A 64,136-nucleotide genomic window follows, 5' to 3' on the forward strand; every position below is an offset into this window, starting at 1 on the left:
AACAGGGCTATGCTGCTACTCTGGTCGTCCTTTTTAAGGGCGCCACTGGAAGTAATAACGGCCTCCCAGAGCCGGATCTTAGATCATCAGGGTCGTTGTAAATTAATTAATTTGTAAGAGAAGGAAGAGGAAGGATAATTTATAACTATTAACACTTTATTTAAATAATAATTTTAACCTTTCCCTAGCGGATCCGTTTACACCGAAAACACTGAAGTCACACCGTGTAAATGTGAAAAAATTACATCATATTTACACTGGTGTAACACGGTGTGTTACAGTGAGAATTTAGTGTAAGTCCAGTGGCAATATAAAATAACTGATTTACACGATGATTACACCGAGTTCCCCCTCTAAAATTAAGCAGCCTGGGTTACACCGAATCTACACTGAAATTTTACCGTAAATTTAAAAATGCATGTGTACACCCTATCTACACTGGAATCTCGCGGTAAATGTTTTTAGACCTCTCTCAATTCAAAGACAATGATTGAAATGATTGAAGTGAAACGAAAATATTGTTTCTCTCATTGATTAATTACGTTTTTAAGAAAAAAAACGTCGAGATATATTTTTTTTCAGGCTCAATAAAGTTATTGAATTTGAAGATATATCATTGCTTATTGCATAAATTTTGAAAATATACAACGTTTAATATAGTTTTATAAAATTCTGCTGGATTATGTGAGATTCATAAAATTTAATTTTTGACTGAAAAGTGTGTCATTAGATTTCCGAACATATGAAGTTAAACAAATTTTTTACTATAATAATAGCAACGATAACTTAAAATTTGTGCTTAGCTTGTGTTAATGTTTATTCCGTAGAAATTCAGTGTTCATACGGTGTTAATCAAGTGTTAAAACTCAGTGTAATACAAGTGTAAACTACAGTTAAATTTTTCACAAATCCACCGTGCAAATTGATCGTTTTTTAGGTGAAAACTGAGTGTAAACGCAATTATACCCACTTTACACTGTTACACACCGTGTAAACGGATCCGCTAGGGTTATTTATATGACTTTATAAACCTTTTTTATATCTTGTAACACTTATAAACCTTATTAACCTTTTTGACCTTATTAAACCTTATAACTACCGTCAACTACCTTTGACGTTTTAAAACTTATTTAAGCCAACTACCTTTGGCATCACACACACTCTCACACTGAGTCCCCTGGACTTATTATACACACACACGCGACTCAACTAAACCTTAACTTAATCTTCCACGCGGTCACCAAGACCCTCTACGTGGCTAAAACCTTATTTTTATTTTCGCGTGGTCCCCTGGACCCTCTACGCGACTTTTACCTTAACCATTAATTCATTCACGCGGTCACCTTGACCCTCAACGTGATTTTAACACTAACAATTTTAAAATCGCTAACACTATTTTCACTTTTAACCCACACATTCTTTTGACAATTTTCCTTTTACCAATATCAAAATCCTTCGATTCAATTCACTGTTTAAAATTACAAATCAATTAGTATACAACCAATTAACCGTCCTTCATTAACAATAAAATTAATTAATTAAAATTTAGTTTAAAGATATTATTAATAATTAATTAATTTTTAATCCATTGTCTCACTATTACTTTTATTTCCATTTTAGTAATTATCTGTAACCACAATAAATTTACGTCAGAAATCCCAATACCACGTTCACCCGATTCTCACTCGATTTTTCAAAGTATGCGTCACTGACTACTTTTGACTTTCCTTGATTCTTTTCTGTTCTGTTCAGACACTTGATTTTCTTTTATTGTTATTAACTTTAATTACGATAATTTATTAATTACTATTATTTAATAATTTCAATTAATGATTAATTAAATTTTATCTCAGACTTTTCGCGTCTGTTAACTTTGTCTTATTTAGTTATTTAACGGTCTCTTTATAAAGTTCAATTTATTTATTTAATTAATTACTTATTTTTAATTATTTATTTTAATTAATTAATTTTTATTTAACGCGGACTCGACCACGAAATTTCTGGCTTGTGTTGTCACACAATAGGCCTAGAATTTTCTACGACGCAATAATTCCGGCAATGGCCTGGAATCATGAACGACGCACTGGATCCGGCTGAAGGGCCTGGATCTGGTTAGACAAACGTCTGGCTTAAATTAATTTTAACAAAATTTACACTAATTAATCTATTACGGGCCTAGACGCGGATTACCCTGACGAACGACTAAGTATTTACGTGAATTATATTAATATTCTGGCTTGGGCCTAGAACAATTAATTTCATCAATTAATACCTGATTTTATTTTTGATGTTTTCCGGTGGCTTTGTCTCCGTCTGGTGGTTCGTCCCGTCGGGTTTCTTTGGCTCTCCGTCTCGTTCGTCAAAGTTCTAAATTTACTTGTACTCTACTGCGTTAATTCAGCGTCTCAATCGTCGGTGGTCTGTCCGGTTGTATGTGTACGTCTTGATGGCTACCCGGCCCTGCCGGTTCTGTGTTTGCACGTCTTGATGGCTACCCGGCCCTGCCGGTTCTGCCTTTTACGTCTTGATAGCTTCCCGGCCCTGCCGGTTCTGTTTTTCCTCTGCTGCTGTCTTGCGTTTTTAATAATTTTGCTCGAGTATCTTCGGTGGCTATCGGAAAACCACTCCTCCACTAATTTATGATTGGGCCTAGCGTAAGAGTATTTTCAATCAGCGCGCCCGGCGACAAGTCGAAAAACTCATTAAATTGCTCGGTTGGGGTTGCGGGTAGGATAAATGACCATCAGCGAAAAATCGCGATTTCGGTCAATAAAATAACTCATTTTTCCCTGTTACATATGAAATTTAAAACAAAAAAAAAAATCTGATCTGCCATAAGACTGTATGTTAAAAATTTAATTTTCAATCGTTAATAACTTTTCATAATGATCCATAACGAGCTTCCAAATTTTTAGAAAAAATTAGTATATACTTAAACTTATCAAAACTAAAAAATAAAAATTTTTATCTACTATCAAGTCTCATGGATGAACGTCCTTAACCCGTGTATAGATCAGTGCTTAAAATATGGCACAATCGGAGTAATGACGCAGGATTGCACATGCAGTCTAAAGAACAAGTAACTGGTATGCGGGATACCAGACGAACAAAATACGAATTTTGATCGGCGTCGAAAGGGAGGTGATGCCTTCGCGATTCTTCGACGCCGATCCATGAACCGATCGTCATCAATGACCGCTGTGACAAGCAATTCGTGAGACAACCATACCCGCTCTCCCCTATCCTAGATAACCTAGGTTAAGAGAAAAGTCTCTTGTCTACTCTGTTTAGAAAATCTCATAAAATCCAATAGATTTTCATAAATTCCCATACAGATTTTATAACAATGAATCAGTTCTATGAGAAGTGCTATAGTTAAATATGGGCCTTATACTGTTACGACTAAAATTTTGGTCATAAAATAAAATAAATTAATTAAAAAAAGGAGAAAAAAGAGGATTAGTGGTATCTAACAATTTTATGGTCGTAAACTCAGTTTATAATTATGACATAATAGGGGGTAAAGATTGGGAGCAGATGAAAACGCCGCTGATCTGCGAGGGACCCCTGCTCGTAAATATCTTGTATCACTAAAGATCGAATACACAGTAAAAAATATTGTGTATTTGTGTCGAAAACGGTTTGTGTTAAACTAACACAAAGTTTGTGTCACTTTTTGTAACATAAAAAATGTGTTATACACTCTTTATTAACACATTTTGTGTGTTACTGTGGATTCTTTGCGCCCTCTTGTGGCGATATTTTAACATAATCTTTGTGTTAAAAATGGGTTACACAAAGTTTGTGTCGAAATTTCAACACAAATTTTGTGTCAACCGTTTTTAACACACAAACTGTGTTGATTTTACACAATATTTTTTACTGTGTAAGTTTAAACTCTTGAATAAACTATCGTAATTTATCAGTACCCGCTCTCTTGACTCTACAAAAATGGATTCTCTTTACTTTACGACACCCGTAATCACAAAAATAACCAAAACCCTATTTTTCTAGTCAAGGTCAAATTCAAAATCGACGTGACTACATTCCCTTGATAATGCCCGGAGGGGAACTCAGATTCCGGGTGACTATTGTCAAATTCACCTCAGACCGACCTCCTATATTTTTTTTTCAGATATCATCCCCTGGTAGAATAACTTTTGTTGAACTTTTCTGTCATCAAGGTTGTGTCTATAATTACTCCTGAGCAGTTTTATTCATGGGAATCGTACGGTTTTCATTCAATAATACTACATTATCTGGAATAATCCAAATCATTTTTCAATAAGCTCCATATTCTATTTCGACATAATAAGTGATCGGCTATATTGGATTAAAAGAATGTGAATAATATCCTCTCTTATTTACTGTCCATCAACATGTCGAGATTAATCTTATCGAATTTATATCATCATGTAGTAGCTCGCTTGTCACCGTTCTCGTTATAACTCTGAATGTAGCTCAATGAAATTCTATTAGTCATTGATTATAAAGTTGAATCCAAGGTATCCCTATGAATAATCAAATTTCCTTATAAATGAATTACATCAGAATTCAAGTATCAATTAAGCATATCCGGTATAAAACGCTTCTAAACTATGCGAGGAAAATGCAGTGCGTTTAATATAAAAAAAGGTATTCGTTCGATATAATTGAATATTTTTCATTTCAAATTTATAAACAATGTTAATATATTTAAATAATTAATATTTAATAAAATATTAATTAAACATCAGTTTATCAAAACGAATAAAATATTTTTAGTTTTCTCCATAGCGTAAAAGCTAATTGAATCAAATTGGAATTTCATTACGACTAGGCGAGTGGTTGAAAAAATACAATTAAAAAAAAATTTCTTCACAATTTTTGTAGACACTTACTGACGATGAAGCCCACTCGTAAACTTGATTGTTACGTGCATGTGAAGTTTCGTTTTACACGTGTAATATTGAAACACTTCATCCTGCAGGTCTATAAGTAATTCAATCACACAACAATTTATTATCGTTGGTGCCTCAGGCCACTCCAAAATACCGTTTTATAATTAAATAACCATGCTATCCTAAACGTCAAATTCCGAAAAATGTGCTCACGCGAAAATCTAGACATAATTTAATTAAGTTCATTTACCTCACCCTCATCAGTCAACTGAGATGGGTCGATTCAATATTACTTTTTTTGAACTTTCTGCTATGAAAACTGAAAATCAAAAGAAAAAATGAGTTATTTTTTCATATCACTGTAGTTCAAAATACGGTTTATGCATAAAATCGAATATTTGAATAATATCACCAATTTCAATTAAAAATTGATTAAAGACCAGGGCAGCCATCCATTACTAATATTCTTTGATCTTCTGTTATAATAATCAGCCGGTTATCTGAGTTGTAGTAAACTGAATTTCCAAGGATCATCGGATATTATCTACGTAAGATCCCCGGCAATGTAATTACAGTATTGACATAGCCAGAGCACAGTTGGAAGATTACAGTCTGGAGTCTTTATCAATACACAAAAGCGTGTTAAGTCACAAGTTAAATGCAATATGCTCCGGGATAGAATCAATTATTAATTAAATTTTGATTACAATTTAATAATATTTTTTTATTTCAAATAAACAAATATTCAACTGTAAGTAAATAAAATATTTTAGGAAGAGTTTTTGTAAAATGTTAATTTTTTTTCAAATCATCTGCTCTGAAACTTCAACTTTCAATATTTGTTTAGCCAGTCGAAACAATCCAATTTAAGGCTAATGCAGTGACAAGCTGATATATACTGCAGTCGCAAATTCAATAAATAAGCGGGATCAAAGCAGCTATTTTCATCCCTAAGGACAAAAGCAATTTTGATTTTATAAATAAATAAATTGGTACTTAATTTCGAGCAGATTTTATGAAAATTATAATGAGGAACACAGGCTAAAACATGAATGAAGGCATGGGGGATGTCAGCTGTTACAAACTAGAAGACACAATCACAATGCAGTCCCTTGTCTTAAGTCGAAGCACTGAAGCCATTTACTTGGGTAACGGGGAGTTCGTTATTCGATGCAGGAAATGTCTACAGGTGTGAAAACATGTGGTTAGGAGTGGCTAAATCTATAGATAATAATAACAAACAGAATAGAACTTACAGTTGTTGGTTTATTTGGTGATAAATCTGGATACGTCCGTAGATAGACTGCGTATGATACGCCGGTTGATGTCTACGACGAGACGACTTTTGTAGTTCAAATGTGTTAAAATTTTTGGAAAGGAAAAAAAAATAATGAATACACTAATTATGATATAACGAAAAAGAAAAATACTCGATAATACAAAAAATGGAAATCCGCCTGAATAAATTAAATCAAACTAAAGATATTGAATTACGGTTGATGGAATTGTAATTTTTTTAAATCCGATAAACGGGAATTTTACCCCATTTCATGAAGTTAAATTTTCTGTTACTCAAATCTTTAATTAGTTAATTGAATTTCTTCTGAATTAATTGGGCTAATTATCTGAGCTAGCTGTGCTAACTGTTATGGTGATTAAGACTTTTAATGCCGATGGTTCAACTACTGTGTTTAAGAATCTGACTAACAAACAGACATCAATTGTGTACTGAGAAATGTGATTTCTAATCTTATCAACTACTATATCAATGTGATATGTGTATTCTAATCTAATTAATTACTCTACTCTACTGTACTTCTAACTGACCACTGGGGCTGGGTGTCTTTTTTTACAGGAGGCTTCCTTCATTAGAAATAATAGGGGTGGTAGATGATTGTTAAGACTAAATATTTAGTTATGAAATAAAATAAGGAGATCAATAAAGATGAGAAAATAAAAGGGACCGTGTTGGTATCTGACAATGTCAAATACAACGCGTATCATAAACATCAGAGTTTAGGACCACATCATGAAAGAGGGTAGACATCCAGAGCGGTCGATAATGAGAGCTAGAAGGCTTAATCTCGAACACCCCGTCGTACCATCTTCCTGTGCGTACAATTATACCCACAAATTTTAAAACGATCTGTCGTTCTTCTCTAAATACCTACCCTACCAAGCTGGTAGCTCTAAATAAGGTTTTTACGACCCCCAATTATCATATGAACTTCGGTCTCCTTCAATGAAGGTTAAACACGAAACCAACGTGACAAAATACCCTTGACAACAAGCGAAAAGATAGTTATAAACCAGGACTCCGGTAGGGAGCAGCCGCAGATTCCGAATGATTTTTGTCAAGTTCACATCAGCCAAAATTCTATTCGGGTATATACCCTAGATTCCGCGTGACTTTTTTCAAGTTCACATCAGTCCAAATTTGTATTCGGGTATATTATCCCGTCAAGCTAAATTCATTGAAATCTATATTCAAAATCATACTTCAATAATTACTCTTGAGAAGCTCATGATTCTTCCTTAACATAATCTTCAATTTTAAACGTAACTTCGAACGAAAAGAACTTAACAAATAAAATTGAATTAAGTTAATAAACCTAATATACTATTTTATCCAAAGTTTCGAAGGCTAAACGCTTCATACTTACGGATTAAAATGCAGGGAATACAATGTTGCATTAAATTGTTCTCGAACGTATGATAAGCAAAATAAATTAAACAAAATTCTCTGACTGATATCATGCACACGAATTAAATATAAATTTACTCGAGGGCTTTATATTATAGAAGAGAAGTTAATTGAAAATGCATGGGCTCATTCGCAACATATAGCCAAACGAAGTTCTTGCTTCTATAATATATATCATATTTTGCAGTTAAAATTTGGTATAATCGCATATAAGCATGAAAATGTATTTAAAGTACAAAGTAACAAGAGACAGTGCTTCCAATTGAAGCTGACCTAGTTCGAAAAAATTTTCATGAAGATTTAAGGCGACATTCAACAGGCGCTAGCTAGGAGGAGGAATCTATGGTATTTCAATAAGTTACCTTACTGACGTATATCAGGTATGCTTAGCATTCCAAGAAATACATATTGGAAAAATTATAAAAGCCAGGGTTTTCGAGGAAAAATGTCTCGGATTTTCACTGCACTTAATGGAGTTGATATTTCTCTGCTACTCTGAACAACTTTTTTATTAGAAAGATATGAGTTTCCTTGAAGTTTCTTGTTTTTATAATATCCCCGGGAAAAAAACTTTAGATCTGTCTAGATCAAATTAAATCAAGTCTGATCAAATTTTACGTACGAATAGGCATGAACAGATCTGATTTGATCTGTTCAGATCAAAGTAGATCTAAGCTAATATAACTTTCTGCTGAAAAATAAGCCTATCTAGATCTGAACAAATCCAATTTGATCTGGGCAGATATAGACAAAATGCAGATCTAAACTTTTTTTCCCGGTTCTTTAATGATACTTTAAGAATATGCTGTGAAATTTTTACGCAATATTTATTGAAAATAGAAAAAGTTATAACGATTAATGTAAAACTCTTCTGATTATCTAAAATAAAAAAAACAAAAAAAAAATTTATTCATGTTCAGGATGCTTGTGGTAATTGCAGGAAAGATATTGTATATATTATAAAAAATGACGTGAAAATCGAATTTACCAGAGAACAGATGCTTAAAATCGTGTATTTATAAAACTTAAAATGAGCATTATTACTACGCAACATCACGGTAAAACAGGTCAATTTATTAAATAAATGAATTGATAAATTCCATTCCCGGATATTACCCGGAGCTCGAGCGTATATATTTCAAATCTACCTACGCAGCATCATTTCTACCCTTACTTTTTCAAGCATGCGTCAAAAACCCCTATATACTGCTGCGAGATTTTCCGTTTTCTATAGACATTTGACGGTGAATAGTAAATATGTATATGTAAACACGTATATATGTTATCACATCCGTCCGGTAGCGAATTAAGCGGACTACTTCTCCATTTGTTCGCTTTTTCACAATATTTTTGCACATTTTTATTTACCATTCTACTATAATATTCCGCAATACATTTACTAACGCATACATTTTTCGCGAAAAATACCCTTTATATGGTTGAATTTAATTTTTCGAATACCTAAATCTAAATGAATTTTAGTCTCTTTATCTATTACTAGCACTTGAAATTACGTGATAAACAATAACTAAATAAAATTAAAAGCTTTACGAGAAAGTTCTCGAATGTGAAAATATGTTATGGATCGCAATGTTAAAGGTTAAAATAAACGTCCAAATTGAAATTGTGAGAACTGGCATGTGCTTTGAATTAATTTTTTTTCATATATATAAGAGCAATTGTGTATTACAGTCGTCAAATATTTGACATGCAGTAAAATGCTGATATTTTCGGGTAAAAAATATTGATGTGTATATATGCTAATATGATCAATACTGGGTTGAATAATAAAAATATGTATAAAAAAAAATTCCAAAATTAATTACTTGGTTGTACGGGGATTATTTTGTACGATAAAAAAAAAATATGAATACTTTGTTTTTCAACAAATCATTAATTTTATTTACTTTTTTTAGATCTGGATTATTTTTTATAAATATGAAAAAATTTTTATTGAATATTTACTTTAAATAGCACTGAGACAGTGTTACATCCACAACACTCTTCCTCTAAAACTAAAAAAAATATTATTTACCAAGAATAATTAAATATATTCGGCTAAGAAACAGAACGACAATTATTTTCATTTCATCATAAAGAGAGCAACATCTATAATCACTGATAGGTCGGCACTAATGGACAGACATAAGCCTACGCACTCAGGCTGTGCCGAATTTTCGGCCTGTGAGTAAAACCCGTGTACGCTAGCGTATAATCCCTATCGATCCTCACAATCTCATCAACCAGTAGCTTAAGCTCTCCGTGATAAAAGATATCATAATATGATTTATCTAAACACATGACATAAGGCTACCAAATATATTTATAAAATATATATCGTGTTATAAATACGATCTACATATTATGGTAAAAAAAAGTCGTTGATTTAAGTATCTTCGGTGTTTGTCTATGTATGAAAATAAAATGAGCAGTAGAAACAAATTTCCGGTGGCTGGACGATTCTTCATGATCTAATAGAAAATTTACTTTATATTTTATACTTTGAATACGTATAAAGAAAAATAAATATGTAGTTACAACGATAATTATGAAATCAATACTTTTATTGCAGAGAGAGGTTTAAAGTGTAGCTAGCAGAAAAGTTTTAGCGGTAGCTGCTGAAATAAAAGCTTTAGTGAAAAAAATTTGTAAATTGATTAAAACATCTCAGATGTAGTCGGTTAAAAGAAGTAACATTCGTAGGTAACATAACTCCTGAAAAAAAAAATGAAGGCAACTATCCTGACAATATTTCTCCCAGTGACTCAAGTTGCGCGAGTTATTGCTAAATAAACGATAAAAAAAACGACCCTTCTTTATTTTTGGAATATTTCAGGCTTGCTTAACGTCGCAACAAAGCATTGGCAAAAATATTAAAGCCAGGGCTCACGAGACGAGTTATAATGACTAGAAATCTATATCATATTTCAAATTAAAAATTTAAAACAATCGTAAATAATTAAATTAATACCTACCTCGTTATAAGACTCTCTTTCTCGATTGTTAAAAATTGTCTGGAATGCTTCCCCACCGATTATCACCTTATTGATATTCAGGGTCCCATCCTCGTTATGATACTAACTTAAAGAAAGTACATAATACAGCAAATCTATCTTTTACAAAACAAAACATCGATAGTCTTGTAGCGAAGTTTAGACGCACAACTCTTTTAAGCATGATAGTGGGAGAACTCGAATTCGAAGAGTTTTTTTTTTCCTATCATTCCGACTTCTTATAACGTGGTTAGAAGTATTATAACGTGGTTGAACTGGGTATATAATTGAAAGGAGGAAGGAGATATTTTCTTTCTCATATTTACGAAGTGAATAAAAGAAACCTATCCCCTCAAAAATAATAAGGACAAAACTGTTACAACTTATTAAATTTATAAAGAAAAAAAAACCCTTAAGTAAGATCACTACCATCCACAGTAACATCAGTAAGAGGAAAATATTCATATGCTTATGATAAACTCAACAGTAGAGACAGAAATCATTCGGCTCACGGTAAAAATAAGTAAACAAGGTACCAGTCGAAAAGGTGTCATTTTCCGGAACATCGTCAACGTACCTGTCTTTCAACCCTTATTAAAATAGAAGAAAAGCTAACTCCCTTTTTATTTCTATCTAATAAATTCAGTATTTATATACTTAGACCGCAAATTACCTAGCTGGCTGGCTCTCAAATATTTGCTTGCCATAGCGGGCTTTTACGATTACATTATTGTTTTCAATTGTACTATCTATAATATTTTTGTTATAATTAAACACTTATATGATATTTTACATTCAAATTTGAGTATAAATCAACATAATCATGAAAATCAATACTTCCACCTGGGAGAGAAAGACTTTAGCTCACGGAGAAGAAAAAACACCGACCTCGTTCTAAAATAAACAATGAAGATACAGTGCTTGCGCGACTGACCTAACAATAAAAATCCTCAAGTACGGGCGCCACATTCCACAGGTGCCTGTCAAAGGAAGAAATTTACAGTCTTATAGTATAAACCCAACAAAAAAGAATAAGACCACAGTAGTTTAAAACGAGAGTAACAAATAGATGAGTACTGTGACCATTTAACTTAACCCATCTGATCCACATAAAAAGCAGATACGATTCTGCGATTAACTCTGATTTAATTTTGTTTTTTTTTAACTTCCCGCTGAGAAAATCGACGATTTTCAAAAAATTCGGGAAGTTATTGGTTTCACCCCGATTTTCAAAAACCGGGTTTTCATCATATGTCGACATTTGAAACTGCTAGGATGCTATTCTGACATTTTCAGAGCGATGTCTGTATGTATGTATGTATGTATGTGTGTGTGTGTGTGTGTGTGTGTGTGTGTGTGTGTGTGTGTGTGTGTGTGTGTGTGTGTGTGTGTGTGTGTGTGTGTGTGTGTGTGTGTGTGTGTGTGTGTGTGTGTGTGTGTGTGTGTGTGTGTGTGTGTGTGTGTGTGTGTGTGTGTGTGTGGATGTAAACCTCTCATATCTTTTTGATGAATGAACCGATTTAGATGGTTCTTGCGGCATTCGAAAGATATTTTCTGAACTTAGATTTTCAAAAAAATTTTAGACCATTTAGTCAAATAAACTCTGAGATATTTAAGAAATACGAAAAAAAAAAAATTTTTGTTTTTTGTTTTTTTTGGATATTGTGAAAACTGTTGGATCGATCAATTCCAAAATCTAATCAGCTCTAGAACTCGATAAAAGCTTTCGATTGCCACCAAGAACGTCTCAATCAGATAATCCGTTCAAAAGATATCGTCGACGAAAGAAACAGTATAAAACGGTTTTTTGCAAATATCGTCGGGACGACTAAACCAATCATTTCCAAAATTTCATCAGCTTTATACCTCAATAAAACGCACCGATTGCCACCTCAACCGTCTTGATCGGATAATCCGTTTAAGAGATATCGTCGACGAAAGAAAGAAAAAAATTCTTTTTTTTTTCGTTTTTCGTGAATATTTCGGAAACTATGGGATCGGTCAATTCCAAAATCCTATCAGCTCAAGAACTCGATAAAATCATTCGATTGCTGCCAAGAACGTCCCAATCAGATAATCCGTTCGAGAGATATCGTCAACGGGATAATAAATGTTAAATCAATATCTGCTTTTTTCATTGAATAACATAATAATTACTGAACAAAAATACTCAAAACTAATATGTTCTTCTTTATATAAGTCATTGGAAGTGATTGCCTAAAAATCGTCATGTTCGCTCGTATCAGGATATACTTACACGATATAGATACAACGTATCACGTAAATACTTATTTTTGAGCTAATTATTGAACATAATTGTGAACAAATATAAAAAATGCTTATTCATTTATTATTTTAGATTCTAAATTTTTAAACTTTCATATAAAACGTAACCCTGTTGAGCTTGAAAAGCTCATAAAAAAGGGAAACAAAGGTAACTTCGAGCTCGAAAATGTATTCACAACAATGTTTTAGAGATCAAGGAGCTCGAAAAAAGCGGGAAGGTTTAGGGCTGGCCCGCAGGGTCAACCGATAGACAGATTTTTTTTTTTTTTTTTCAGTGATAATTATTTATTTTAAACAAATTATTCCTCTGAATTAATACATATTCGATTAAAATTTTATTTAAAAAATTAAAATGTATGTACAGAAAAGTATGTTCAGAAATCGAAACGATATCGTTTATTTATAGAAACAAGTGTTTTTTAATTATTGAATTATTGAAGCGGTGTTATGATTTGCAAATTATTGAATTACTCAAAGATAAAATAAATGTAAGTGTCAACGATCAGTATGTATGAATTAAGATTAAAGATTTCGAATAAAAAAAAACAATGATCGAGAGAGAAAGAGAGACGGGAAGATTAAAAACTCGTATCTATCTCATTTTCGACACACCTGCATAGTTTCACAGAACTCGAAGACAATCGTATCCCATAGTCGTTAAATTTTTTAATACCATTAGACCATGAAAGAAACCAAGTGAAATTTGGGCCACAGGCCTTCATACCGAACCTTTTTTTATGGAGGATTCTGCCTATTCCCTTTACTAACCTCTACCTCTCGAGCGATTAAATCAGCGTTAGAAGGTTACTGCCTCCAAGAATAGATGCTATCTTGCTGAGAAATACTACTAAATTTTCGTCTTTATTACATTAGATGAGAAGATTAGACTCTCACTTTTTTTTGGTCAAAACAAACCCAATAAGCTTGACAAAAATTTTCTCAACTGTTACATCGAATAAACGAGTCAATAAATGGCATAGTAATATTGAAATTTGGTCACATGACCAACAAAATTCTTATCCTTATCGCGAGTTTAATTTAGTCAGCCATCTAATTGCTTTTCTAGGTGAAACTCTGGCCAACTGAGAACTAATCACATTAATACTTAAATAAAATTATGTGACGGCAAAAGTTTTGCATTCACTCGGTAAATCTCTTTAATTAGGAAATCGATTAGTTGTTCTGTTTTATAGTCACCAATGAAATTTTGATAATTCAAGTGATATCACTTTATACTATTATAAGATAATAATAATTTTCTTTAAGTTAAATATCAAATTGAAAAAATAATTATCAATCCGGTTGAGCTCTAAAATTCGATCAGTAAAAAATTGTGTGCTTAAAGAATTTTGTTGTGATTTATTGTCACTAAGAACACAATTAATATTTTGTGCAGTTGTTAATTTCGAGTGAATCATTCATGTGTTAAAGGAGGATAGGGATATAATAATTTATAATTATCAACATCTGTTATTTGAAATATCAGTAAGATTTTTAATATTTTGTATACCCCTGTTTGACCCTGCGGGCCAGCCCCAAAATTTCCCACTATTTTCGAGCTCAAGGAGCTCGAAAACATTAGTATGAATATATTTTCGAGCTTTGCGAGTTAGAAAACGATATTACATGCAATTATTTTTTTATGAGCTTTAGAAGCTCTAACAAGCATCGTTGTATATTAAAGTTTGAAAATTTAGAAATCGAAAATCATTAATGAATAAGCGGTTTTTAAATTTTGATTCCTGATTATATTCAATAAAACAAATGTATTGAGGTAGAAATCAATTTCAATGATCGAAATCAAGATTTAAATGAGTTTTGACTCAGGTCAGAATATATGAAATAAACGAGAAAAATAGTAAAAACTATTTTTTTTTGTGTCACGATCAAAGTGAGTGAAGGCGACGGATGAAAGGGTTATTTTTAATTTACTATTTAATATCGGAATACCGAATTACCTTGTTCTGTGACTCAGCCAAGGAGTTCGATTGAACGTCACTTGGTTAGTGTGAGAACACATAAGCGATTGGGCACTGATTATTAATCTATAAATTATGGTATAAAATTATTTTTAATCTGTCGTCCAACCAAGGAATTTGAGGTCACGTGGCTGATATAAGAATGTTATAATTTTATACCGTTTTACAACTTAGTTATCTATTCGTACTGAGCGGATGTACTATAGACCGTCCCGCTCAATGACCTGCGTGGCGTTAGGGTAGGTCCGGGATTTCTGAGCGAGAGGGTGTTGAGTCGGTGAATATGGGCCCTCGAGAAGACCGTGTTATTTCTCTGTCTTACTTCTAGTTCACTATGACTTAAATTACCAGCACTTGAATGCCGAAGAAAAAGGACATCAAATAAAGAGACAAATGTATAAAAAAAAAAACATGTGTGGTTTATTGTTTGCTTAAATTTTACAGGAAAATATTGTTATTTTGAACTTACCCAGAAGGGTTGATACACTTGTACACACTCACTCCAAATTCACCAATCTGAATTTTCGCGCACAAATATATTACGATGTTTATGATAGTCTTATTTAATTCGGATTCACAGGTCAAATCTATCTCACACGAATGCACTGCACGTTACACAGATGAACCGGCTTTGTTTTCGAGTGAGTTTATGATGATTTTGGGTTTTATTAAATGAATCAACTATTCCCGAACAAGGACTCCGGTTGCCTAGGCGAGAGACGTCACGTGAAGGAGTTTAGTTAATTTCAGTGCGAACTTAAAAGATTTTAATCTATCCAACCGAGGAGTCCGGATGCCTAAGCGTAGGACTTCACGAGGAAAGGTTTCAAGAATAAAATTCAAACCGCGGTGTTGACGAATTTAGATTTCTTTTCCGTAGAAAATGATTTTAATATATTTAAGTTTGAAATAATAGAATCGAATTCCGATTGTCGATCTAGGACCCCCGGTTTCCTATAGGCGTGGAGCGGCACGAGAATGAACGTTCGAATCCTCAGTGAGTCTTACTCGTGGACTTAGATAGATCCGACAAGGGTTTTCGTTATGGTGGTAATGACTAAATTTGATTGTTTTTCCTAGGTTTATATATGAAAGGTTTGAAAGAAAAGTGGGGTCGAAAATGCCTCGTGTATGAAACAGAGAATGGGTTAAAGACAAAAAGTAAAAGTAATATAGAAGGGTTTGATATATGGTGACGTTTATTACCAATATTTTAAGTGGTTCTGAGAAATGCAATCAAAAATTTGAGAGAAAAATTCTTCTATGGTCGAAAAGGGGAAAGTGAGGTTTCGCGGGGAACCGTGGGATTTTTCAAAAACAACGTCTCTATAAAATATATGATAACGTTTATTACGAATATTTCAAGTACTTCTGAGAAATGTAATTAAAAAGAAAAAAATAATAATATTTGAGACGAAATTTTCGATGATAGAAAAGAGGAAAGAGAGGATCCACGGAGACCGTGGGACCTATTGGTAACAGATGCCTTAGCTGGAAAAGTCGTAAAAATTTGAGTCGAACTAAAACAAGGAAATGCTTTGATAAATTTATTAAGACTTTTACGACGACATTTATGATGACGAGGGACTCGCGGCCGCGAAAGACTCCGAGAAAGCCTTGCGTGGGACATCTGGAAAACATTGAATCAATGGGCTCTTCCTAAGTATAAGGATCCGACTGTAGTGGTGCAGTTGTGCATAGAGGGAAGGAAACATACTATTTTTCTATTTGTTTGTTCCTACTCTTGTCTCTCTCACACTTCTGTGACTTGAGCATTCATACTCACATACTTTTTCTGTGGGAATTCAGAGCAAACCCAAAAATGAGCTAGATGAATATATGTGTGTAGAACGATTTGAAATTTCAAATCGTCATGAATTGTCTTTAATCGTAAAATAATATTGCGATTTCTGGTCCCGCATGAAGATCAAAGACGATTCGTGACGATTAAAAATTTCAAATCGTCATAAATCGTCTTTAATCGTAAAATAATAAATAGCAATTTTTGGTCCTGCATGAAGATTAAAAACGATTTAAAACGATTAAAAATGTAATCGTTTTTAATCCTCTTTAATCATCAATGGACGATTTATGATGATTTAAGACGATTAAAATAGTTTTAATCGTCACAAATAATTTTCTTTAATCAGGGAAACCCATGAAAAATAATCAAATTCAGTCATTTACAAAGTTCGTTTTCTACAGACGAGAAATCTCTGCCAGTCAGCTCCGCGACTTAAAATTTTATTCTTAAACTCTTTCCTCGTGACTGTCCTACGCTTAGGTATCCGGACTGCTAGGTTGGATACCTAGAATAAAATCATTTGAGTTCGCGACGAAGTGATCCACTAAATACGACTAAACCCCTTCACGTGATCTCCACCTCCTATAGGCAATCTAATCCTTGTTCGGAAGTAGTCGATTCTTTTAACAAATTTTAATAGTTCTATAAAATTACCCGAAAGCAAAGCCGGTCTATCTGTGGAGCGTGCGGTGCGTTCATATGGAAAGATTCAACTTGTGAATCATGAATAAATACAATTCAATAATTGTCATAAAACATTGTAAAACTCCTGTGTACACAAAATTTAAACTGGTGAATTTAGAGTGAGTGAATGAACAGGTACATCAACCCTCAAGGGTAAGTTCATTATAATAATATTTTTGTAAAATTTAAGCAAACAATTTACTATACATATTTTTTTTTATACATTTGTCTCTTTATTTGCTGTCCTTTTTCTCCAGCATTCAAGTGCTAGTAATTTAAGTCATAGTAAACTAAAAGTAAGACAGAGAAAGAACACGGTCTCCTCGAGGGCCCATATTCACCAACATCCCTCTCACTCAGAAATCCCGGACCTACCCTAACGCCACGCAGGTCATTGAACGGGACGATCTTGTAACGGGGTAAATTGGGTTACTTTATCGACCAAAATCGTAATTTGTCACTGATGGTCACCTACCCTACCTGCAACCCCAAACGAGCGCTCGATTAAGTTTTTCGACTTGCCGCCGGGCGCGCTAATTGAAAATACTCTTACGCTAGGCCCAATCATAATTAATTAAGGGAGGAGTTTTCCGATCATTGTCGAAAATAATCGAGCGGAATTAATAAAACTACAAGACAGTACCGAAAAAGGACAGTAGTGACCGGAACAACCAGACTGAACAGACGTTCAAGACAGAGTCGGCAGGCCTGGGTGACGACCTAGACGTACCCAGGGACAGAGTCAATAGGATCGGGCAACCATCTAGACGCCCAAAGTTACAACCGGGAAGCACCGAGCCGGGAGGACCGAGTAACCAGGAGATAATACACGGACTACCCGGGAAAAAATGATCAGACATGAACAGGCCTGATCAGACATGAAAAATGACCAGGCCTGATCAGGCATGTTCAGGTCTGATCAGGTATGTTCATGTCTGTTCATGCCCATCCGGGTAAAAAAATTATATATGAAAAATGGCCCTCTATAATTATATATAATTATGTATAACTATATTCAATTATACATGTATATAATTATTGCTATAAAAATTAAAAAAAAAAAAAATTCGGGCGTGTGCAGGATTTGAACCGTGGACCTTGCGCTCGAAAGTGTAACTCGCTACCCACTGACCTAAGAGATTTAGTTGACAAGTAAGTTTCGTATGAACTTCAAGTAATAAAAATCTTATACGTGATAGATTCTTGGTCAACAAAATTTTAGATCTATGAGCAGACATGAACAGCCATGAACAGACATGAACATATATGACCAGGCATGGACAGGTATGCTCAGGCCTGAGCGTATTTAACGCTTCAGACATGAACAGGCATGGACAGGTATGAACAGGCATGATCAGACCTGACTGTATTTAACGCTTCAGACATGAACAGGCATAATCAGGCATGGACAGGTATGAACAGGCATGATCAGACCTGACTGTATTTAACGCTTAAGACATGAACAGGCATGATCAGGCATGGACAGGCATAGACAGGTATGATCAGGCCTGATCATGTCTAATTTCAGGCCTAATCATACATGAACAGGCATGATCAGGTCTAATTTCAGGCCTGATCATACATGAACAGGCATGGTCAGGTCTGATCATTTTTTCCCGGGTAAGACAATTACACGGACCAGGACGATTACCGAATTAGGACAACTAATACTGGAAAATCGACGGTGTAAGAATCAACGTAAATCGTAATAGGTATTTTATAGAATATTCCCAGAATATTTATTAACTGAATACGCAGTTATACGTCGTGTCCGCGAAGTATTGTCGTGTCTATTAACGTGTAAATAATTAATCGGAACCGGATTCAACAGTAATTAGCTTTGTTATTTCCAGGCAGGTTGTATAAAGCATCGCCGGAAAATTCTTCTGGAATTTTACAGGCAGGTTGTGTAAAGCATCGCCGGAAAAGCAATTGCGATCTAGTCAGAATTAACTAGTCACTAATATTAGGATAAATTAATTATAAATAATTTAAGTAATTAAATAAAATTGATTAATAAATTATGAACGTTAAATGTGTCGTGAAGTAAAACGTGTTCAAGTTTTGAGTATTGGATATGGAGTCAGTGAATAAAATATTAAGCGGCAAAATAAAAAAAATCCTAAAACCGGTTTAACAAAATTGTTGATAAAAGAAAGGTTAACGTTTATAAGAAATTAATTGTTAATTGATTAGTGATTTCAAAGTGTAGTAATTATTTATATGGGAATTAATTTTAGTCAGAAAATAAGTAATTAATTTTTATATTGTAAAGTGTGTGAATGTGGATAGTGTAATTATGAAATTTATGGATAAGTAAATAAGGTTTTATCACGTAAAGGGTCAAGGTGACCGCGTGAATTTGTTGTAAAGGTTTTATATCGCGTAGAGGGTCCAGGGGACCGCGCGGGAAAATATAAGGTTTTAGACACGTAGAGGGTCTTGTCGACCACGTTAGTTTAGGTTTAGTTAAGTCGCGTGTGTGTATTAATAGTCCAGTGGACTTAGTTAAGGTGTGTGTGTTATAGCCAAAGGTAGTTGGCTTTATTAATTATTGTTTAAGATTGTCAAAGGTACTTGACGTTAGGTTTATAAGGTTTAATAAGGTAATAAGGTTTATAAGGTTTATAAAATAAAGGTATAAAATATTGTCAAGGTTAAATAAATATGTAACAGGGTAAAATAGATTCCAATGGCTATTTATTAAGATCTAAATTTGGATTTGTCCACGGTCGATAACGGGCCCTAATTATAATTCGGTTTATTAAATTGAGTGATTCGACATGTCACCGGGTGTCGCTAATCAGTGAGACCCGAACATCCGCCCCTCTCTTTTGCTAATTAATTTAGTAGGGATGAGTTTTCCGGGGGTGAATCGAAGAGTTATAAGGGAGTGCCGTGCCAAAAATCGAGAGAGTTCGTTGGACATCCAGAGAGTCAGTCGGACGACCGAAGGCGATAGACACCTAAGTGAAGACAAGAGTTAGTGAACGACAAAAGTGATCAGACACATTGTAATACAAGGTTATCTATCATATTACGAACGAAATAATAAAAGTGTGACGGAAGCAAAAATACGAGGACGAAATCCGGACAACGGAAACCTGGAAAAGAACACCACTAACATCGAGCGATTGATAGCAGCCCGGAGCAGATCATCACTTTAAGTTCCAAGGATTGCTGAAATAAAATTTGAGGTAAATTATAATTAATTCAGGCCTCTGATTAATTTTATTAATCTGGCAAATTAATTATATTATATTACTTAATATCTTTCCGTTGATCTCGCGTAAAGAAACGGATAGTTCAGGCTCTCCAGCCGTTCAATCTCGTGTTCTCAAAAGTTCTATCGCGTCTCGTTTGGTCGCCATTAAGTGTTCAAAACTCTGTAGTATTTATTCAAGGCTCCACAGCCAGAATAAAATAAAGTTATCGCGTAAATAATCCGGTAATTAATAGTATATTGCATAGTTAGGATACTAAGATAGTCTTTATGTGGCGAGTGCAATGTTTTCAGCACGAGTCGTAGGGTTACATACGCGGGCCGAAGGCCCGTGTCCGTGACCCGGAGACGTGTGCTGAAATCATTGCGCTTGTCGGATAAAGACTATCTGAGTGTCCTACTATGCACTATATTTTATTCAACAATTGCCTGATTTACGTGATTAATGACAATCTGCGAAGCGAAGTCTGTGGCTATTTAGCGACACGGTGCACCAACAAAATTACAACAAACCATCGGTTTTAAAATTCAGAATTCATATTTAATTGATTTTAAATTTACTCGGATGTTTTAATTATTAATTTTAATATTTATTAACAAATAAATACAACACAACCACGCAGTATAACCTACTCCCCATATGATGAATTGAAGTAACCATATTTAGTGTACTAGCCGTTCAACATGGATTTTGACAAAAAACTTTAAGTCGTTCAACGAGTTCTTACAATGTTTAATAGATGGAGCTCAGTTAAAAATCTTGAGATGCGTGGTGAAAAGTCATTTCACCACTCACTTTTCACAACTTCGGTGAAAACCGAGGACATCTATTTTGATTTTACTCAACTTCTTTGCACCGGTCGGTAAACAGCCGTTTAGGGTTCGCAACGCAGATGTCATAAAGCGCGCAAATCAGGCCTGCGTTGAATAAAATTATTAATTTATTCCAGGCTCTCCAGCCGTTATAAATTAATTTATTAATTTATCTTAAGGTTAATACAGGCTGGAATTTATTCCGTCGGCCGCATTAATTCTGAGATTCATCAATTCAATTAATTTACTCGAATTAACGTCAATAAAATCGGGAACCGCGTGACGCCAATTCACCGGCCGAAAATTCTAGTCAACCCGAAATCAAATTCTAGTCATTACGTGATTATTAAATTAATTTTAAGTTAATTAAAATATCTAAAAACTAAATAAAAGATACTAGAGTTTGGGTAAATTAAATTGTGAGTAAAATTGAGAAAACGGATTATTTTAAAAGTGAAATAAATTTATTGTGAAAATTGTTAGTGGAAAATTAGGAATTGAAAATAATAATTGTATAAAATTTGTGGCAAATTAATTATAAAATTTTAATCCGAGAAAGTTAATTAGGAAAATTTATAAGTGAAAAAAAGATTAATTAATTTATAAATTATATTAAACAAAAAAATAAATTAATTAATTGGAAAGGACAGTAAGTCATAGAAAGAAAGAATTTATATTGAGTATTGGAAATTATGAAGTGTTGAAAAATAAAGTGAGAAAGTTAATGAGTAGAGTCACTTAGTTATAGAGTCAAGTTAGAGTAAAGAAACTGTGTCTGTGATGTAAGTCCGGTGGACAAAAATATAAGTTAGGTTTAGGATATGTCCGGTGGACACTAGAAATAAGAAAATGCGGGTTAACGTCCTGTGGACGGTTTTTTAAAAGTAGGATTTAAGGAAAATAAGGTTTAACGTCCGGTGGACGGTTTTTTATAAAGGTGTATTAAGGTTAAAGGTTTAACGTCCGGTGGACGGTTTTTTTAAAGAGAGTGTGTGTGTGTGTGTTACGTCCGGGAGACGCTTAAAATACGTGTGTGTGTGAGAGTGTGAAAAACGTCTAGGAGACGAAATTAGTTTGTCATAAGATTTAGTTTGTCATAAGCATAGTTTGTCATAAGTATATTAATTGTTATAAAAAGGATTAAATAAATAATAAGCAAGGTGCTTAAGGTTATTAAAGTTGAAAGTAAAGTTTAAATAAAATTATTTCAGCCTGTTCACTACCCTGATTAAAAAAGTGAATTGAAAAGTATTGAAAATTATCTCAATTCTTTTCAATCCCTCGGCGGTTTTGGAAAGTATTGAATGGAATTGAAATTTTGATCGTTTGAATACTTTCCAATTCCAAAGTGGAATTCGAAAGTATTGAAAAGAATTCAATCTTTCATCATTTCAATTCAGGTATTGAGAAGGATTCGGAAAGATTCAAAAATTTCAATTCATTTCAATTTTTTTCAATCCCACTCATGACCCGAAATGTGAAATTATTTAGGTATTGAGAAGAATTCAGAAAGATTCAAAAATTTCAATTCATTTCAATCTTTTTCAATCCCACACTTGATCCGAAATATCGGATTATTTAGGTATTGAGAAGGATTCGGAAAGATTCGAAAATTTCAATTCATTTCAATCTTTTTCAATCCCACACTTGATCCGAAATATCGGACTATTTAGGTATTGAGAAGGATTCAGAAAGATTCAAAAATTTCAATTCATTTCAATCTTTTTCAATCCCACACTTGATCGAAATATCGGATTATTTAGGTATTGAGAAGGATTCGGAAAGATTCAAAAATTTCAATTCATTTCAATCTTTTTCAATTCCACACATGACCCGAAATGTGATATTATTTAGGTATTGAGAAGGATTCAGAAAGATTCAAAAATTTCAATTCATTTCAATCTTTTTCAATCCCACACTTGATCCGAAATGTCGGATTATTTAGGTATTGAGAAGGATTCAGAAAGATTAAAAATATCAATTCATTTGAATCTTTTTCAATTCCTCGGAAGTTCAGAAATTCTTTTATTATTTTGGGATTGAAAAGTATTCATTTTATGTCAAAATGAATACCTTGGGGTATAGAAAGTATTCGAAAGGATTCATTTCTCATCATTTTCAATACTTTTCAATTCACTTTTTTAATCAGGGTATTCCTCTCCTCTCTCACAAAATTATAAAAATTACGAACGACCCTGAGAATCAAAAAATTACATTAACATCCGGTTCTGGAAGGCCGAGTCCATCTTCCAGTGGCGCCCTAATATTCGACCATAATACTTAGGTGAGACCAGACTTGGCAAGCTAATCACTCTGTCATAAATAAAGGTTAAAATTGTTAAAAGTGAAATGAATGAATTAATTATAAATTATCCTTCCTCTTCCTTCTCTTACAAATCAATTTTACAACGACCCTGACGATCTACGATCCGGCTCTGGGAGGCCGTTATTACTTCTAGTGACGCCCTTTGTAAGGACGACCAGAGTAACAGTTTGCTGTTATAATCTATAGTACATCCGCTCGGTATGAATAGACAAATAAGTTGTAAAACGGTATAAAATTATAATATTCTTATATCAGCCACGTGACCTCAAATTCCTTGGTTGGACGACAGAATACAAATAATTCCATACTCTAATTTATAGATTAATAATTGGTGCCCGATCGCTCATGTGTTCTCACACTAACCCCGTGAAGTTCAATCGAACTCCTCGGCTGAGTTACAGAACGAGGTAATTCAGTATTTTGATATTAAATAATAAATTTAAAATAAATCTTTCGCCCGTCGCCTTTACTCACTCCGATCGTGACTCTAATAAGAAAACTCAAGTAGCATCTGGTAGAACCGCCGCTAAATTGGCTAGTATTTGTAGTACAACAAGGTGTTAGCTATAATGCTAACGGCACAGAAATAATTATCACGACAATAAAACATTTACGAAAGGTTGTATTCACGATGCAATAACTCAAGCAGTTAATAGTTTTCAAAAGACTCAGTTTTACACTAATTAGCCATGATTATTTTGCTTCCCATTCATAACTCATTCGAACATCAACTCTTGGTGTCCTTAACTTTTCTTGCGTGTAATAGTAAATTAGTTATTGAATGTTAATGTACATATATTTGTAAAATAAGAAAATAATTGATTAAATAATCAATTATTTATAGCTTTTGGGTTATCCTAATTAAGATAAATTATTTAATCTATGCTAAGTGTATATATTAGTCGATTCAAATTGTTTTGAGTCGTTTTATATAATTTTTCTTGATCAGAATAATTACCCATGGCAAAATGCTGTCGAACTAGATGGACTTACGTAGATATCCAAAATGAAATAAATTGGATCTTTGTAAATCTACGTAAGTCCAATCTATTTTTTCACAGGTATTGAAACAATAATTTTAAAAAACGAATTTGATTAATTGCTGTAAGAAAAAAAAATTATCGAGGTAAAGATATTCACTACTTCTTAAATCACATTTTAAAAATTATTATTTTTTAACTTCCCGTTAGGAAAATCGACAATCTTTGAAAATTTTTTGACATTTTCAGAGAGATGTGTGTGTGTGTGTTTGTGTGTGTAAGCGCGCGTTTGTGTGTGTAAATGTAAGCCTCATATCTTTTAATGAATGAACCGATCTAGATGGTTCTTGCGACATTCGAAAGAGTTCTTATGAATTTAGATCCCCAGCGAATTCTAGATCATTTAGTCAAATAGATTCTGAAATATTTGAGAAATACGAAAAAAAAAAAAATTTTTGTTCCGTATTTTTTCATATTTCGAAAACTGATTGAGCTTCTTTAGGCTCTACAACTGATAATATATTAAACTCAAACCTCTGCACACAGTAAAAAATATTGTGTAAAATCAACACAGTTTGTGTGTTAAAAACGGTTGACACAAAATTTGTGTTGAAATTTCGACACAAACTTTGTGTAACCCCTTTCTAACACAAAGATTATGTTAAAATATTGACACAAGAGGGCGCAAAGAATCTTTCACTTTCTAAGTGTTGATTTTAACACAAAATAAATGTTAAATAATTTTATTTATTCTAATCAACTGTTTCATACCTATAAAATAATTTTTTTTTATTTTCTCAACTGCAGTTGATAATATTTATTAAAAATTTTTTTTTTTTTTTTATTATCTAAATTTTAATGAATCAACAGTTACCGAATGTAAATAATTGTAGGTAAAATTTTAAATAATTAAACCAAAAAACAAATTATAGGTTTTAGAAATGAAGCAGCAAATTAAAAAATATTATTGTCTTTATTATTCAATAATATTTATTATATTTTCACATTAGATTATAAGAAATAATTAGTTATAATAATAGAGTGATCTTCATTAAACCTATGCAGTTCCCAACTTTTAGTACTGGTTAGAACGTAGTACGAGGATCGTATCTAGTCTAGCGTCGTTTGAATCGACAAAGAAAAAATCCAAATTATTCAAGTTCGGGAATACCCCGTGAGCTGCAATGAACAATAACTTTATAATAATAGACGATTAAAATTGAAATTTGAAAGTTTCTGAAAATGAAGATTAACCTTTTAAAACAAAGTCGTTAAACGTAACCGGCAAATTTAGTTTGGCCCAAACTTTAGTGTTATTCCACTCCAGAATAAACATGACAGTCACTTTTTGATTTCGATTTACATCAAAATTTTCAATGTTAGATGAATTACCACTCATCTAAAAAAAATAAAACTTACGTCAAAATAAATTCAAATATTGCATACTTGGTATAGAAGAAAAAAAAAATTAATAAAAAAAAAAAATCAATAACCAGCAGTTAACAAATTCAGAAATTTTTATTTATAATAATCACAAATTTTACAGAGAATATTTTTTTAATATCTGCTATTAAGAGTACTTTATTTTATAAAAACAAATTTTAAGGTTATCTTAGAAGAAAGAAAGGTTATCTACAGTATTCAAAAATTTAAATAATAAATAAATAATGACTCACCGTTGATTACATCAATTTTTGTGTTCGTATTATAAACTCACTTTATTGTTAATTTTTAGATTAAATAACTTTATCAAGTAAAGAACCGACGCACTGTTAACACAAAGTTAATGTTATATTGATGGAGATTTTGACACAAACTTTGTGTTAATTCCACAGTAACACACAAAATGTGTTAGTAAAGAGTGTATCACACATTTTTTATGTTACAAAATAAAGTGACACAAACTTTGTGTTAGTTTAACACACTACAATTTTTAACACATACCGTTTTTGACACAAATACACAATATTTTTTACTGCGTGCCCTGTTATGACAAAACGACGTATCTCGAGATACAAAGCTAAAAGGTTTATTCAGTGTCACTTAATAATAGGGTATTATCAAAATTTTACTAATTTAATTAATTATGCCAATAATATTGATCAAATGTGCGTATAAAAGAAATGAGAAAAAAAAGGTATCTTTTTTGCATTGGAAATTTTATTTTTCGAGTTACAGCGTTTTGTCATAACAATTTCATCTATTTATCAAAATAAGCACTAGTTTCTTACGATACAAAAAATGTATCTCGAGTTACAACGTTTTGTCATAACAGAAATTAATTTTCTGTTAAATTGTACTCAAATTCTGTTTAAACTTCAAACGCTATTTTCTCGAAACTATAATTTTTGAGATACATCGTTTTGTCATGACAGGGCAGGGCCTATCCTTGATTTGTGATATTATTTCAATATAGACGTTTAAATAACTGATTCGAAAATTTTGAATTTCTGTTTTTGGAGGATATGTTGTCTTCGATAATTCTTGAATCGAATCTTGAGCGAGCGATTCCAAATAAATTTTTTTAAGAGTCCCTGATTAAAAATATTGATTGAAAAGAATTGAGAAGCGGTCACTCCATGCAAACTGTATATCTATATATACAAACAAAAAAATTGAAATCAATTGAAATTATTGAAAAGAATTCGAATTTCATCACTTTTAATTCTTTTCAATCAATATTTTTAAACAGGGGTAAGATAATAACGAGGATTTTCAAATTGAATATTAAAGGCCCTTGTCGTTTTGCAATGATTTATTTCCATGTAATTACTCGCAATTGTGCGGATGAGTTTTTCAGTTCCTGGACGTAAGCGGTGAAGTAGTGGTCTTTCTGATTGGAATAGCTTATTAAAGTCATTGAGAAGTTCTAAAGTATAAGGCATAAACTCTAAATAGATTCTGGTAAATTCATTATTAAGTGCTTGAACAATGTCATCCGTAACTTTGCTTGGATCTTACATCGCCTCAAGGAGAAAATAAGATTTTAACGCTTCATATTGTTCAAGTGTTCAGTCTACACGAGATTGTAATGAAAGCCAACGCGTATTTGATGAACTCAAAATTTTATGCAATTCAACTCCAAAGAACTCTTGAAATTCTTTAAATTTAGATTGTCGTTTAGAGCTTCGACTAAAGTGTGCTCCTATACTTCTCAATGTGTCTTCTACGGAACGCGGCAGTTTTAAGCAAGCATAGGAAGCTACCAAATGAATCATATGACAGCTACATTTCACGCAAGTAATATTAGATACTTTTTCTTTCAGATGGCTAAATACAGAATTGTGTTCACCTACCATACTATTTGTGGTATCTGATGCAAAACCAACGAAATTTGTGGAAGGTATTTGTCGAGTATTTAACCAATTTAATAAAGCATCACGAAGATCTTTTCCTTTGCCTGATTCTGTTTCATATGTATCGAGAAATTTCGATTCAACTTTATCATTAACATCATTACACATAATTACTGCAAGAGCACATTGCTTTTTACTGCTAATATCAGTAGCTGCGTCCATTATAATACTGAAAAAAGTCCCAGGTATTTTTAATTTGTTTATTAAATTATTAGCACAGTCTGGTCCTAATAATTTAGTTACTGTATTTGTAGCTTTTGTTCGACCTAAAGTTACTTTTCGTGCAATATTTGAATCTGGATATATGTCAGCCATAAAAGGTATCAAGCTATCTGCCAAAGAAAATGGAAGGTTGTGTTGAGCGAGAAAAGCACAAACTTTAATTTCTGCTCTTTTTATCAGCTGATCGGCCTTTGTAAAGACCAATAACTTTTCAATTGGTTTTATCTTTGATGTTGCATTAACATTTGCTTTGTATTTATTTGTTTTTAAATGCCCTTCTAGTGCTGATTTGTGATTAGTTAATGGGGTTTCACAAATTTTACAATAAGCCACAGTTTCATTGTTTACGACCTTTTTTAGTAACCACTTGTTGAACTGTGAATTTTCAAACCATTTGTCATTAAACTTGTATGTAGATTTTTTAGATAATTTAGGTAGTGTCTCATCTGTATCATCAGAGTTTGATATTTTATTTTCATCATTGCGAGGACTACTATTATAACTATCAACACATGAAGTAGACGATGGAGGTATTAAAAATCTCTTCATCTTGTTTAAAATCGATTGAAACCCTCGCAAATTTGAATCACGGTGGAAACACCGTAGATCCACCGTGGTTACACGGTGGATTGACCACTGTGTATACACGGTGTTTCCACCGTGATTACGCGGTGTATCCACCGTGATTCCACGGTGGCTTTGTGCTATTTCACCACCATGGTTCCACGGTGTATCCACCGCGTAATCACAGTGGTAAAATAGAACAAACCCACCGTGTTTCCACCGTGATTCAAATCTGCTAGGGAAACGATTGGTTACATATTTATCTATCAACTATGAAACAAATAAAGAAAAAGCATATTAAATATAAAATAAAATATCTATTAAAGTTTATTTCGAATTATTTTAAATAACTACATCATGTAGAAAAATAATGTATTTAAAAAGTCATTCACTTACTTTAAATAGCGAAAAAATATTGTTATTTTTGTATGTTAAATGTAACTTGGGACATATAAATGAACACTGAGCACTAACTATACTATGTGTGATTTAGTCTTATAAAAATATACATAAATCAGAATATTAACAGGAGCGCTATCTCTATTACGTGAAAATCACTAATAGATTGTTGAAAACAGTTAAGCGGGTTTTATAAAGTTTCGAATGCTGCCGTAAATATTGCAATGTTTGTTCGTTTTTTTTAAGATTTTTTTTTTATTTTTACCTGTTTTGTAATTCTTGAAAAGTTACTTAAATATGACTAAAATTATTTTTTACATACATGTTACATGAACTGATCAAAAGTTACGTAAAATGTAAAAAATGTAAACTTCTGGCAACACTAAAGAGAATGCACCTCGGGTGTCGTCGCTTTTTACTCCCACTCTAGATGTTTTATGTGCTAAATGTTCTCCCACTTTTCTGTGCGCATGCGCAGTTCATAAATTTTCGGTAGTGGGGGCAATTTCCGAGGTGCATTCTCTTACCGGGACCACTTTATCTGAGATATTTTTTTCCGTAACGACTTGAATAATTTTTTTTAGGGATGGTGCTAGTATTTATTATTGACAACGAACAAATAAAATTATTATCATAACTAAATTAATTATAAATTATTCAACTACGTTTACGTATTTAAATATATAATTATATCATGTAAGTTAGTTAATTAATAAATAATAATAATAATAGATTTATTGAAATTAGCAAATTGCTACTTGTTACATATCTTTGTACATTATCACAATAACAATTAAATATTACAATGTAATTTAATATGCGTTTTTAGAGATCGTTTGAAACGGTCCAGTGTTATTTTATCTTTAATATTATTTGGCAAGTCATTATACCATTGAAATCCTCTATAAGTAACCGATTTTTCAGCAGTATAAGTTCGGGTATTATTAATGTTTAACATAAAGCTTTTCCGGGTGCAATAATTGTGTTTGTTACTATTCAATTTAATTTTTTCATTTAGGTAAGATAAAATACCTAAATTAAAATTTTTCTTTTATAAAATAAGTTTTTTTCATCTATGGCAATAAATTTATTATAATAATAATTATCAGAGAGCGAATGCGATAAATAATGATTGAAAGCGAATGCAACTAGAATGAAAATCACGAATAAAAATTGACACGTGGTCGGTAGCGGTTAAAGCGAAGCACGCGGTAATTAAATTATATTTAATTATACGCGAGCAAATATATACTCAATAAATATAGTCGCCCTATTATACGAGCTAATTATTGAGAATATTGTAGTTATAATTCAGCGGAATTAAACTCAAGAACAATTAGTAAATAGTAAAGAAGCGTAGCGATAGTAAAGCGCGTGGCGATACGTAAAACGGCACGAAGTAGAAATTCTACTGTAGAATCGTAAAGCCCCAGGCGAAGTAGTTGAACAAAAGATAGCGAATGCATGTAACTCAAGAACTCAAAAGGGGTGAAGCGGCCTCTATTAGGCACCAAACCAAGTGAGTACCACCTTCTTCGTGGGTTTTGAGACTAGTACTCCAACTGTTAGCAGTACTCACTTTATAATGCTTAGCATTATTGTAAATATGGCAATTCTGTGGTTGCAGGAAAATCAATAGGTACCTCTGCGGGCGAGACCAACTCTTTAGGCTGTCTAAAAAGTTTAAGGGATACCAGCTCGTACATAAGACTATCACTAGCATATAGTGATAATCACTTAGTGATGATGACTGAGGGCAATCTTTTATAATTGCTGTCTTAGATCCAAGTGAAAATAAGTGGAAGAAACCCTTTTAGGGTATTGAGAAGAAGTTGCATCTCACCACTAATCTGCAACCTAAAAACCAATACAGGGAATTGGTACCATGAGGGGCCTGTTCCAAGCCCCACTTCGACCAGAGAGTCTCTTTATTTCCTGAGATGGTAGGAGTGATGGGCCCAAGTGAGTTTGGACTCGTGATGGCTACAGGTGAGGCACCCACATGCACTGCATGCCTAAAGGGTAAGCTAATGTGAGCTTATGCTCACATTTTGCTTTTATAATATTATGGTAGATAGGGTTTAACGCAGCGCGTATATGCCCAAAAGGGTGAGGAAATGGCCTCCGGTCGGCGGAGGTGGACTTAGGTCCCGTTACATTAATTAATGTAACTCAAGAACGGCTTGAACAATTTCAATAAAACTTGCAGAAATCGAAACAGCATGTGAATGTCCGTAAAATAGACTATATATTATAACAAAAAATCGTATGGTAGCCATAGAAAATTATTAATATTAAAAGGCATGAATTATTTTTGTTTTCGACTGCCATCCTGAAAGGACTTTAGATTGTCAACAGTTTATATGTCAGAGACCCACAGTTTCTAATTTTGGCACATAATATAATCCTCACATTCTTATGAATCCACCATCACTGGTATTTATTTAGGAAACCGACTCCGCGAGAGGTTGCAATGGAGTCAAAGATAACTATAGTCTCGTTTTTTCACCACGAGGCCGACAGATTTGCTTTGGCAAAAATGTTTCTCACATTCTTACGAATCCGCCGTTATCGGTATTTTTTTTCGGAAACCAATTCCGACGGGGTTGCGGTAGGGTCAAACATATTTATACTCCCATTTTTTTACTTTGAGATTTACCGAGTTGAACGTTGGCACAAATACTTCTCATATTCTTATGAATCTGCGATCATCGGTATTTATTTCAGAAACCAATTCCAACAAAAACAGTCTACTACAATTATTTTTACTGTTTGTAGGTAAGTATTGGCTAAAATCTGTTCAATTACGTTAAAGTCGGGTTCCAGGTTCAAACAGTCATAAATTTGCCCAAGTAATAATTTTTCTGAATATGTTCCATATAGGTTGCCTAACTCTTCGTCGAGATCCAGAGTGAACTCTTAATGTAAATAAGTCGATAAATAATTAGATTCAGATCTCCCAACTCGATTTTTGATAGGTAACTTAATGCGCTTTTGTCATAAATTTTAAAGGGCCTACAGCCAGCCTATCCATGGACATCCGCATCGAACTTAAAGATGTCACATAATTAACACACTTCCTTAGATGCATGTAGACTAGCCAACCCTACTAATGTCCAAATGTTTCACATATAAACTCCTAAAAAACTATCAAAGTCAGTCACTCGGTATTACGGAGTAACCCTTGACGGTTCAAGATCCACCCAAGTCAGTCGATACAAAGGTGTAATCTTTCAACATAACAGTAATTTATTATGCTACGTGAAAATAGTTTTTGGACGTAACAATTCCACTGGAAAAGAAATCCCGGCTAAGCCGTGCAGTGCTCTAAGGCTAATTAAAACAAACATTTATAATAGCCATAATAATATTTAAAAATTAATAATATTTATAAATTAAATCGCCGCTTATAAATTCAATTTGGTGAATTGTGTGAGGGTGTTATATCAATGATTAATATATCTCGTCACATCCAGAGGTAAATCAACTTGCATTTCATTCACTTTTAGTACACTTATATGAAAAAACACAACTTTTTAATTTAAATATGAAATAGATACATCCTTTTTCATAAATCTATTTCTTTTATTGAGTGTGCCCTCCGTATTCCAACATTCAGAAAGTCAGGCACTTCTTGAAGGTTAATAATGACCAACTGACATATCCCTTCTCGCTCTAAAAATTCCGGACCTATCCTAAGCCACGCAGGTCCATAAACGAGATAGTCTATTGTATGATCACTTCCCTGCTTTAAAAATCCGATAGATTCTTATAGCTGTATGTATAAGGCCCTATACTTAACTATAGCACTTCTCATAGAACTCATTCATTCTTATAAAATCTCTATGGGAATTTATAAGAATCTATAGGATTCTATGCGATTTTCTAACCAGGGTTGGTACAAAATAGACATAGATAATAAATTCTTTATTCATACCGAACATTTGATACATTCTCATACTAGTCATGTGACGGTCTTTTGGACTCCTTGGTTGAGTGATAGAATAAAATAACCTAATATTTAATTACTAAATAATTAACTAATAAAACATAACCTTCGCTCGACGCCTTCACTCTTTCCGATCGTGATATTAGCTTTGATCCCATTAAAACAATCTTCAAAAGAAAGCGTATTACGTAAAAGTATCAAAAAAAATTCAAAAAAGAAATTTCTTACCTCAATTTTACTGTCACAGAAAAATTTCCCTTATATCTTGAAGATTTGAAAGAAATTCCATTGCAGTTATAGTTTTAGTTATGAAACAATTGGAAGAACGAATTTTTATAAATTGATTAGGAATAGATTGTGACCAATAAATTGTAAACTATTATTCGAGATCACCAATAAATATTATTGTCTTGTCTTCGATTTGTTATCCATTGACTGTTGATCCCACTGATGACATTTCAATGATATGAAACAAGAGTTATTGGGGTAAGGACGCGGAGCAGCCTATAAACTTGCGAATTCTTGAATTCCGAGTGCGTCAATAAAACCGGGATTGAAGGATATAGGTCGAGAATTAAAAGTATAACGGGTATGGTAAAGTTTTCAAAAATTTTATATCTTTTACCTTTGGCTTCTATTATTAATTACCGTACACTAAATGGTTAAATAAAGTAATATTTATTTAATTTTAACTTACTAAAGCAAATTTTGCCTTCAATAGATTTAACCATTCGGAATATCAATTATCTACATAAAAAAATGTGTCAAATTATAGAAACAGCAATAAACGAAATGATATACACATACATATTAAACCACATATAAATTTTACAGTAGACCACTAGTATGAGCAAATAGTAATTTATATCCCGCTTTATTAATAGCAAATTCGATCTTTGGGTAACTAGATTGAATGATCTTATAGTTATTAAATATATATTAATTAAAAAAAAGGCACTAGGTAAACGCAGATATTCTTTTGTTAATATTGTGGAGATCGTCATCTAAACTCCCCCAGGCTATTAAATTCTCGCTTTATAAAAAAATAATAACAACTAATGAGGTCAAAAGATGGTAAAGGAAAGAGTAATTTTAATCATGTGATGAAAAAAATTTATAATTTTCCATATGTTAGTCAGATAACTCTCCAGAATATTTTCATCTATGAGTTCCTGCATTTGAAGTCAAGAAGAATTTTTAGTCTGCAGGTATCCCAGGAAAAATAATTCAGATCTAAGGAAATCCGATTAAATCAACGTAAATTTGCTATTTTAAGTTGTAGATCTACATTGACATCAATAAATCTACTTAAATCGAAATTTTTAATTCTGACAGTTTGATCATTGACCTTCTTATCAGTGTAAATCTGCATAAATTTTTATAGATTTAAAAATGAACAAAATTCGATCTACACATATGTAAAATGTAATGACGTACTTAGACCTCAATAAATCTGAATTATAGTTTCTAAGGCAACAGTAATCAAGTTTGTGTTTTTACCTTAAAACCCGACTGTCAAAACATATTACAATAGAATGGTGTGATAAAGTAATATAATTAACTTGTTATCTTGTCATAATAGAATTTGTATAATAAGCAATAACTGGCAATCATGAATCGATGTAAGAATTGTTTTTATTGATATGTGCACGTGGAACTTTATGTTGTAATGGAAAAATACAGATTTGGACTTTTGCTCTCACTCACACATCCTAATATTAGTAGTGAGGAATATATTGATGAGATTATTATATTGTGAAATTTGATTTATTCAGTACGTGATTAATTCGAATAACATTTTATTGTATAATTATATGAGACTATGACATTGTATTGGTCTTTGACTGTTCATTTCATATTGAGATTCATATTCTTTCTCTACTATGGCTTTTACCCCTTGGGGAGATCATTGATGTGCATTACATTATCTTAACGTTGCTCACAAGTATACCTAGGCTGAAAGCTCATGAGAACAAAAAATGTTGTAGATCGAGAATTTCACTTCTCTACTACAGAAGTTAAAGTTTTCTAACTTCAAATTGTTATTTTTTTGTATTTTCTTTGTGATTGGTGTTTTTAGTCTGTACGTTACAATATGATATTTTTGCAAAAAAAAAAAAAAATGGATATTAATTCTTCATTATGAAAGAAATATATAAAAACCAAGATATTAAATTCCAAAAAAAAAAGTATTATATAGATTTGTTTAAAAAAAATATTAATTTCTTTAGTTAAAATTTAACAACTTTTTTTAATTGAAAAAAAAAAAAAAAAAAAATTAATGTCATTTTTCATATTGTTTTTCTTGTATTTAATAGTTGAATATAATAATCGAAAAATAACGATAAGAGTTTGTAAAAAATTTCTACACGTGCTGCAAAAAAAATTGTGTAATAATTGTTGTCTGTAAGAAATAAAAATATCTGATTATGAGGAATAATTAGTTTGCATTTAACATGGCGTTTGTAGAAAAAAAAAAAAATATTCGCAAGATAACCTCCAGTTGTACGCAAGCTTTCACATAAAATGTGACTCACCAAATCTATACAAACACATTATCTCAAAAAAGGGACTTGTGTTGTTTATCGCTTGGAACTTTAGCCTCGATCGAAGTAATGACGATAAAATATAAAAGACCGGAAATCTACTAACATATTAATGATACTCGATGAGTATTTAAACTTTACACAATTACAGATAAGAAATTTACTATAAAAGAGCTTTGACGTTCTTCAACAGTAGCAGTATTGAAAATTTATTGCTGATGTGCACATCTTTGTAAAGTATATTTATATCATAAAGAAGCTAACGGTAATTTCAATTGATAATTCTCAACAGTGCTATTTTACTTTGAAAGGTATTTACTAAAGCGTGCATCAAAGAAATTCGTAAGTATTATTCATTGTATTAATTTAATTATCAGTTCAATATTGACTAATTATTTATGCTCTATTTAACATCTTTTTGTTATTAATATTAATTTATGAATTTGTGCTAAATTCCTAAAACTCATGTTCTCGATATATAAAAATTTTTAATTCAAACCCGAATACATAGTAAATTTTTACAAATTTACGATCTTAATGCGCTTAATTTTTGGAAGTTTTGAAGATTCAAAGACTCTTATAAATATTTTGTAATTTTTACTCTACATTTGGTAATAAATAATAAAAGCGATGCATTCGATGATTGAAATTAGTATTTTATACGGAAATATATGAAATATTAATAGATTTTCAAGACTTGTTTGATTCGCATATAAAGCGAAGTTCTTATCTTCAGGAAATTGCAGGTTTGAAATTCGAAAATAATCTTGGAACAACTAACGATAAATGTTTTCCCATGATAATAAAAATAAAAGATGGGGTCACATTTATAAACCTTCGTATGTTTTTAGGATTAAATGATCAAAGTTGGAAATACTTCATCATAGACGTTGTCATGACCTGTAAATCTAAATCTTATTAGAATAAGAATATTGTAATGCACATATATTTTCCCCCTCTCCAAAGGGTTGAATGCTATTGATCATCACATAAAAGGGCGCGCGCGTACCACCTTCAATTCAGTTTCCAGATAACATCTGAATTGCGCGGGTAAATTCAGTAGTATACTACAACAGGTGATAGTATAGACAACAGGTGATTCAAACTGTCGCGTTTAACTCTGAATTCACAGATGATTTTAGTTTCTTCATTTATTTTTCGAATATCGGAATCATTAAAATAATCTCAATAGAATTTTTCAATTTCGAGAGCTTCACAATAGTTTGTAATTCAATAAATGTGGTGAATATTGATATTAAAATTAAAATTTAAAGTTTATTATTTTTTAATTGACTTATTTCTCATAATTAATTAAATAAATGATTGCTTAAAAATTAGTGTTGTTAATCATGGCAGAAAAAAAACCTGCAAAATTTAAAATAAAAACTTTTCAAAACTCAAATCATTTACCAATTGTGACAAAAATGTCTTTCATTCGAGTTTGGTCTTCTAAAAAGTAAGCATAATTTTAATTTATGAATTAAACAATTATTTAATTTCTAACTTCCCATTGAGAAAATCGGCGATTTTCAAAAAATTCGGAAAGTTATTGGTTTTACCCCGGTTTTAAAAAATCGGGTTTTCATCATATGTTGACGTTTGAAGGTGTTACGATGCTATTCTGACAGTCAGAGCGATGTCTGTATGTGTGTGTGTGTGTGTGTGTGCGTGGATGTAAACCTCTCATATCTTTTTAATGAATGAACCGATTTAGATGGTTCTTGCGGCATTCAAAATATTCTTTCTAAACTTAGATTTTCAGAAAATTTTAGATCATTTAGTCTAATAGACTCTGAGACATTTAAAAAATACGAAAAAACAAAATTTTTTTTTCGTTTTTTTTTTTTTTTTGGATATTTTGAAAACTGTCGGATTGATCAATTCCAAAATCTAATCAGCTCTAGAACTTGATAAAAGCTTTCGATTGCCGCCAAGAACGTCTCAATTGGATAATCTGTTCGAAAGATATCGTCGACGAAAGAAATAATAGAAAACGGTTTTTTGCAAATATCGTCGAAACGACTGAACCAATCATTCACAAAATTTTATCAGCTCTAGACCTCAATAAAACGCGCCGATTGCCACCTCAACCGTCTCAATCGGATAATCCGTTCGAGAGATATCGTCGACAAAAGGATGGAAAAAAATCGTTTTTTTTTTCGTTTTATTTAGGTATTTTGAAAACTGTTGGATCGATCAATTCTAAAATCTAATCAGCTCTAGAACTCGACAAAAGCATTCGATTGCTGCAGCTAGCTCTTAGAGCTCGAAAACAGCGGGAAGTTTGGGGGCTAGTCTGCAAGGCCAACCGATGCCCAGATTTTTTTCATATAAATAACGATGAAGAAAGAACATTTTTAACAGAACATAGTTTTTGAATTTCCTGCTACGAAAATTAGAAAATTTTTTTAAAAAGAGCAGCTATTGTTTCCTGGCCAATTTTTGGAAATTTTCAAATAATGGATTATACACTGTAAAAAATCATCGGGGTAAGTCCAAGCGGTGTAGGTGTTAAAATTATCGGTGTTAAATTTACCCCTGAAAGCGGTGTGGAAATAACGCCGCCACCGGTGTAAATATTCTGTACCGGTGTTAAAATAACGCCGCCGCCGGTGTAAATATTCTAGACCGGTGTTAAAATAACGCCGCCGCCGGTGTAGATATTCTTTACCGGTGTTAAAATATTTTATTTTGTGAATATTTTTACTTACTCGATCACTATACTAGTTAATAAATGATATTTTTTATTAATTTTCATAAAGAACTGACATTTTTGTGTTTTATAATCTTTACAGTTAATACTCCAGCGGACGCAGTTTACCCAGCTTTTACACCGGTATTACACCGCTTTTACACCTGTTACCCCGCTTTTACACCGGTATTACTCCGCTTTTACACCTGTTACCCCGCTTTTACACCGGTATTGCTCTGTAATAAATTTGCGTAGTGACTGCGAATTAAATGCAAATTGAATGCGGAGTGGATGATTTTTTTATCTCTACACGGAGAAAAAAATATCGTGACTAACACGATACAATATTCTGACTATCACGATGATCGTTTAGATAGTTACCTGACAGTTGGTCCGAGGACAATTAATCTGCGACAATTGATTGAGTATAAGTCGCCGTCGAAAATTTCGGTTTGAAATGATAGTGCGTAGTAACAGCAAGAGATCTGACTCATTTTCTAAGAGTAGGGGTTAAAATTGACGGTGATTCCTTTTCTGGGAGAACTATAAATATGTAAACACAAATGTGTGCAATGGAACTGAAAAAATTATCCAGTGAAATTAATTCACACCAGAATCAAGAACTTTAAAGATAAACTACCATCAAATTTTATATTATTCGGCCAGTTGTTGCTCAGATCAATTCAACCAATCGCTTGGATGAATTGTCGCTAGGATCAATTCAATTATCCGTGGATCAATTGTCTTCGGTTCAACGGTCGTGTCACCGTTTAAATATTTAAAAAAATCTAATCAGCTCTAAAACTCAATAAAACGCGTCGATTGCCACCTTAACCGTCTCAATCGGTCAATTCGTTTGAGAGATATCGTTGGAGGGAAAAATGGTAAAAAAACGTTCTTTTTGAAAACAATGGCATCCAAAAGTATTTTCGAGCTCGAAGAGCTCGAAAACGTATTCACAACAATGTTTTTGTGGAGCTCAAAAATAGCGGGAAGTTTTAGGGCTGGCTCGCAGGGTCAACCGATAGACCAATTTTTTTTCTTATCTTTTGAAGGCGCCCGTCCACAAACTAATCAACTACTAAACTGAGCCCCTACCGCGTAAAGGTTGTGTAGATAAAAAACATATAAGGTTTTCCGGTCTAAAAGTTCACAGATACCTTTCCGACAGTCTCTAGAAACTTACACAATTTATTAATAAATTAAAGAAGTAATAATTAACCGATCTTAACACGCATCGTAAAAGATTGAATGTTAATGGTGCGATATCATACTTTGCGGTTCGAAATGGAAAAGCTGGGGGAAAATAGGGGATGGAATATTCAAAAATATTGATGTTAGCTGATCAGATTCAGGTAAAAGAATTTTCTTATAATAACTACTACACTGATAGAAGGATTTCTTAGCATTTAAAAAATATTTCTTAGTATTTAAGAAATGGTTCCTTAAATACTAAGAAATCCTTCTATCAGTGTAGATGTGTTCGTATCAAAGGCTGGTGAAAATATGAGACTACTCCTGTAAGGTGCTCTTGCTTTTATATTTTCTCGCTAGGGCGATGGTCACGTGCTGAAAGGGTTCTGCAATAAAGAACCCTAATGTTTTTCAATGTATTCTCAGCGCTTTGTTGTCACAAGTTGAGTTTGACTATTGTCTTTACTATATCCCTTGATAAGCTTTATCCTAATCAGTTGGCGGCTTTTCATTGAGAGTGTTGATTTTGTTCGTTCATTTTTATATTGTTAAATAAAAATCTCTTTCTTCTCAAAAATCTACTATTTGAATAGTTTTTTAAAAAATTTTTATCACTATTTCATCTAGACGCACATGATAATAAAAATTTGTTGTTTTTCTATTTAAATATATGCCCAAAAATAAGATACTTGCGTTTCCGCTTTCGAAAATTAAATAACTAATACTTTTTCAAAGTGCATCTCGTGATATGGAATTCGCGTGTTCGTTTTTTAAAATTGTCTTATATAATTTTTACCTTTCCTATCGATTTTTATACTTGATAGCTACCTTTCTTTTTTATGTTACCACTAACTTAAATATAATTCTACCCATTTATTTTACATTATGATTGGTTAGTTTTTTCAATTGATAGTTTGATAGTTATTTATACACGAAAATGTAACTTGCACTGCTCATAAAAAATGGTGTGGATAATAAAAAAAAATTTTCAAAACAAAAGGAAAGTTTTCTGTGAAAAACAGAGAAAATTGATGTATGTAGTCACATGCGTGATGAATTACTTTTATTGAAGGGGGGTAGGGGTCAATAAAAAAGGTTTCTAAATATAAAAAGGAAATGATATTATTCGAAGTGTAAAATATATGCAATCGTAATAATTGTTATCATTTTTCAGTTCTGAAAATCTGAGCAACATAACTTGCTTTTGACGAATATTGTTTTTGAGCCAAATTTTTATGTCAGGCCGTTGGGCCATAAGTGGGCCATCGCGCTTCAGCCTTCCCCATATATCTTCACTATAATTTTAAAATTTTTCCTGAGATTTCATTGTTAATCATTATCTAAACATTGAACTAATTTTTTTGATCATTGTATTTAAATAATGTCATGCAAATAGTGACTCTTCAAGGACTTTACTATATCACAACTAACCCTTATTCAGGGAAACCAAATCTATTTTATACAATAAACTTATATTATACCTCATAATATAATAATTCAGTATAATCATATTATTAATGAACAAGCTAGACATTTGAAGTGTTGTCCTGGTCCGAAAATTTCCAAACAGATTTCTACAGTGATGCCACTTGCAGAACCACCTATTGTTTTCATGGAATAATATTATTCGCTGCTGAAAATCTTATTTATATCAAAATAATGCTGACATATTTTCCACAAAACTTATTATCTACCACTTTCCCTTCCCTACCACGTTAGATTCATTATTCTGATTTTATTCCGTATTTCGTATTACCGCAGGTATACGTCATATTTAAGATTAGATTCAATACTTGATAAAATAAATTTGAATTGATTATATTGATACATCAATATTGTTCGTTCTTAAATCCTCACTTCTGTAAATAAATCGGGATAACATCATTTTTTGTAGGTAGCAGAGCTTGTTATCTTTAAAACGATAATTCATATCTGGAACGAAAGAACGGTATTTTGATTATGCCTGTTATGCACAATACCTTAGAAGCTATGAGCACTAATTTTTGCTTTTCCTATCGATTTTATTTTTACTAGAGATATTATATTACTTCGGTTAATACAGTAGGACCTCGTTATAAGAGTACGCGTTTTAAGACTCTTCCCCTCAATTTATTGAAACTCGCTCGGAACGCTTCCCCCACCAACAACTCAATAAAAGTGCTGCGCCGAAACCTCGCTATGAGACTAACGACAATGACTGAAATCGAGATGAAATGTACAAACATAAAGATTTTCGATTAGATAATTTATTTTCATAAAGAATACTTAAAATTTCGTGGTATCACTGAATTAATTAACAGAAAAGAACGACAAAATTCTGTTTATTTATGATTATATATAAAATAGATACACTGTATAATAGAGTAGAGTTGAACCGAATATAGAAATAAAACGCAAAACGGCGATAGTCTTATAGCGAGGTTTGGGTGCAAACGCTGTTAAGCACAATAGTGGGGGTACCTCGATTCCCAGAATTGTTACCCCTACAGCCACGAGTTAGTCTTATAACGAGGTCCTACTGTACAATAAAAGAGAAGATATTAGTATGTGCAATTGAATAAAAGAGAGATTACTATTTTTTCTGAAGGTACTAAAAACGGTAATGTCGAAACAATTAAACTCCTGCAGAAAAACTCGCTTTAGTATGTTTACCACCTCTCATATAAGCATCGTTTAAAGAAAAATATTTATGTTTATGATAACCTTGACAATAAAGATAAAAACCATGCCGTTCACCAACAAACATCACAAGAGGAAAAATAATACAACTATTCCTTTACCATTATAGGAACCATTCCTATAATATTATGAGAATAGTTCTCATACTATTATAAAAACCATTCCTATAATAATATGCGAATAGTTCTCATACTATTATAGAAACCATTCCTATAATGTTATGGGAATGATTCCTATAATTTATGGGAATGGTTCCTATAATTTATAGGAATAATTCCTATATATTATAGGAATGATTCCCATAATATTATAGAAAGTATTCCTATCAATTATAGGGACCATTCTTATAATTAGAGGAACCATTCCTATAACGTTATGGGTATCATTCCTATAATTATAGGAACTATTCCTATAATTATGGGAAACATTTTTATATTTATAGGAACTGCTCCCATAATTTATAGTCGTAATTCCTATGATGGTATAGGAAAAAATTTCACAAAATTATGGGAACAGTTTCCATAATTTTCTTTCCGTGTACTTGATTCTCTTAACAGGCGCATTTACTTTTTTCTCTCTCACACCCAAGTGAACAAACGGTCTTATCTTTGTTGCATTGATACAGTAATCAGGAAGTTTGGCTAAGTTTTCCTCTTAAACAAACGAATATTATCGAAAAATTAAAGCGCACTTCGCTAGATTAGACAGTGGTGCAGCTTGCTCTCTTCTTTTGAAACATTTATTTTGATGAATTCAGAACTTTAAGAACTGTTAGATGTTTAAATAAATCATTTGTAGTAAGAAAATATAACGCTCGTTTACTAAGATAAAATGGTCTTGACCAAAGCTGTTCGAATCCATTGAAATTTAAAGTTTGTAATATTATTTAGTCACACTTTACCCTGCAAATTATTATCTACATATAATATATCGCACAAATAAACTTAACTAACGAGAGTTATTCATGAAAAAATAATATTTTTCAATAATTATTATAATATTTTATATTGTTTAAATCTAATACTAATTATAATATTCCAACAACTTATGCCCATTGTAATATATATATATATATATATTTATTTCTTTGTTACAAAGTTCGTAACTTTTGGTTTGTCTTTGCTTCGCCACCTTCTACATGCAATATATTATAGAATTTAATTAGCTAAAATCAGTCGTTTGCATATCTTCCTTTCTCTCTCTCTCTCTATATATATATATATATATATATATATATATATGTTTAATTCGGTCTTCGGGGACTTCAAGATGGCGGCTATGTATTATATATATATGGATGCTATTTACCATCCTGATGTGTGTATTGCTATTAGTTTTGTTTTAACTTGCGTATTTTTTATTATATTTTCGAATATATATATATGTCTGACTTTGAAGACCGTATCTGATACATATCAGTCTTTGAGGACATTTATCAAAGATAGTTAGACTTTGAGGACATTGATTATTTTTAATCAATCCTTACTTTTTTCTGACTTCTCTGTTAAAACTATCGGATTTATTACAAAAAGTCGTAGTTTATATATTCCTTTCGTAGAGCATTCCATTCTTTGTTATAAAATTGATTAGCTTTTTCGGTATTCAGATTAAATAATGAGTTCTATACTACCAAAAGTAAAAACTTAATACCTAATCTTATTTAAACGCAAAATGAAGAATTGCCATCAGGAAGTACTTCCCGTCGGTATTAACAGTTTTAACCTTAAAGGTTCTCCTCTCAATCCTACCAACACTTCTGGAAGGTCCTCAGAAGTGTTGGTGATTTCAGTCTTCAGTGAAAGGGAATTTCAGTCCTGAAATTCAATAAATAATGAATTGTTGATTTTTCTGAATCAGTCTAGTAGTTATAAGTTGTTATACCCTGATATATTAAGTCAATGGGATATTCGACTTATTTCTTTACAATGATGCTTGATTTCGAATAAATTATACCATAGTATCTTCTATTCTCGATCTGTAAAGTTAAATTTTTTTCAACGAGGAATTTTGAGCCATGTGTATCAGGTTTAGAAAACCTAAATCTAGTTTTCGGTTCTGGGGACGTGACAATTGAATATATTAGACTTTGGGGGCTTTTCACAACACATCTCTGGCTTTGAGGACTTGAAACTATATATCGCATAGTTTGAGGACATCGACAAATACTCTTGACTTCGGGGACTTTTCACTACATATCTCTGACTTTGAGGACTTGAAACTATATATCGCATAGTTTGAGGACATCGACAAATACTCTTGACTTCGGGGACTTTTCACTACATATCTTTGCCTTTGAGGACTTGAAACTATATATCACATAGTTTGAGGACTTTGACAAATACTCTTGACTTCGGTGACTTTGTTCATTGTATCTATCAGAGTTTCTAAAAAAAAAAAACGATTTTTATTGTTCTAGGTCTCATAGTCTTAAAAGTTTCTTTGGGACCTAACAAAATCCTCCTCAAAAATCAGCTCGATATCTCGAAAATTGAGCTGGCGGTTTACAAGTTCATTTTCCCATATAAAATACATGTAAAAAATTTTTTTTTAGTTTTTCAAGGAAAAATCAGAGAACAAATTTTTTTTTCAATTTTTAATTTCATTCCCTTATAGGAAATTAGATTTCCTACAAAAATGTCTTCAATAGTCATGCTCGTAATTACAATATAAAACAAATAACAAGCCCCCAAAGTTAAAAAAAAGCATGATAAAATAATAATTTTTTGCATTACAATAGATTTCATATAGAAGATTGCAAATAAAAATTAGAAGAAAAGAATACCATCAATTAATAACAAAAAAGTAAAAACAATAATTATACATAAAAAAAATTTTTTTTTTCACTTTAGGGGCTTGTTACTTTTTTTATATTGTAGTTACAAGCATGACTATTCAATACATTTTTGTAAGGAATTTAATTTCCTATAAGAGTACAAAATTCAGAATTGAAAAAAAATTTTTTTCTTCGATTTTTCCTCGACAAATTAAAAAAAAAATTTTTACATGTTTGTTATATAGGAAAATGAACTTGTGAACCGTTAGCTCAATATTTGAGATATCAAGCTAATTTATTAGGAGGATTTTTTTAAGGTCCCAAAGAAACTTTTGAGACTGTGATACGTAGAAAAAAAAATAATTATTTTTAGGCACACCCTAGTATCTATAATATATTTTTTTACGATTCTGAAACTTTAGAAAGTGGGTCTGTAAGAAATGATGATTAGTCGATTTTTTTGAATCAGTCTCATATCTGTAGTTATTTGAACATTATCAAACAACATCATTTTTTTCTTAGCTGTTTTTTTCTACTCCTACAATTTATTTATCTCTAAAGATAAAACTACGTTTAATATAAAGACTTTAATATTTCACATGTTTATATTCGTTAAATTTTAATCAAAAAATTATCGATTTCATTTGGCACAGTCTAATATTCATTCACATTAATGCTTGATACAGAAAGAATTATACGATAGTAACTTCTGTTCCTGATCTATAAAGTTAAACATTTTTAGTTTTAGGAATTTTGAGCCATGTGTATCATGTTTTAAAAACTTAAATGTAATATTTGGTTTTGAGGACGTGAAAATTGAACATATTGGACTTTGGGGACTTTTAGCTAAATATCTGTTATTTTGAGGACTTGAACCTATATATCACACAGTTTGAGGACTTGAAACTATATATCACATAGTTTGAGGACTTTAAGAGATATTCCTGACTTTGGGGACTTTTCATTACATATTTCCGACTTTGAAGACTGGGAATAAAATATCTTATATTTAACGAAGTCAAAAATAAACCTCATATGTTCAGAGGATGTAAACAAAATATCTCTTTATTTGAACACGTTCGACACTATATTTTCGACTGTAAAAATACTTTTAGGTCATAGTTTTTTTATAATTAATTAATTTTTTTTTTCATCAATTTAATTACTCGATTTTTTCAAATTTATTTTGATATATTCGATTCAAAAATCGTTAAGTTTTTCATTAAAATTCAAGTAGCATAAATATGTCAAATTTTGATGATTTCAGTAGGAAAAATAGCTGACAAAAGCATAAAATTATTAAAGCTTGAACGTTTTTTCGTTTTCTTGATGGACTAAAGCTCCTTAAATTGCCATGTGCAAAAGCTTGAAAGTCATTTCGAAGTAAAAAATAGTAAAAATAATGACACTTATGATGTTTATCAACCAGCTTAAAAATAGCTGGTCTTAAAACTACTTGGCTTTAGATAAGATTTAAGATTCCAAAATAGACTTCAACTGGAAAATATTTGCAAACGATATCTCAAATATTTTAACAGGTAAAATAAATATTAGCTTTAAGTTGACTACACGGTAACAATTATAATGATAGCATTCCATTCAAAACTAAATAGTTAGCTTTTTGAAAGCAAACAGAATACCTAATGTCCAACCAAAAGTTGACATTTATACCTGTAAATGTTAACTTCATCGTAACAGCAATTTGTCAACTTTTCGATTACATATTGTAACGTTTTATTGACAAATAGCAATTAGATTTTTGATACCAAAAAAGGTAACAAATTGACAGCTTTTTTGTGTTGACATATAAAAATCAGAATATCTTTTTGTTAACGAGTATTTTTATGTTGACTTAATGCTAGCAAATTGTTAAACTTTTTAGGGCTTGTGAATAGGATATATATTAGTGGAACTACATGTATATGTACTTGCAAGTACATAAATAAACAAAGTGCTTGGCATATTTTATCGCAAACTGAAAAAATTACTTTTTTGATTTGATTTATTTCATAAAATAAACAAGCACAAACGATTTCTCATTTTTGAATAAAATATGGAATGCACCAGTGTTTCACTTATCTACTAATTCTTAGTTGTTCACTCGATCTATACAAATATATACACTATATCACATATACACACATATACACACATTAATACACATTATATGATGTAAATGTATTTTACAATTTTTACATACAGTCAAAAGTTATTTTAAGGTATCGGTTACTTTTTTGAGCGCACTTTAATTTATAACGATTGAGATGTTAAACATGCGAATGACAACATTAAAAAAATGGCAGCGTGAATATGATAGTCATCAAAAAGGTAACTTTTTGCTGTCTAAACAGAGCTAAGATTAAAATTCAACAAAATGTTCACCTAAAATAGTTAATAAAAAACATTAATAACTCAACGTTATCTTTCAAATAACGTAAAAAAGTTAACATATAGTTAACATTTCTGGATAACAAATTGTCAGCATAAAAATTGTATCCCTATTTATCCCCTAACAAGCATCATTTATTACGTTATTTTATGATGACTATCTGCTAACATTTTTTTTATTACAGACTGTTAACATGTTTTTGGTTACTTTTTAAGATAACTTCAAAAAGTTGACTTTTTAAAAATTCTATTTGTCATTATTTTAGTAACATTTTGAAATAACGGAAAGCTCGCTAATAGCACAGTTTGCTTGAGCAAAAGTTTTGTTGAATTTTTCTTCAAATTTCCGCCAACTTCAGACTTTTCCATTTTTTACGACAATTTGTATGCAACTTTCTATTGAATTTGACGTAAATTTACCGCCCGAATTAAAATGCAAATTCACTTAAGCTTTTGACTAGAAAAAAGTTGTCGTTAATTTTCAGGCAAATTTTATGTCAATTTATCGTTAATTTAACTTGACAAATTTTTAAGTATATTGTTACCCTCAAATTGTGAACAATTTTATGTATAAATTTGCTTCCCTTCTGAAATGATAAGAATGAACATTACCGACTGTGTTTTATCGTAAAAACGAACCCTTAAATTAAAGAAAAATAACTGCAAATTTTTATTTTCAACTTTTGCTGTGAAATTGTCTGCAAATTCAGGCAGCAGATTCCAGGTAATTTCAACATAAAATTAGCTCCAATTTCAAGCTAAAGTGGCTATTAGGGTTGACTTGGAATAAGTAACTAAAAGCTGACAAAAAGTGAGCCTGGCAACTTAGGATGGTGTTTTTGGACCTGCCACCCCGAAGCACTGTGACGCCTACCAGATACCTCAGAAAATTTAACTTTATAATAAACTATTTAGAAATAGAGTCAATAATTAAAAAAAAAAGATGTATGGATATGGAGTGGACTGATTAAAATAATGTTTAAGTGAACAAATTTCAATGTAATTATTATGAATAATCTTTATAAATAGTATTAATATAAACAACAAAAAATCAATTATTAATAAATAGAGTGCGTCATTTCGAGCAACCTCTTTTTTTTCTAAGTGCATGCAGAAAAAATCATAGTTTAACACACAAAAGAAATTTTTCGCACAAGAAAAAAAATTCTATTTCGATTACAGACCTAGCTCATTGAGAAATGCGATTTCCCATTTAAATAATACGGGAAAATTTTTTTTTATGATCTGAGTGTTTTTAAATCGTTAAAAGGATCAATATATCGAATAGACTAACATATGTATTTGTAGGAACTTTAACGATCTACAAAAAAGGTATCATCATTTTTCAATAAATCTATCTGATCGAAAGTTATTGGAGCTCTAAGTCAATTTATTGAAAATTTCGAGATTTTTTTACTGTTCCGATGAATCTATCAGACTTATCACAAAATGTCGTAGACCTTTTTATGTCGACAATTTTTATGCGAGATCCGAAATAACTTTACTAAGAATAATTTATAGAGAACAAAATTGTCAACAAAAAATACATACTTGACTTCGAACTCTAATAACTTTTGAACAGATGGATTTATCAACACAGGAAAAGAGACTTTTTTTGCAAAGCATCGTTTTCCCTACAAAAATTTGTATTAGTCTATTCGATCTATTAATCTGTTAACGAGTTAAAAATAGTCAAAGCTTAAAATAAAATTTTTCCGTGTTATTTAAATGGGAAGTCAAATTTTTCAATGAGCTAGGTCAGTGATTGACATAGAATTTTATTTCTTGCTCGAAAAATTTGTTTTCGTGTTGGACTATGATTTTTTTTCACATGTACTAAAGAAAAAAATAATGTTGCTCCAAAATGACGCACCCTATCAATTAATGTAAACATAAATGAAAATCAATTTTATCATGCTGCACGCACACAAAATTCAGACACGCACATTTACTGCAGACAGAAACATGACAATATCATGACAATATGAATATTCATTCATATTTTCTATGAATTAATGTTTGATTTTTTTTTGTTAATAATTACAACATTTACAAATATCAGTCATAATCAAGATACTACGAACTGTTCACTTACATTACAATTTCATCATTATATTTGACAATTCATATAGTTTTTTTGTTTTTTTTACTTTTTTCGACTAATTCATTCTGAATTTGAATTTTCCCAGGTATATAGAGAGCATCTCAGTGCGCTGGGCGGAGTATCCAAACACACTAATTGCTTTCAACTCTATTAATTAAGACTATTAAAAATTAACATATTAAATACAATAAAATATGAATTAAATTGTATGCTAAAAAAAGTTAATTAATCCTTTGTAGGCAGTAGTTTCAGCGAAGTAATATATAAATAGAACACGTAAGCAGACACGAGTTACAATGAACTAATGAACCAATTTTTAAGTTATTTGTCATGACGGCCCTAAATTATTTGCATTTAACTAAATAAAAAGATTTATTGCAAGTTTTGTCTCTACGTATTCGTTGAAAAATTGTACTGCGAATAGAGTATTATAAATGTTTTCAAATAATTAAACTCGATTTCCTTGAGTAGGTTTAAATCAATTTTAATCCAAATCGATTTCATTTGTGATATTCATTTGAAAATTACTAGCAGTTACTACTTTATTTCCATCAGGTTTCTAAACGGAATTCTAAAATTATAGGTTGTAGAAATAAATTTAAAAAAATAGTAGATAATAAGTAAAATTAAAAAACAAGAGATTAACTGGCTTTATATTTAAATACCTGAATTTTGTTCTATTGTTAAAGTTATATTGAGAAAGTATATAGGCGTTGTACGATTTGAGAAAAGATTATACCTGGAAATATGTTAGTTTTCTTAAATCAAGATGTCGAGTACACGAAGTGAGTCTTTAAATTCTAATAGTATCTGAAAATTAGCTGGAACTATTAAGAAAAATAATCTCGGTGAATTCAAAATCTTCAAAGATTTCATTTGACGTTTCTCGAATCTGCATTTTCATTTAGCTAGACCCCCTTAGCTAATCTGAAGTTCCTTCTGAATGAAAGGATTTATTATTTATTCGAACACAAAATAAAATTTAATAATTGTACGATCCATCTGCCTGATTTTTATGATTCCCCAGTTGATACGGTGACCTTAAATGATTGGATTTTGGATTAAATTGAATTTTTGTAACAAAATGACACATTGGTAATTCAAATTTCACATGACGTTTCTCTTAATGTTCACGAATATTTTCTGGTTACCATTATTTTTTTTTCAATTGCGTATAGTATCATTTCTAAAAAAAAATTGATCTAGTCACATTCAAACTGTGTGGCAAAATTCATGTTTACTAACTCGTTTCTAACCCTTAAGTTCTTTGGGAAAATGCTGTTATTAGCAGATCCATAAAAAGGGATGGGCCTAATTAATAACTAGTTGGTACGAGTGTCGTACTCATTCATGAGAATTAAGCATTAATCCTAACGCAAAGTTTGACTTATAGTTTTAAAATATGAAAAATAACACGATTAATTACCCTAATAGCCACTTTAGCATAAAATTGACAGTAATTTGACAATTGAAATTCTAAGAAATTTGCCGCCCGGATTTGCCGATGATTTGACAGCGAAAGTTGGAAGAAAAAATTTGCGGAAATTTCTCGTTTATTTAGAAATAACTTTTTTTTTATTAGAAAAAAAAGTTGGAAATGTTCATACTTACCATTCCAAATGGTGAGCAAATTGATGAATAAAAATCTCTACAATTTGAGATTAAAAAAATACTTTACAATTTTTCAAGTCAAATTAACGATAAACTGATATGAAAATTTACCTGAAAATTGAAAATTACTCTTTTCTAGTCAACTTTTCAAATGAATTTACATTCTAATTCAGGTAGTAAATTTACGCCAAATTGTATCGTAAGTTGCATACAAGTTGTCATCAAAAACGGAAAAATTCACAGAAACTTTTGGAAAGTACACTTTTGCTGAGTAAACTGTGCTGTTAGGGTAGTTTATAAAATATCCAATGAATGATCACAACTTATGAATAGCATTAATAATAGCAAATTTGAAATATGAAAGATTGCAAATTATAGTAAAAAGATATCCTCATAGCAATTTTGATTGAAAGTTAACGAAAATCTTCCCTTTCTCAACTTAACGTCAAGATGATTGCAAGTAAGTGACGTGAAAGTTTAATGACGCCAACTTGTTATCAATTTTAAAGTAACTGCTGCTCTAAATTATTTTTTTGCAAGGAGCTTGTTGGTAAATTTATGTGCTTACTTGCTTCAGATTGTAACAGTGAATTTATGTTGACCTGCAATTAAAGATACGGTCGTATTGTTGTCAATAGTTTGGTGAAATTATTTCAAAGGATTATTTTCTTAGATATCCAGGTTTCTTCAACAGAAATTTGTTTTAGTCTGTCGTTAAGTTTAAATCGACTTTTAAGTACAAATGACCCTAAGTTTGACTGTAGGTCGTCATAATTGACTATTGCAATCTGAAGGATATGGGCACAAAAATTTATCAACAAACAGCTTACAACTAAAAATTTTAGAGCAGCAGTTACTTTAAAATCTTGCTCTTGAACTTTTGCTGATAATTTGCCGTCCAATATCTGCAGTGCACTTCGGGAAAGTCGGGTTTTCAAATTAATGACAATTTTCAGCCAAAGTAGCCATATGGGTATCTAGATAGCTACCCTGATAGCCAAGTTGGCCGCAACTTGTCGACAACCTACTGCCGCAACCTGCTGCCAAGTTGGCCGCAAAAGTTGGCATTTCCATAAGTTGACGGCAACTTTCCGAGAAACTTGTCGACAACTTTCAGCTCGTGTAACTGTTGCCGACAAGTTGCTCAGAAACTTGGTGACAGGTTGCGGCAGTAGATTGTCGCCAAGTTTCTGAGCAACTTGTAGCAAACTCGTAGTCAATAGTTATACAAGCTGAAAGTTGTCGACATCTTGTTGTCAAGTTGGTCGCAACTCAGGTACATCAACTTTCTGATCAGAAACTCTGGCTATCAGGGTAAGGATACTCGGTAAAAGTTTGCTTCTAATTTGCCTGCTAGTATCAATCGTAAATTTCTGGCCAACTGAATTTGGAGTTTGCTAAATCAATTTAGCTTTATTTTGACAGTAAGTATACGCCAACTTTTGTTATTTAGTTTTGTAACTACCATATAAGTGCATCATTCAGCGTCAATAAACCGAAAATTTATTGTTTGTTTCGCTTGGCTATTCAAGTGGCTATTGGAGTATTTCTTTTTTACCAACGGACAATACATCAAAATTTTGTGAGTATCCTAATAGCTCCCCCGATAGCCAAGCTGGTAGCAATGTACTGCAGCAACTTGTCATTAAGTTGGCCGTGAATTGCCCATTCCATAAATTGACGGCAACCTGTTGCCAATGTTCTAAGAAAAGTGGAGGCAAAATTTGGCATTCCATTAGTCGTCGGAACGTTATCTTCAATTTTCTCAGAAAGTTGGCAACAGGTTGCAGCAGTAGATTGTCTTTAACTTTCTGGAAACGTTGGTAATAATTTGCAGTCACTAGTTACAACAGCTATCGACAAGTTCTCGTTAAGTTACATGGATGATAAGTGTTTGTAAATCTATATTGTCATAACCTGACGTCAAGATGATTGCAAATGGTTAATTTGCACATTAAATAACACCAACTTGTGTTTAATATGAAAATAACTTTGACTCTTGAATTTGTTTAGAAGCAATACGATGACAAATTTCTGTGTCGACAAGTCTTCAGATCAACCTGCAGTCAAAGTGAGGTCTTATCGTACTTAATAGTATGCCAGCCTAAAGCTTAGGTAAACTTGACAGCAGATTAACGATAATTTTGCCGAGCAAACCTGTCCAGGTAGTCAGGATAGCTCAACAGAAGTTTGCTTCCATTTCACTACCTAATATCGGTAGTAGATTTCAGTCATATTAAATTCCTAGTTTGGCAAAAAAATTTCCTCTCATTCAACGGCGAGAGTACGTTAAAATTTGTCGTTCAGTTTTTTAACAACAATCTGAGAGCAACATACAGAGCAAATTGACAGAAAGTTGAGCTCACTTCTTGCCGTCGAATTCAGATAACAGATTTTAGTCAAGTTGATTTATGAAGATGACGACAGTTTGCGGCTGAAGTACCCTAATAGCCACTTTAGCTTGAAATTAACAGTAATTTGATGTTGAAATTGCCTGAAATATGCTGCCGGAATTTGCCGAGAATTTCACAGCAAAAGTTAAAAATAAAAATTTGCGGTTAATTTTACTTCAATTTAAAGGTGACTTTTTTACGAAAAAAAAAGTCGGTAGTGTTCATTTTTACTATTGCAGAAGGTAAGCAAATTTACCCAAAATTGACGACAATTTTTTTCAAGTCAACTATTGAAGTGAATTTGCATTCGGATTCGGGCAGTAAATTCACGTCAAATTGAATAGCAAGTTGAATACAAATTGTCGTAAAAAACGGAAAAGTCCTAAGTTGACAGAAATTTGACGAAAATTTCAAGGAAACTTTTGTAAAGTAAACTTTTGCTGAAGCACACTGTGTTATTAGGGTAGCTACCTGAGTTGGCTACCTTGGAAATTCCATCAGAACTAAGCATAAGTTTTGGCGATCGGTGAGACATCTTAAGGATTAAATAGGCAATAACTTTACTGGCTACAGTGACTTCAAGTCAACAAACTCTTGTAACTCCAAGTTATAAATTGATTAAATCATTTCCGGTTATGAGAACCACCATTTTGGCGTCACGACTTTTGCGTCTTCAGTTTTTGATCAAAACTCTTGGCCATTATTTTAAAATCGCAAGTTGCTAATCATTATTTAAAACATGTATAATCTTATACGTGAATCTGAATTCAAATTTCGTATCACTACGAAAAATGACTGGCAAAAAATGAAAAAAAGAAAATTGAAAGACAGAAGTTCTGATGATTCAATTCATGGTTATTTAGAATGCTCGAGTGGTAAATTTTGTCTTTATTCAATTAATGTAGTGTGTTCTATAAAATATATGTTTCTTTAAATACTAATTTTCGTGAAATGTTCATTTCTGTTGTTGTTTTAAGTAAGCTGAATAAACTTTGATCAATCTTAGACGAACTTTCTTATCAATTTTCAGATGATTCACTACTGCTAAATGAAATAAAAAATAATCTAACTGCAAATATTCCTAAAGTAAACTTGGAGCGAATTTCTAATAATCATTCAACACAACCTGAAACTAAAAAAATAAAGATCATGGAAAGTAAACAAATATTGGAGAAAATAAATGTATTAAGCCTGTGCAAATTATCAAAGGAAGTCATTGCAACAGACTCTTTGACAAGTGAGAAAGATAATGTAATATCCAGTACTCCAAACACTTCTACTTTTCATGAATCGGATTCGGAGTCATTGAATACTACTTCTAAAATGACCAAAAATATGTCTCTAATTTCTCCAATAAATCCTCCAAATACAACGTCATTTATAAAAATATTTAATGATAACGCTGAAAAAACTCAAAATGGTTCTAATTTACTTGATGGTAACAAGTTTGCTACAGAAAATAATGATATTTTTGATGAAAATCAAAATTGTCTAGAAAAAATGTCCAATTCGAAAGATCCGTTCATGATTAATTGTGAGAATTCGACTTACAATTTTTCAGCTAAAGTCAACCAGACAAACTTTTTAGGTATATTACAAGGTTGCTATATTAAATAAAATTTGAGTTTAAATGCGTGTGTACAGTTTATCTGTGTAGTATTTATATTATTTACATCATCATTCGTTCCTATCAACTAACTATATACATTTTTATTCAACTATAATGGTTCATAGAGATTAAAGATCAGAAAATTTTATGGTTTCAAGTTCTCATAATTGATAAATCGTGAATATTAAAGTCAATTAAAGAATTGCAATTCATCATTTTTTTTATTTTTACTGAATTGTTTATGAATCGTTTAATTAGAAAATTTCTAAATTTATTTAGATGTAATTTATTAAGAATATCATTATTTTGTATAGATATCATTCAAATCGATTAGTCAATTAATAATTAGCTGGTAACAATATAATATGATCTCGAGTCAATGTTGATAGATTTAATTAGTTACTGCTAATTGAAATAAATTTATAGAAAAATATTATTTATGATGGTCGTTAATTATGAGATATACTAAAATACGTTAATTAAATAAATTCAAAAATCCGGCTGTTAATTAATTCATAATAGTTTAAATTGTTCTACAGTAAAAATAAAATGCTTTGGAGCTTGTCGAGTTTTGATTGAGAGAGAAATATGTTTATTAGTTTGCATTATTTTCTGATTAAAATTTTTTTTGTTACATTGGTTTAAATTTATATTGTAGATATCGTAGAAAGTTCTGAATGGGATCGAGAGACTTGTCAAAGGTATTTTTTAATTTCTTATATGTAGGAATGATTAAAATTTGATTTTATATGAAATGATAATTACCTAAGAATATTTTATCGCAGGATGTTTCAAGAGTCAGAAATTTTAGATTTATCTGATGAACAAATGCGTTGTTTGAAAGTTATTGAAGAAGAATTTGATTCAAGCAGGTTAGAAAGTGGGCCACAAGTACAATTTGAACAAAACGAGTTAGATGAGAGACATGAATTAAATGAAGTAAATGAATTAGAAGAAGACGATCAATCAAATGAGAATGAGTATCAGATATGCGAGTATCAGATTTGTGAGTATGAATTTGAGAATGAATCAAATAATTCACACAACACTGCCACTACATCTGAGCAGTTGGACTCGGACTCAGATAAATTACAGGATAGAATACATGAATTGAAAGCAAAAAAACAGGAGATACTAAAAGAAATCCATGAGAAATGCAACGGTAACTTATTTGCTATACGCACTCTCATATTTGTAGTGAAAATAATTGGAGCAATTTTTCCTGTTCAATATTTATAACTGTATTCTATATATTTTGATATTCATTATTTACAGATTCAGATCCAGATTACATCCCTGAAGAAGAAAATAATTTCTCTGCCAGTGAAAGTTTTAACGTAGTTTTAACAGATAACCGAGAAGAAAAAGAAACTGCACTAGTGCAAAATGCTACAATAGTTATCGAGGAAAATATTATTGCCAAAGGTTTTGATGTTTCCTTACCGTTGCCGCAAGCTACAACTTCTGAAGTGACTAGACCAAAAGTTTATGTCAGTGCCTCAAAATCTGGCCCTAAGAAACACGCTTGTCTTTTTTGCGGAAAGTTATTCTTCAAAATTGCTCGACATCTCGAAGTTCATAAGGATGAAGAAGAAGTTAAAAAATTTCTCCTTTTAAAACCAAATGATCAAGTAAGACTCGATTTGATTAGAAAACTTCGACACGCTGGTGATTATAAGCATAATACTAATATTAATCCTGCTGCTAAAAATCATGAACGAATTGTGATTCGACGTCCGAAAGTTGGAGTTACGAAAAATCCTTCTGATTTTGCTTACTGTCCAAGTTGTCAAGTATCTGTTAGTAAAAGTACACTTTCTACACATTTTGTTCATTGTACTGGACAAACTGGAAAATCTCGGCGAGTTATTAAAAAAATGTCTAAGATTTATGAAAATGACTTCCATCCTGAAACAAGTAAGAAACTTCGCTCTCTTCTTGTTTGCATGCACGTAGACGAAGTTTCAAAAACTATAAAATTTGACGATTTATTAATAAAATTTGGCAATACGCTTTGCGAAAAATATAAATTAGCGCAACACGATGAAATGATACGCAATAGACTTCGTCTTCTAGCTAGATTATTGGTAACGGTAAAAAAAGTTGAAATGGCAAAAATCAAAGATCAAAAAGAGAAAAAACTTCGAGTTTCTAAACCTAGTATCACAGATATGATTTCTTTATTTGATCCAGAAAAGGTTCAAATTTGTCTCAAAGCAGTCAACATCATCGCAGGAATTGATACTAAAACTTATAATGCAAGAGCTCCATCTGTTGCTTCGTTAGTTGGAACTCTATTAAAACAGCTAGGAGATTTTTTGATAGCTGAAAATATCATGGATAAGCAAAAAAATAAAAATGATGACGTGAAAGACTTTTTACATGTTATAAACCGGAAATGGGCAGATGTTATAAATAAAAATGTCGAAGAAGCACAATCAAAACAAAAAAGAAAGAAGAAAGAAGAATTACCGTCGACAGATGACATAAATAAATTAATGGACCATTTAGTTAAGTTACAATCACAAGCTTATGACGAATTGGTAAAAAAATTCTCTGCTGACAGCTACGATCTCTTAGCTAAGACAACACTTATACGAGTGCAATTATTTAATAGGCGAAGACCGGGAGAAACGGAAAGGATCTTACTGGAAGATTTTGAAATGTACGATAGACTTAGCGAAGACACTCATAAAGATATAATGAAAACTTTGTCAGATAAAGCTAGAGAATTTTGCAAGAAATATGTAAGATTTTCGATCAGAGGCAAAAAAAATCGGCAAGTTTCCGTTATACTAGATGAAGTGATGTTTGATTCAATTAATTTATTGATCAAGAATCGTCTTAATGCTGGTATTCACCCACAAAATCCTTTTGTTTTTGGACTACCAGGTTTTTCATCAGAAAAACATAAGTATTTAAGAGCCTGCACATTAATGCGTAAATTTTCTGAAGATTGCAAAGCTGAGTTTCCCAAAAAATTACGTGCAACTAAACTACGGAAGCATATTGCGACATATCTTGTCAATCACAATATTAACAATGTGGAGCGCTCAAAAATTGCTAGTCATCTTGGACATAGTATGGGAGTTCATGAAAATTATTATCATTTGATTAATGTTGCCGAGGAAATTTGCCAATTGCCACAAGTACTGGAGGATGCTTGTGGGCTAAATAATAATAACATGACTAATGATAAAAATAGTGCTGAATCCTCTGATAATGATTTAGATTCTGATTCTGATTCAGATTCTGATTTGAGTGACGCAGACCGTGAGAAAAAAAATTGTTCACTGACATTAGAGTCAGAAAAACTCGACACTAATGAAGGTATTTTTAGTTATTTAGTTTATGTGATTCTATGTTTTTATCGTTATTTTAAATTAATTAATCAAACTATATTTTCTAAAAATTTCAAAATCTAGAGTCAAATCTAGAAATAAGTATTCCATGCCGAAGAATGGTTTGGAGCAATTTGGAAATAACTGCGTTGAAGGAGCATTTTGGGGACAAAATTAAGAGCCGGACCTATCCCAATTCTAAGGAAATGAATGCTGTTCGGATGACTGATCCACGACTCAAGAAACGTGAAGTTCCAGCTATTCGATCATGGTTCAGCAACTTTTATAAAAAATTGAAAAAAAATAGTCAATAGTTATTATTTTCTCAATAATTGTTGCTGGTTGACATCCATCGATAAAATAATTTTCTATTGCTTGTTGCTTAAAGTTCTATTAAATTTAAATTTACTTTTTGTACTTTGGTCAGAGATTTAAAAAATTAATCATAAATAGGGACAAGATTTTTGCCTTATTTTTTAAATGAACAGTTAAAATTTTTGATATTACGGAGAAAATATTGGACTTAGTAAGAAAAGTATTAAACAAAAGTTGTAGGAAATTTACTTTTATTAAGAAAATGACTTATGATTTTCATAAACGATTAATATTTTCACAGTAATTCCAAAATTAAGATTCATAATAAATGATTCAAAATTTTGTTAATTATGAAAATCTTAATTTTGAAATAACGGTGAAAATATTGATCGTACAAAAAAATCATAAGAGACATTTTTTTAATAAAATTAAATTTCCCACAACTTATGTTCGAAAACTTTTTTCATAAGACCAATATTTTTCCAGTAATATCAAAAATTTTACACCACTAATTGTTAATTATTTTTAAATTAACGCAAAAACCCTGGCCCTAATCATAAATTTTAAAGTTTGTGTACTCTTCACAAAAATACTTTACTATTGCAATAATTTATGCCAAAAAGTATTTGTGTTCATTACTTTGTATGATCATACGAGTGTTTCGTACTTTTTCAAATAATAATCTTAATTCTAATACACTGTTTCTATGTTTATTTGAAAATATATTTTACTTCTATTTTACCAAATCGTTTTACGTGAGTTAATCGGTATGATGCAGGTGGATAATTTCAAGATAATTTATTAACACCATGATTACTTTATTTCTGTAATCTAAGATATAAACAAGCTCAACAGATGTTACTCGATAATAGTAATTTCTCAATTTATTTCTGATTTCTGAAAATGACCTAGTATTCATAGTGTTAAAAAAAATAAATTTCATTTTTTATTCTAAAAGCTCCAGATGTAATAAGTGTACTTTTTCTTACTTATATAGAACTATGATCATCAATACTTTATTATAAATTTTTTCTTCCATTTATTATTTTAATTTACATTTAAATGATAATTATTATGTACTACTTTCTAGCTATTGTTTCACGTTGCCAGCTAATAATTAAAAAAAAAAGGAATATATTTGAGTACATAACGTTTTCTATCAGTAAAGTTCAAAGTGTAAATATAACTACAATACATCAGTTAATCTCCTATATTCAAAACATAATTTTAGAAATTAATTAACAATGATGGATAATTATTATTGATCAATTGTCAATTAAAAACTTATATATTTTCAAACACACTCAAAAATTTTACATAGATAACCAGATATTTGTTTAAATTCAACTGATCAATAACTCGAATCAAAAAATTATTGAGCCACGCAGAGTATTAAAGCTTTCTTGAGAAAACTGATAAAAATTATGTGCATAATAAAAAAACATCATTTTTATGCAATATATTAGTCAAGAGTAAGATTTGCAACATAAGTCATTTGTCCTCGAAGTCCGACTTAAATAGTATGAACGGTAGGTTCATGAGAATCTAGCTTTATGAAAAAGGTTTAAGAAACTTGAGAACTTGCTTTATAGTGTATTGTTTAAAAAAATCGATGGATTGAAACACATGATATTAAGATTTCGATAATTATACTAGAAATAATTCTTTCTATTTGCAATGCTGAAATACAATCCGAAGATATACGACTTTGATTTTCCTAGAAATTTGATATAAAGTTTTTATATCGATGTTCATTGTTGAAAATTTCCGAAAAATTTTCACTCAGATTGAGAATTGTACAGTCAAAATTCTGAAATTAATTTTTATAACAGATAATAAATCTACATATTAAATGAGACACATAACAATTTACGAAAACATAACTCAATTTTAATTTATTCAATAACACAAGCATAAAAAGGTAACAGGAATTTTCAGTAAATTTAGTATGAATTTATTTTTTTAAGGTTAATTAAATACTCGTAAAGAAGAAGGCAATCTTGACCATCTTTAAAATCAAGTTTAATGATCAGCTTCCCAAGAACCTTTACTCTGATTGAGAAATCTAATTTGGAATGATTTGAGATGACGTAACTCTTAATCATTTTGAATTATTTCAAATTGTCTCAATTATTTTGCTTTCCACCATAACTTTTGAAACGAACCGTTTTAAATCATATTAAATTAAAAAATGACGAAACATAATTTTATAATTTGAAATTATTTAAAATGATAAAAATTCTCGAATCATTTCGAATTGAATTGTAAGAAAAAAAGGTATTGAAATTTCTGGTACGTTGGTAAATTTAAAATCATTTGAAATGACTGAACTTCTAAATCATGTTTTATTAAATTTAACGAGAAAACAACATCACAATCTCTGGCTCCTCGGATGATTTAGAATTATTTGAACTCTCGAATCGTTTAAAATTAATTTGAATGAGGAAATAATATCGCAATTTCTAGCATGATTCAAAATATTTCGAAGGTGAGATTTCTAAATCATTTTGAATTATTTTAAATTATGACTTTCGAATATAATACAATACGGATTTGTTGAGATTTTTCATATAATTCCAAATTAGACTTCTTAATTACTGCAATCAATTAATCATTAGTCTTATCAACTAGATCAATTCGAACTGAAAAGCTAGGAAGTAGAATTGGCACAAAAACTTTTTATTGACTTAAGTTATTTATTAAACTGATCTCGTAAAAACTAAAAGGAAAAAAACCAAACAGAAAGAATTTTTTTACTTGTTGATTTCTTACAACAAAAAAGACATGCCTGAAAAAAATCTTGGTTTTGAAACAATTTAAAGATGCCATAAATCTGATTATTAATATGTCCATAAAAAATTCATGCGATGGTCCTCGAAGTCCATGATAAATAAAAAATCTTGGAAGCACTTTGGGGACGGTCCTCGAAATCCGAATTATTCATGAAAAACTTTGGGGACTGTCCTCAAAGTCAAGAAATGTCCTCGAACTCCGTATTATTCATGACAAAATGTCCTCAAAGACCGAGTTATACATATATATATATATATATATATATATATATATATATATATATATATATATATATATATATATATATATATATATATATTGAAGTACCATAAATGTTTCTCATTAGCTCATTACTCTGACTTTTCATCTAATTGATTATAGTATAATCTAATTTTATTGGTCAGTGTATCATACATCTCTATCATGTAAATTGTAACACTTCGACATACTTTTTCCATTTTTTTTAAGACATAGATTTCAATTGTTTTTATTCAATAATTATTCAAATAGACATTATTAATAATATCTGAAACATATTATTTGCAAGAAAATATGAATTTCATGTAGAATGAAATTTTATCAAGACAATTATAGGCGTTAAGTGTTAAAATAGCAAACTAAGTATCCGTTAAATTATAATACTTTTTTTTATGACGAATGATTTTAATTATTAATGCGTTTCAATTGTTAAATGCTATTTAAATATTTTGTTATGCATTTTTCCCCAACTGCAGCGATATCAGTTAAAATTTCTTCCGAGCACAACATTAAATTTATAAAAAATTAAAAAAATGTGTATTTACAACACATTCCTGACCTATCAAAAAGATTACGAGTTATATCATCGCTTTTACGATAAATATGTATAAACATAAGAACGTAAACAAACAACCCAATAGTATTTTCTACATAAATTTGCTCAACTATAAAGATAAGAAATCCATCAACAAATAAGTAACTATTGAAAAAATTATCCGTTGAATCATCTCTGCACTTTTTTGATTACACTGAAATGAGTGGAATTGCATACTCGTAAAAAGTTAAATTATTAATAAATAATTCCAACCCAGTATACAGTCGATTAATTGTTTTGTATAAATCTTCAAAACCACAATAAATTTCGAAAAAAATAATCAATTGGCCTAATTTTTTAACTTCCGCTAAGAAAATTGAAAATTTTCAAAAATTCGGGAAGTTATTAGTTTCGGTCCGATTTTCGAAAATCGAATTTCTAACGGATCTTGACGTTTTGATTTCTAGGAAACTATTCTGACTAATTTCAAGATGATGTCCGAGTGTATGTATTTATGTATGTACGTACGTATGTATGTATGTATGTAAGTATCTGTAACTTTTGAACGGATGAACCGATTTTGAATCAATTTTTTTTGACAGAAATCGATAGAAATAATCTAAATGGAATGTTACATGAACTGAAATGGGTTCCCCCTGTGAGGACCTGTTTTTTAAGCGTTTTTTAGGAATTTTTTTTTTGACAACCTATGAAAAGATTTGAAGAATCGAAAATCATTAATGAAGAAGCAGTTTTAAATTTTTATTCGCGATTATGTTCAATGAAATAATTGTATTGAGGCAGAAATCACTGTCAGTGATCAAAATCAAGATTTAAATAAGTTTTGACTCATGTCAAAGCAATAATATATAAAATATCCGAGAAAAATGTTAAAAACTGTGTTTCTTCAATTTTTTTGTTGATAATATGATTTAAACTAAAAAACAAGTTAGATGACATTATATGATGATCAAAAGAGACCACACGGAAAGATTAGAACCCGACTGGTTACTGTTCTGCACCCGACTCAGTACGGTGCTGGAAAAAAATTCACGATTTTGGTGCACCACCACACTGATTACTGTGCGGGACCTGACTGAGTCGTGTGCGCATATCACTCAGTCAGGTCCCGCACAGTAATCAGTGTGGAGCTGCACCACAATCGAGCATTTTTTTCCAGCACCGTACTGAGTCGGGTGCGGAACAGTAACCAGTAGGGTTCCAATTTTTCCGTGCATAAAGAGGAAAAGTTTGTATAATTTCAGACACATAAAAACTATTGTTTAAAAAGAACTATCCAATTAATCTTGACAAACCAAAGAGCGATCGAAAGAGGAAAAAAAATAGAGGATACGTCTTTTAGGGTTTTTCCGAAGAAGTTTAGGGGGTGAACAATCCCTAAGTCCATCTACATTGACCAACATGAAAACATCAATATTTTTATTAGCATTTGTTTTAATTCATCGAAAATTATTATTTCATACATTTTTAGCAACGAGGACATAATTATAATATTATTTTCTTATATTTTACTTACCTTCTTATTTTCAATTCTACGTGGAAGATATGCCAGGTCGTCACCCCCGATTTTGCCGCCGCTGAAGTATGTTTTTCTATTTAAAATTCTAGAATACTCTTCAAACACTCGGACATCATTTTTAAAATAGTCAGAATAGCTTCCTAGGACCTCAAAACGTCGACATCTATAATTTAAAATAATGATTAAAATAAAAAAATAATAGC

At 31.4% G+C, this 64,136-nt stretch overlaps 1 protein-coding gene and 1 long non-coding RNA gene across 4 annotated transcripts; one reads left to right on the forward strand and one right to left on the reverse strand.

Moving 5' to 3' along the window:
- Positions 1 to 25,715: 25,715 nt before the first annotated feature.
- On the reverse strand, positions 25,716 to 26,640 carry LOC130665580 (uncharacterized). Its single transcript, XR_008989554.1, has 3 exons — positions 26,349 to 26,640; positions 25,927 to 26,071; positions 25,716 to 25,851 (listed from the first exon to the last, which is right to left on the reverse strand). It is a non-coding gene; the product is annotated as an uncharacterized LOC130665580 (long non-coding RNA).
- An 8,868-nt stretch (positions 26,641 to 35,508) lies between these two features.
- Positions 35,509 to 59,768, forward strand: LOC130666089 (uncharacterized). 3 transcript variants are annotated; one of them, XM_057466753.1, is made up of 7 exons: positions 35,509 to 36,050; positions 53,163 to 54,417; positions 54,573 to 55,130; positions 55,810 to 55,852; positions 55,937 to 56,313; positions 56,427 to 58,481; positions 58,577 to 59,768. In XM_057466753.1, exons 2-7 carry the CDS (start codon positions 54,282 to 54,284, stop codon positions 58,804 to 58,806), a joined length of 3,399 nt encoding a protein of 1,132 aa, XP_057322736.1. In that variant the 5' UTR covers positions 35,509 to 36,050; positions 53,163 to 54,281; the 3' UTR covers positions 58,807 to 59,768. The 3 variants fall into 3 exon arrangements, with proteins under 3 accessions (XP_057322736.1, XP_057322738.1, XP_057322737.1); XM_057466755.1 differs by having other exon boundaries at positions 35,511 to 36,050; positions 53,163 to 53,264; positions 58,577 to 59,766; XM_057466754.1 differs by lacking the exon at positions 53,163 to 54,417 and having other exon boundaries at positions 35,511 to 36,050; positions 58,577 to 59,766.
- Positions 59,769 to 64,136: the final 4,368 nt, after the last annotated feature.

Source organism: Microplitis mediator, chromosome 3, assembly GCF_029852145.1.
Source record: "Microplitis mediator isolate UGA2020A chromosome 3, iyMicMedi2.1, whole genome shotgun sequence".
In the NCBI taxonomy this organism is placed as follows: Eukaryota; Metazoa; Arthropoda; class Insecta; order Hymenoptera; family Braconidae; genus Microplitis; species Microplitis mediator.

Bases quoted from the DNA above. Each gene is read 5' to 3' on its own strand.
- LOC130666089 (XM_057466753.1), top strand. From the start codon at position 54,282: ATGTATAATCTTATACGTGAATCTGAATTCAAATTTCGTATCACTACG. The intron at 55,853-55,936 runs GTATTTTTTAAT...ATTTTATCGCAG, and splicing joins GATCGAGAGACTTGTCAAAG to GATGTTTCAAGAGTCAGAAA. The intron at 56,314-56,426 runs GTAACTTATTTG...CATTATTTACAG, and splicing joins AATCCATGAGAAATGCAACG to ATTCAGATCCAGATTACATC.